Here is a 72,089-nt window from a genome sequence, read left to right as displayed (position 1 = left end):
ACCAGTGAGTGCAGGCTTCTCAAAAATGTACTTGATTGGATCCATTTTGGATATCAACCAAGTGGTGTGACTTAACATATACTGCCTCAATCTCTTAGCAGCCCAAGCCAATGCACAACATGTCTTCTCGAGTAAGGAGTATCGTGATTCACAGTCAGTAAATTTCTTGCTTAAGTAGTAAATGGCATGCTCTTTCTTTCCAGTTTCGTCTTGTTGACCCAGAATACAGCCCATAGAATTCTCAAGCACTGTCAAATACATAACCAACGGTCTTCCAGCAACAGGTGGTAACAAGATAGGAGGCTCCATGAGGTACTCTTTGATACTGTCAAATGCTTTCTGACAATCCTCTGTCCAAACACAATTCTGACTCTTTCTCAGCAATTTGAAGATAGGTTCACAAGTGGCAGTCATGTGAGAAATAAACCGGGATATGTAATTCAATCGTCCTAGAAAACCTCTCACTTGCCTTTCTGTTTTTGGTGCGGGCATCTCTTGGATAGCTTTTACTTTATCTGGATCAACTTCAATGCCTTTTTGGCTGACAATGAAGCCCAAGAGTTTACCTGACCTGACGCCAAATGTGCATTTATTCGGATTGAGGCGAAGACGGAACTTCCTCAATCGTTGAAACAGCTTCAATAGATCTACTAAGTGACCTTCTTCTGAACGAGACTTCGCGATCATGTCATCCACATAAACCTCAATCTCTTTGTGCATCATGTCGTGAAAGAGCGTTGTCATGGCTCGCTGGTAAGTAGCACCTGCGTTCTTCAACCCAAACGGCATCACTTGATAACAGAATGTTCCCCATGGTGTTATGAATGTAGTTTTTCCATGTCTTCGGGAGCCATTTTGATCTGGTTATACCCGGAGAATCCGTCCATGAAGGAGAATATGTCAAACTTTGTTGTATTGTCTACCAACATGTCAATGTGAGGCAGGGGGAAATCATCCTTTGGGCTTGCTCTATTTAAGTCACGATAGTCGACACACATTCGTACCTTCCCGTCCTTCTTAGGAACTGGCACAATATTTGCTATCCACTATGGATACACTGAAGTGGCAAGAAAACCAGCATCTATTTGCTTCAGAACTTCTTCTTTAATTTTGACGGCCATATCTGGATGTGTTCTTCTTAATTTCTGTTTGACCGGTGGACATTCTGGCTTCAAAGGTAGCTTGTGCTCTACGATGTCAGTGTCGAGACCAGGCATATCTTGATAAGACCAAGCAAACACATCTACATACTCTTTCAACAGGCTGATCAATTGCTCCTTGACATGTGGGGATAACAATGCTCCAATTTTAACTTCTTTCACATTTTCTTCCGAACCCAAGTTGACTGTTTCCAAAGGCTCTCTTTGTATGGCTGAATAGTGTTTTCTTCATTTTCAAACTGGCGGGCGACCTCTTCTGGAATCTCATCCCACTCTTCCTCTTCAGCTTCGAATACAGAATGTTCAATGTTGGGAGAGGGCATGATGTCATTGTGTTCAACGAGTTTAAGTAACCTGTACAAACAATTGTTTTTGGAGGACTGACCATGACATGCAAAAATGTGTTCTTTTTAAGGTTTTTTTTTTTGTGTTACCATTTTCCGAAAAAGCTGAAAAGATAGAAGGACACAAGTGTATAGGAACACAAAAGATCTTTTTCATGGATAGTACGTTTTTGACAAAAGTGCCCATTTTACAAAATTAATGCTTCGCGCTTTGGGCTAAAGCGGAAGATTTTTTGAAAACTGAAAAGCTTAATTACTTTGATATGTGGACACAATATGGGATGTCAACTGCGGTCCAGTTCTTCATAACTACTCCTGGTGTCACAAATCTGGGGCCTTCTTTTGTAGTTGGCTCTTGTGTTGTAATTATGCGTCAGCTTGAAATGGATCTGTTGGCGGGAAGCAACTGTTAGAAGACTGGACCAAGACAGACAACCCGTATGCACGTGATGCATGGATATGCAAAATGAATGATTTTCCAAGGAACTCTAAGTGAAGGAAAAGATAGAATTGTAAACATTTTTGATAACAAAACAAAGTTATCAACCCAAAATACAACCAAGAAAACCATTTAAGGACATGTGTCATCAGGACGAGCATAAACAAGTAGGAGTTGTCCTTCAAGTCTCTCAATTCTTTCTTCATAGGCCTTCTGCATAAAAGCTTTCTCCTTCACCAAACTGTCTACAAGACCTTTCCATGCACCTGAGGACTGTGGAATCTGGGAGTAATCTGTTGTGCCTGAGGAAAATAAATCCTCTTGCACCCTTGGACGTTTACCTGCACGATCTTCTCCACTCTGCTCCTTTAACAGTCTCTGAAGTTCTTCATTTTCCATTTCGAGCACCTGGGCCTTATCCTTCCAAGCGTCTCTCTCTTTCTCGACCCTCTCCAAGGTGGCTTGGAGTTCTTCTTTGTCATCTAGCGGAAGGTAGGGGGTCTTCAACGGAGCGGGTTTGATAGGATCATGATGTGGGTATGGCATTTTCAACTGTATAGCTCTGGCTCTGATCCACTGGAGGTACGGCTCATAGGAGGTACAATCTTTCTTACCCAATTCAAGTCTCCCTTTGCGACAAACACGATGCCAAGCTCTTACTACTCTCTCTTTCATGGTAGGGTCCTCCTCGTTATCCCTTAAGAAAATACCTTCTAAAAGAATGTTAGGAGGCTTGTCCTTCATAGGGTAACCGAGTTGTCTCCTAGCAAGTACTGGATTATAAGAAATGATTCCCTTTGTGCCCATGAGGGGCACATTGGGGAACTCCCCGCAACTATCAATGATCTTCACATCGTCTAAAACTCTACTATACCATGCAATATCTGACTGGGTAAGAGACATAATCCTCTGTGACCACTGAAGTCCTGACTTGCGATCCCAAAAAGTAGCTGACTTAGGAAGATGAGAGACAAACCATTTGTAGAGTAACGGTATACAGCAGACTATGGTTCCTCCTCCTTTCAAAGTACGGTAATGGATGGAATGATAGGTGTCTCCGAGCAAAGTTGGAACAGGATTACCACTTAGGAAGATGCGTATAGCATATGAATCCACAAAACCTTCAATATTAGGAAATAGTAACAAACCGTAGATCAACAAGGCGAACAGATGCTCCACAATAATATCACAACCTTGACTGGCAAAATAAGAAACCTTCCCCATTAAGAACTTGGCAGTGAAACCTGGAAGTCCTCCTTTGGTGGTGAAGTTATTCTTGAATTCTGACTTCTTCATGTACAACACTTTTGCAAGAGAACTGTGCTCGGGTAACTTTTCTGAACCAGAGAAAGGTACTGTATCAGCAACTGGGATGTGAAGCAACTGGGCATACTCTTCCAATGTAGGCATGAGTTGATAGTCTGGGAATGTGAAACAGTGATAGACTGGATCATAGAACTGTACTAATGTCTGCAATAACCCTTCTTCCATCCTAAGCGTCAATAAAGATATAAGTGCCCCATATCTGTCTCTGAAACCAATAGGATCTGCGATCGAAGAAACCAGTTTCTTTAGTTCATCTATCTTTGGATTGATGAGATTGTACTTTTTCACACTTCTCCGTCCAAAATCCATGTTTCCTGCAATATTTGCAATCCTCACTTTAAGTTCCTGGGAAAAAGGTTGAAATGATGGGAATGAATGCATGTCATGCATGAATGCAACAAACACAAACATGGTCAAACAATACAAGGCTCAAAGTTCATCACCAGCATGGAGTTTAGGACAAAGCCCCAAGATAAGTTCTAAGGTTCACCTGCCAAACGGGTTCTAAAAGTTCCCAAGGTTATGGATCCTTCTTCGGATAATACCGGGTTAAGCAACTGCTCGCTTTCCAATATTATTCTCAAAAGAATCTCGCTTGAGTGTGATATCGTGTATCAACCAAACCAGACTTTTGGTCCGAAGTGGTCACCGCATCACATCCTAAGTAAGGCCAAGATGGGGTAAAGGTAAACTAAGGTCCTTGGCTTCACGGGCCCGTCGAAAGCAACAATGCCTCACAAATGACTTGTTTAGCACTATCACCCTCAAAGAGGCCTCCACCAAGCGGACAAAGGCTCAAGTCAACTCGGTAAGGATTGTCTCCTATCAAGTCAACCTGAATTATCATCCATCCTATCTCAAATGTGCCCCAAATTCGGGTATAGGATTTATCACAAGTATCCCCCAAAACCCAAAATAACAAACATTACAAACAATACAATTTAGCAAATATCCACAAAGCAAACATATAAACAAGCAAAGATAGGCTAAACCCTCAAATAAGTTTAATCATTGTGTCCCCAGCAGAGTCGCCATTCTATCGCGGCAGGATTTTTCACGAGATTAAGTATTGATTGAACTTAACCCGTTTGAAAAATATTTTAAATGCAAGAGTCGCCACCGTCTTTTATTTTATCCAAAAAAGAGGAAGGGAAAAATAACGATAAATCCCTTTAGAGTTACGGGTTCGGGGGTTGGTTATGCAAAGGGAAGGTATTAGCACCCTCTACATTTGTGGTACTCCGCAGGAACCTTTTTGCTTATGTTTATGTGAATGCTTTGCTTTTTTCGCTTTGATCGTTTGATTGGGGAGATGAGAAAAGAACTTGATTTTATTGCTTTTGGACTCGATAAAGTCGTAGACTTCATGCCTACGTATCTCCAAGGCGCAATGGAGAAATCAGAATCCACGTAGTTCTCCCAAAAGAAAAGGGGAAAGTCTGTTTTGTTGATTTTAGATTGGCGTGTCTTGCCATCTCTTGCTCGACCTAGGCGGGAGGCTTTGAGACTGACACGTCCTTTTGAAAATGTTTTTAAACTGAAAAGCCAAAGTTGGCAAAAGTTTTGAATGAGCCTAAACCCTGAAACAATAAATAAATGGGCTCATTATAAGGAAGCCCAAGAGTAAATTTGTGAGTGTGTGAAAAGGGTTTCTTAAACGGCGACCGTTGGAATCGCATCGGGTTTCTATTTTTTTGATTTTTCGATTTTTTAACATAAAACGTGAACAATACGATTAAACACACAATACAGAACATAAAAAATGCGAGAAAGTAAATTATTACAACACAGTTAGCTATGAATAGTTAGTATTACGAATAGTTAGTGGAGTTAATCGAGCTGAAACTGAAACGAAACGGTTAGTAACAACATAAACAAATATAAAAAAAAAACAATATAAACATTTACTTTAGACAAAATAAACATTTGATATAAATAAACATTTAATTAAAATAAACATTTAAACAAATAATTAATTTAACTAACATTTAAATAAAACATATATGCAAAATAATAATAAAAGATAAACAATATTTAGTAAACAAAAGTAATATATATATATATATATATATTATATATTATATATATATATATATATATATATATATATATTATATTTTAGACAATAAATATATAGTAGACAAAAATAATATATGTACATTTAGACAAATAATATATAATAGACAAAAGTAATATATATATATATGTGTATATATATATATATATATATATATATATATATATATAGATAAATAAATAATATATTAAAACACATGTCGGCAAGCCGGAACTTTGCCGATTTCAGAGATAAGTGAAGAATATTACCTTGTGTGAAGAGGATGAACTTCTGATCGTCCAAATGATCGACCGAAAGCTGGAAACCATCACCGACGCAGTGCTGGCTCCGATTTCAGAGATAAGTGAAGAATATTACCTTGTGTGAAGAGGATGAAATTCTGATCGACCGAAAGCTGGAAACCGTCACCGACGCAGTGCTGGCTGCCTTCGTGAGTACCTGACTTCAACGTCGCTTTTGATCGGTGAAACGACGCCGGAATGAAATGAACCTTGGATATTTGTGACCTGGACTCAACGAACTTCAAAGATATGAAATCGGTTTTGTGTTTCGGTGAATAATCGGGACGATTTTGGGTTACCGAAAATGAAGAACAAGTGAAATACGGTAATGCTTTTGGAAAAATATTTCTTTTCAATTCTCTATTTCTCTCACCACACGTTTTTTTCTTACTGATCCACCTTCTTCCTCTTTTTTTTCTTACTAACCACATATATATATATATTTTTAGATTACTTAAACAATAAGAAACCTAAAAATATCTAACATAAATTAATAATATATATTTAGATTACTTAAACAATAAGAAACCTAAAAAATATCTAACATAAATTAATAATATATATTTAGATTACTTAAACAATAAGAAACCTAAAAAATATCTAACATAAATTAATAATATATATTTAGATTACTTAAACAATAAGAAATCTAAAAATATCTAACATAAATTAATAATATATATTAGATTACTTAAACAATAAGAAACCTAAAAAATATCTAACATAAATTAATAATATAATTTATATATTATATAATAATAATAATAATAAACTAGTATAATATTAATCCTAATTAAATAAACTAATTAACAACTAAACACAATTAATATTAAGCACAAATAATATTAAACGGCACACGATTAAAATACGATAAAATCGAGCGACACGAACGCGATAAAAACGATGACAATTTGCACAGCAAAACAGACAAATTGATAAAACCAATAAACCAGTAAACCGGTAAACCAGTAAAATCAACAACACGACTCAAACAGACTCGATTAAATCACACGGCACAACACGTAATTAAATAAACAACCCTAGGCAATAATAAAATCAACATTACATCCCGAAAAACGATGACAAACACAATCACAAATAATCGGACAATACGAAAACTCTAATATATTGGAAATACAGTCAAAATACCGACAAACAAACAATTAAATCGATAAAAACGCACAAAACCTAATCGAAGCGATGCCACGCACGACAGAGATAAGCGAGATAAATACGAGGCAACGATATCGGCCAGGTTTTGCTAAAACAACGAAATACAACACGGTAAGCAACGAAAACACACAAAACCTAATCAAACCAGTTGTCACGCGAATTTTAAGAAATTGAGATGAATACGAGACAACGTGATTAATCAAGATGTGGTCAACAAAACCAAAGTCAAATTTTGGGGTGCGACACTTGGCATTCCACTTTATTTGTGGGATACCATTTGGAGATTTATTCCGATTACCTGTATTGACTTGCTTTCTTTGATGGTGCCAACTCGAGAGATCTCTGGGTTTCTTATTTCTTTAGTTGCTGTTACTTCGGATCTTTATCCGTGTGGTAGATCTCTTGATCCTTTATCTTTCCCGCATTTTACCGCTTTCTTAGATGTAAGACCTCAATAGGAGACAATGTTTTCTTTTGTTTGTTTACTTTTGTGCCCAAAGACCTCCCAGAAGAGGCATCAGTGCTAAAGACCTCCCTCCGAGGCAATTGATGGATAAAAGGGATTAGTAGTCAATCCCCCGTTATTCAGTGTGTCGTTCTTTAAGATCACACTACGTGTCGATGCTTCAGAATAAAAGCCCAAGATCTTTTGTCCGATCAGTTAGTGGAGAGGGTTCCACCTTTCTGAATCCCCACTTTTTGTCATGAGCTCACCCTGCCCAGGGTTAAGAGCTATGAGGTCTTATCCTCATTACCCTTTTGATTTTCTCACCCTGACGTTCAATGTCAGTGGTTAAGAGCCCGTTTGATTACCCTTCCATGGCTTGTCTGTCGAGGTTGATATGACCCCTCTTGACTAAAGCTCTAACCATGTATGTTTGAGCCCCCTTGTTGGCGTGTTTACTTTAAGATACGTGTTTTGTGTGGTGTGATCGTCTCCCCATAGGGTTGCTAGGCTTCGTATAGTCTCCCGTTTGCATGTCAATTAAGGTAGCACTGTTCCTTCGTCTAGGACTTCCTTTTTGCATGAGCATTCCTAAAACACAAACAAACTCATTGATTTTTCTTCTCCTAAGAACATGTTAACTCCTTCTACTACAGACGAGTAAGTCTCCAAAGGTCGAGCATCCGGTAGATTGCGTAGTAACGTCGTTCATCTAAAAAACACAACCCTTAACCCGTAGGTAGCCGAACTACGGCTTGCTCTGCTTCTCATTCCAGATGAGATACGTAGGCATAAGACGCGATGTCTTAGCGAGCACACTCCTCTTTAACCCCTAGGTATCCGAGCTACGAAGACTCTGATTCTCATATTCAGATGAGATACGTATGCAGTGGATGCGATATCCGTGCGAGTCATTTTCTTTTGACCCCCCTTTTAGTAAGTAGTACATTAGATATACACGCACCCTTTAGACAAGAACAACAAAAGTGGATCCCGTAGAGTACTACGGATGCGTAGGGGTGCTAATACCTTCCCTTCGCATAATCGGCTCCCGCACCCAAGATTTGGTTGCGAGACCTTGTCTTTTCCTTTCCTTTTTCCAGGTTTACTTCGAGCGTTTCCTTTCCCTCCTTTGGGATGAATAACGCGCGGTGGCGACTCTTCTGTCATTTCTTTCTCGCCGGTTGTTTTTTCGCATCTCCTTTTTCAGGTTGCGACACATGTCTCAAGCCATTCACAAACTTCAAGCATTTAGATCTCTCAGCATTAGCAATATTGTAATGAGGACAATACTTGATAAGCTCCTGAAATCTAGCAGCATATTCCGCAACAGTACCATTTCCTTGCTTCAATTCAAGGAACTCCACCTCTTTCTTCCCACGACAATCTTCTGGGAAATAGTTCTCCAAGAAGACATCATGGAAAAGAGCGCAAGTAACCTCAATGTTGTCTCCTTCAAACCTCTGAAGAGTGTTACTCCACCAATCTTCAGCTTCCTTCTCAAGCATATGAGTACCAAACTGCACTTTCTAAGCATCAGTACAGTTCATGACTCTGAAGATCTTCTCAATTGCCTTCAGCCAAGCTTGAGCTTTATCAGGTTCATGCTCACCCTCAAAGACAGGAGGATTGTTCCTCTAGAATCTCCCCAAAGCACGAAACTCATCATCATCTCCATTTCGGTTACCAACATTCGCTTGAGAGATCTGACCAATGGAGTCAGCCAACATCCTCAGCGCCTCAGCAATTGCATCGTCATTCCTGCCTACAACCATCGTCCTGAACATCCCGAACAACCAGATAAACAGTATTGATCGTGTCAGACACACAAATCATATACAACTGAATGGAAAACCCTAACGACTATTGACCAACTGGTTGACCATGCTCTGATACCACTAATGTAACACCCCTTTTTCTACCCCAAAATACTTAACATATAATCAGAGTAAATAAGCATGCATATAAACAAAAGGGCGTCACATCGACGTTTTCAAAAACTAAAAGCTTTCAAAAACCAAACATCATTCATCATCAATATACAATACACCTGGTCATTTAAAATAACACATTTCAATTATCATGAATATTCAAGAATATGCGTTCGCAGCGGAAAATAATGAATACTCATGTATTTCATAAAATGATCCATGTCCCATACCATGATCATCTCTCCATAGTCTCCTCAAGATAACTAAAACCATATCCAGAATATTTGGCACTATGGCCTCTCATACCGCAATTTTCAACTAAACATGTTCACAAGTAATAACATAATACGTATCCAAATCAGATATGAGTTCAATACTACCAATTTACCCCGTGTTACATGACCAGAGCATTGACTCACTACTTAGTCTCTAAAACAAAGCACCGAAGCTCTCCAGCTAATCTCAAGTGAGCTACCGTCCACTTACTTTAGCAATACTACTCTGGAGTATCTGAACGATGCCATATAAAGCAACATTCAAACAGAAGGGTGAGAATTCAAATCATTATGAAGAAGTATAATAAGGCACAATGATTAAATCAACAATTAACGGAATTCATCACACCTTGTATAACCATGTAAATAATACTAAACAATATTTACTTCACAAGTTTCAAGCACACATCAAAACTCAAGGCGTATACTATTCAAATCCAATATTATATTCCCAAATATACACACAACTACAACTATCACATAAGCACATATTTTGCCAATTTATGTATCCAAACATCACCAAATTCAATGACCATATCTCATACACGCATCACAATCATAACAATGCATACACTCCATTATCACATAACTCTAATGTGACTCAATGCAAGACATGTGACTCTATGCATGGGGTACCGTAATGTGAACCCAATGTTTCACCGCTTTCCGATTCAATATCTAGAATCCAAGCCACTACGTCTATTTCCAATTAAGGATCAACGTCTGCTACGCCTATTTCCATTCAAGGATCAACGTCTAACACCATGTGAAATGATCAAATGATCAAATGAATCCTACTTCTCACTCTCCTCACCTCTTATATCCTAGTATTCTATTTGGGCTTAAAGAATGATACCTCTAATTTAATTATTAGGCCCAATAATACCTAGTATTATAATATCTCTATTTAATTAAACCAACTCAATATGCACACCAAGTTAATTAATTCAATTATTCATTATATCTCATATCAACTAAATAATTAATTAACACACCAAATTAATTAATATAATCGATTATTATACTACCTAACAACCAATTAATTAATTAACACTTCAAATAAATAAAATAAAATATAGTAATAATAATATGAGAAATAATTACTAAAATTGGGTTGTTACACAGAGCTTCTCGGTGTGGTTTTTAATTCATCAGCAAGGATAGTACAGAGATCTTGGATGGCGTCTGTAGAAGCTGATCTACCACGTTGTACTGACTTCGCTTGATGAGTCTCAGCATCTCATCACAGTCTTCTTTCGCATTGCCACTCGGGCCAACAGAGACAGAAGTTTTCAACGTAGAGGCAGGTTTGGCAACAAGTGCCGGATTCAGAGCATTCACTGTAGAAGCAAGCTTCAATCCAAGAAGTATTTTGATGAAGACAACATGCATCAATGCAAAAAGAGAAGAGCTTCAAAGATAATTCAAGCATCAAAGTGATCAAGCCACATACGCATGAGGAACTTTTTGATCAAGCTTCTTTTTCAAGTCAACCGTTTGCAAGATTGTTGATTCACTTCTTAGGTATATCTAACTCACTCTTAGATTAGTATACAAGTGTTCAACAATCATGATCTGCATTTGCATTTTCAAACATAACCATTTGTTAACACATTGAAATGCAAGACACAATTTTCTTAAAGTATTTTTCTGCATTTCAACAGTGTTAACCGGTTAACCATATGGGTTAACCGGTTAACAGCCCAGTTTTTTGAAATCATGTGTTAACGTTGTATGCGTTAACCGGTTAACCCATTTGGTTAACCGGTTAACACTGTTCGTTGCAGTGAAAATGTTCTTGAAAAATTATATCTTTTCATCAATGTTTATGGAGAAAATGATACCTCTTTGAAAAGGTGTTTTGGCAATATAAATTCTTAAATTTTCAAAAATGAATTTTCACCTCCGAGAATTTTCATAAAAAAAACTTAAAGATAATCACTCTTTCAAATTTCCTTCAATATTTTTAAAAGTGTTCATAATCAAATTTTCATCTCATTTCATTTGTTGAACACTTATATATTATTCATTGAGTGAATTATTTATCAAAAGGAGAAGATCAATCAAGAGAAGATTGATAATACTACACTTTGTTAAAATCATCAAAAAGAGTTATTTCTGTTTGACTTGTGATCAAGGATTGTTGGACACAAGGGGTTGGTGTTGAAGAGGATTGTTCTTCATACACTTGTTTACCTATAGGTTAGATAGTAAGCATCACCATTGGTGCGAGTAGGATGTACAATAATTTTAACTATAGTAAAATCTCTTTCGTAGCGAAAGGGGAGTGGATGTACCTTCGGATTGTGAAGGGAACCACTATAATTTTCGGTGTCTTTTTACTTTCCGCAATTTATTTTTTCGCACTAAAACGAAAAATAACCAAAAACCGGAATCAAGATCGAAGAGTTTTTTAACCACCTAATTCACCCCCCCCCCCCCTTAGGTGCATTTACAACTTACAATTGGTATCAGAGCAAGTTATAGGTAACTTGTTCCTAGAGATCCAGCATGGCTTCCGCAAGCATAAATCCGGTTTTCAAAGACGGTGGAAGTAGCAACAAGCCCCCACTCTTCTCCGGAGAATATTTCGATTTCTGGAAAATCAGAATGAAGGCACATCTTGAGGCCCAAGGGGAAGGTATATGGGAAGCAGTTGAAGAAGGTCCACACAAACCGGTGAATGTGGTGAATGGAGTTGGTACCCCAAAGTTGAAAAACACTTATGACGAAGATGATAAGAAAAGGATTCTGAATGAGAAGAAGGCAATCAACATACTCCAAAGCGCTCTTAGTATGGACGAGTTCTTCCGTATATCTCAATGTAAATCGGCAAAGGAGATTTGGGACACCTTGGTTGAAACACATGAAGGAACCACTGAAGTGAAGAGATCGAGGCTAAACACTCTATATCAAGAATATGAGATGTTCCGCATGCAGCTCGGTGAATCTATAGTTGCCTTACAAAAGAGATTCGTCCATCTAACAAATCACTTGCTCGCTCTGGGTTAAACTTTCACTAATGATGATCTCAACCTGAAAGTCCTAAGATCTTTGACAAGAGAATGGCAACCGAAAGTGACCGCTATTTCGGAAAAGAAGAGTCTCTCAACAATGACATCCGCGTCTCTATTTGGAAAACTTCAAGAACACGAATTGGAACTTGGAAGGCTCGAGAAGCACGAAAGTCAAGAAAAGAAGTCCAAGGGAATTGCCTTGAAGGTTGATTCAAAAAAGGACAAAGATGATGAGACGTACGAATATGAGAACTTTATGCTTCTTGTAAAGAAGCTTGGTAAGTTTTTTAATAAAAATAAAAATTCCTCTTATCCTAAAAAGAATAACCATTTCAGGAAAAAGGAAGCATCCACATCAATGCAAGACGTCACGTGTTATGAATGTGGACAGCAAGGTCACATAAAGCCGGACTGCCCAAAACTTGCAAAGAAAGGAGGATTCAAAGGCAAGAAGGAATTCAAAAACAAAAAGGCTTACGTCGCTTGGGACGATAATGAGATCAGTTCATCTTCGGAATCGGAAAGCGATGAATGTGCGAACATGGCTCTTATGGCTTCACATCACTCCGATGAAGAAATCGATGAGGTTAGTAGCAATTTTTCAGTTTATGACAATGACGCACAAGATGCTATAAATGAACTCTTAAAAGAATACAAGACATTGTATAAAAGTATTTCATCCCAAAAGAAACAAATTTCATCCTTAGAAGAAAAAAATACTGCTTTGGAAAAATATATTGAAAGTGGAAAACAAAAGTTGATGGATGAAAAACAAAGTCTTGCATGTAAGAATTGTGAATCTTTATCTTTTCAAATTGTTCAACTTAAAAGAGTTTTAGAAAGATATGAAAAAGGTCAAATTGGGTTGGAAGAAATTCTTAAGCACCAAAGGTATTCTAATGATAAAAGTGGATTAGGATATTCTAAGTTTTCTAAACCAAGCACAAATAAGACCATTTTTGTTAAAGCAAGTGAACAAGTTGCTAAAGAGAAAGTAAACAATTCTAAAAATATGCATCAAAGTCATAAAAAGAAAATGATTGCTAAGAAGAAGAATTATGTTCCTAGATATAGAAGTGATTTTCAACCTACTTGCTTTTATTGTGGAATCAAAGGGCACACACCTAATGCTTGTTATGTGCGAAACTTTAGCGTTCCAAAAGGGCATTATGTGTGGGTTAAAAAGGGTACTAACTACCAAGGACCCAAAGAAATTTGGGTACCTAACAAAACTTGATTTTGTTTTGTAGGTATGCTTGAAGACAACCTCGAATCAATGGTATCTTGATAGCGGTTGTTCAAAGCATATGACGGGCGACATCGATAAATTTTCACATCTATCTTTAAAGGCCAAAGGATATGTTACATACGGTGATGACACCAAAGGGAAGATCCTTGGAGTAGGAACCATTGGAGCACCTCCTTTTACCATCATCGAAGATGTCCTTTATGTTGAAGGCCTAAAGCACAACCTTCTTAGCATAAGTCAATTGTGTGACAAAGGGTTCCGGATCAACTTCTCAAAAGATGAATGTGTGATAGAGCATGAAGTCACCCATGACATTTTGCTAAAAGGTAAAAGGGTTAATAATATTTTTATGACTTCTTTTGATGACTCTTCCTTGAAGGTAAAGTGCTTAATGACAAACAACAACGAGGCTTGGCTATGGCATAAAAGATTCGCTCATATACACATGGAGCACATGAACAAATTAATAAAGCATGATCTTGTTGTTGGTATTCCAAAGATTAAGTTCATCAAGGATAAGCTGTGTGACGCATGCCAAAAGGGAAAGCAAACCAAGACAACTTTCAAATCCAAGAATGTTGTATCTTCGTCGAGGCCACTTCAACTCTTGCACATGGATCTCTTCGGTCCATCAAGAACGAAAAGCTTCGGAGGTAATGTTTATGGTTTGGTAATTGTTGATGACTTCTCTAGATATACGTGGACTTTGTTTCTTGTGCAGAAAAGCGATGCTTTCAAGGCTTTCAAAAAATATGCAAAACAAATTCAGAATGAGAAGTCTCTCTCAATAACCTCCATAAGAAGTGACCACGGGGGAGAATTTCAAAACACATTCTGTGAAGAATTTTGCGAAAAGCACGGAATTTCCCACAACTTCTCCGCACCACGAACACCACAACAAAATGGTGTCGTAGAGAGAAAGAATAGATCCTTGGTGGAACTCGCAAGAACAATGCTCAGTGACTCCAACCTTCCTAAATATTTTTGGGCGGACGCAGTTAGCACAACATGCTTTGTTAGCAACCGTGTCAACATTCGGCCGATTCTCAAAAAGACTCCGTATGAGCTTTTCAAAGGAAGGAAGCCTAATATATCCTTCTTTCACATCTTTGGGGGCAAATGTTTTGTCCTCAACAATGGAAAGGACAACCTTGGTAAGTTTGATGAGAAATCCGACGAAGGTATCTTCCTTGGATACTCCCTTTCTAGTAAGGCATTTAGAATTTTCAATAAGAGAACTCTTACGATTGAAGAATCAATGCATGTCTCTTTTGATGAAACTAACCCCTCGAAAGAGGATAACATTATTGTTGATGACGATGATGATATAATAGATGTGTCACAAAAGGAACTTTCAAATGTTCAATCAATTCCACAAGGAGATGGCTCACCAATCATTGAAGAACATCATGATCTACCGAAAGAATGGAAAACTCATAGAGATCACCCGATCGATAAAGTTATTGGTGATATTAGCCAAGGCGTTGCAACACGACTAAATCTCAAAGATGCTTGTCTCAACATGGCTTTTGTGTCTCAAATAGAACCAACCAAAGTCGATGAAGCCTTAGGCGACGATCAATGGATAGTAGCAATGCAAGAAGAACTCAACCAATTCGAAAGAAATCAAGTTTGGAGTCTTGTACCAAGACCGGACAACAAGCACATCATTGGAACAAGATGGGTCTTCAAGAACAAACTTGATGAGAATGGGATCATAGTTTGTAACAAAGCAAGATTGGTCGCACAAGGATACAACCAACAGGAAGGAATTGATTTTGATGAGACGTTCGCTCCGGTAGCAAGGTTAGAAGCAATTCGATTATTACTTGCTTTTGCTTGTTCTATGAATTTTCAATTGTTTCAGATGGATGTCAAAAGCGCTTTCCTAAATGGCTATATCAATGAAGAAGTCTACGTCAAACAACCTCCGGGTTTTGAAGACTTCAAGAACCCTTCACATGTTTACAAGTTGAAGAAAGCACTATATGGTTTAAAGCAAGCACCGAGAGCGTGGTATGACCGCCTCAACAACTTTCTATGTGAAAAGGGATTTGTAAAAGGAAAGGTTGACAAGACTTTGTTCATAAAGAAGATCAAGGGTAACACCTTATTGGCTCAAGTCTATGTCGACGACATCATCTTCGGTTCAACAAACAAAGATCTTTGCGAAGAGTTTTCAATCATGATGCAAGGAGAATTCGAGATGTCCATGATGGGAAAATTGAACTATTTTCTTGGACTACAAATCAAACAAACAAAGGATGGCATCTTCATCAACCAATCCAAGTATTGCAAGGAATTATTGAAAAGATTCGATATGGATAGTTGCAAAGTGATGTCCACTCCTATGGGATCCGGAACGTACGTTGATCAAGATAAATCCGGAATGTCAATAGATATTACAAAATATCGAGGATGTAAGACCGATAGAAAAAGCACAAGTGGTACTTGTCATATTCTCGGGAATGCACTAGTGTCGTGGGCATGCAAGAAGCAAGCATGTATCACACTTAGCACGGCCGAAGCAGGGTACATTGCAGCAGGCAGTTGTTGTGCACAAATTTTATGGCTTAAGCAACAACTTCTGGATTTTGGTGTAGACCTCGGCTGCATTCCTCTTCGATGCGATAACACAAGTGCCATCAACATCACAAAGAACCCGGTCATGCATTCAAGGACGAAGCACATAGATATCCGACATCATTTCCTTCGAGATCACGTGCTTAACGGAGATGTAGATGTTACGTTCGTGGATACACATAACCAACTCGCTGACATATTCACAAAACCATTGGCTAAAGAGCAATTCTTCAAGATTCGGCGAGAACTTGGTATTCTCAATGAAGGTGACATCTAACCTTGTCTTCAAATTACTTGTTATGTGGTATAGTTGCTAAAAATGTGTTTATTTTCAATTTTTATGTTATGCAATGCTAGCACTTCTTTTTCGCCGTTTTCTGTTTTTCTTACTTTCGCGTGTCCAAATATTATCCATTTTAAAATATTTTTAAATCGAAAGTTGCATATTGATAAGTGCTAATACTTTGTGAAAATTTTTTGTAAAAATCTTTTCCCGATTCTTCAAAACGGAGCTGCTGTTTTTCTTTTATTTTTGAAAATTTTCAGTCCGTTAACCGGTTAACGGTATAGGTTAACCGGTTAACGCCTCCAAAACAGCAACTCTGGTTTCGTTTTAAAATACAGATTTTTTTATAAAAAAAAATAAATTGTTTTATTGTATTGTGGTATGTGTGTTTATGTTAAATGCATGTGCTTTACTCTTTCACCTTTACCTCATAACTCTCTCCTCCCTCATTACTCACCATAAACCCTTCATCTCATTTCATTCAACTTTCAACCTTCTTGAGTGTTGTTTTTTAAAACCCATTAAACCCCACTCAACCATACTCTCTTATTAACTCTCAAAATCCCAAAAATCCTCTCAAAACCCTAGCACCTCCTTTTTCCCCCATGGCTCCTCCAAGAAGAGAAAAGGCTCCCGTATCGGCATCTAGCGGTGAAGAGGAAGAAGTGCAAATGGAAACAGCAAAGAAGAGGAGAATGGATTTCAGAGTCAGGGTTAGACATTTGCTCAAGGGTAAGTATGTGAATCTCAAATCCTTCACTACCTTCTCTTTCCCTGAGCTGTTGAGATATCAAGGGTTGCATGCGTTCATAACTGATAATGGCAAAATTTATAACTGAATTTAAATCTGAATGATGATGATCAACATATGCTGTCTGCCACTGTGAGAGATTGTGAAATTGTAACAGACCTAAGGTCGCTGGCTGCGTCTCTTAAGATTCCCTATTCAGGATTTTTTCTTCGGAAAGGTGTTAATCATGATGAAGGAAAATGGGCTCAATATGATAAAATGGAATACTACTACTCAATCTGTATATTTCCAAGGGATGTTGTTTTGTTGGGACAGCGCACTTCTCGCATACTCTGTTATGCTAAGAACCTGTCGGTTGATGATCGAATGCTGCATTATGTTATTTGCCATGTCTTGCTGCCAAAGGATTCAAACCTTTCACAAATCAATGATTTGGAGATGCAAGTTCTATTTGCTGTGAAGAACAAAATTAGAATTAATTGGCTACCTACTATGATGTATCATCTGAAACAGCAACTATCTCTCAAAACAAGGCTGCCATACGGTCGTCTTATCTCAAGGATTTTGGAATTAACAGACATGGAAATCGGGAGAGAACCGTTTCTGGCTATGACCACTACCGCCAATGAAATCAACGGCGTTACCATTATGAAGAATACCGGGATTATTCAATGCAATGACGGTTCCTACAAGTATGATGACGGGTCTTCTTCTTCAAACTTCCCTATTCCGGAAGGTGGCATTACAAACGAGTTCCTTTACACCACCATGATGAGCCAACACCGTGAAACCACCCGCGCTATCAAAAGTCTTCGGAACCTAGTGTTAAGTTCCTGCAACCTTCCCATGGAAGATGATGAAGGTGAAGCCGGTAGTGAAGCGGAAGGCGAGGAGAATGAGGACAGTTCGGAAGAAGATTAAAGCATTATGTTTTTTCTATGTTCCTGTTATGTGTTGTTCTATTGTTTTTGTTGTTAAACTACGTTTATGCTAATTATGCTTACCGTACACTTAACTTTTAATCCATTTTTATTCTGTCATAATATGTGCTTTAATGCTTATCTAATGATCACAAAATGTGTGTATGCTTGTATACTTTTCCTTTTTCATAAGTCTCTTCCTTTTTGCTAATGCCAAAGGGGGAGAAGACTTGTTTCTCTAATGGTTTCTCTATGCAGAATTTTGTATGCCTCTCATTTAGGGGGAGTTCTTAAACTTAGGGGGAGAATCAACTTAGAGAAACTTCACTCTCAAGCATCTATCTCAAAGTGGTTGTCATCATCAAAAAGGGGGAGATTGTAGAAGCAAGCTTCAATCCAAGAAGTATTTTGATAAAGACAACATGCATCAATGCAAAAAGAGAAGAGCTTCAAAGATAATTCAAGCATCAAAGTGATCAAGCCACATACGCATGAGGAACTTTTTGATCAAGCTTCTTTTTCAAGTCAACCGTTTGCAAGATTGTTGATTCACTTCTTAGGTATATCTAACTCACTCTTAGATTAGTATACAAGTGTTCAACAATCATGATCTGCATTTGCATTTTTAAACATAACCATTTGTTAACACATTGAAATGCAAGACACAATTTTCTTAAAGTATTTTTCTGCATTTCAACAGTGTTAACCGGTTAACCATATGGGTTAACCGGTTAACAGCCCAGTTTTTTGAAATCCTGTGTTAACGTTGTATGAGTTAACCGGTTAACCCATTTGGTTAACCGGTTAACACTGTTCGTTGCAGTGAAAATGTTCTTGAAAAATTATATCTTTTCATCAATGTTTATGGAGAAAATGATACCTCTTTGAAAAGGTGTCTTGGCAATATAAATTCTTAAATTTTCAAAAATGAATTTTCACCTCCGAGAATTTTCATAAAAAAAACTTAAAGATATCTTTCATATTTCCTTCAATATTTTTAAAAGTGTTCATAATCAAATTTTCATCTCATTTCATTTGTTGAACACTTATATATTATTCATTGAGTGAATTATTTATCAAAAGGAGAAGATCAATCAAGAGAAGATTGATAATACTACACTTTGTTAAAATCATAAAAAAGAGTTATTTCTGTTTGACTTGTGATCAAGGATTGTTGGACACAAGGGGTTGGTGTTGAAGAGGATTGTTCTTCATACACTTGTTTACCTATAGGTTAGATAGTAAGCATCACCATTGGTGCGAGTAGGCTGTACAATAATTCTAACTATAGTAAAATCTCTTTCGTAGCGAAAGGGGAGTGGATGTACCTTCGGATTGTGAAGGGAACCACTATAATTTCCGGTGTCTTTTTACTTTCCGCAATTTATTTTTCCGCACTAAAACGAAAAATAACCAAAAACCGGAATCAAGATCGAAGAGTTTTTTAACCACCTAATTCATCCCCCCCCTCTTAGGCGCATTTACAACTTACATTCATAGCATCCCCAACTGGGCGTTCAGCATAATCAGTAGTATTAGCTCTTCGAACATCAGCTTAAGGTTTCGGTGGAGACGAGAAGACACGACCGCTGCGGGTCAGGCCGCTGACGTCGGCAATATTAACAACAGATGTAGAGGGCAGGGGAACCTCTTTCCCATCCTCCAATGCCACAGTATTATAGCGATAGGGAACCGCCTTCTCAGAAGAATATGGCACAGGGCCAGCTGGTTTAATGGTCAAAGAAGGAGAAGCCTTTTTCTTGCTACCATCGTACTTGATAATAACAGGCTCAGGGATCCGGAATACTGGAGAAATTACATTGACTTCATCAGCATCTTCTCAACATTTCTGTTTTGAAGTATCTCAATGACTCCTTCATCCAGCATTTCTTGAACATCTTTGCGGATTTGGCGATAACCTCTTTGATTGACAGAACAAACTCGACATCTATCGTGGTTGTGCTTGTAATGATTGTACTCACACAGCAATCTATGCATCTTGACTAGAGATTGTCGAATATGGCTGACATATTTGACTTTGTATATACCAGGGCAACCCTGGACCATGTTGACAGATTTCCCATGCTCGGGCAATGGGTTCTTCTTTACATTAGGACCTACGTCTCACAAGGTCTTGAACCTTGGTCTTCAGTGGGTACCAGTTTTCCACGTCATGTCCGGGAGCACCGGAATGATAAACATAGTGTAATTCGGGCTTATACCACCACTGGGGGTTGGTAGGTATAGCTGGTGGGTCTCGTGGAGTAATCAACTTCCTCTCTATCAAAGAGGGATATAATTCTGCATATGTCATAGGAATAGGATCGTAGGTGACCCTTTTCTTCTCGTAGCTTGTGTTGGCTTGATTATTGTTTCGAGGCTGGTAGGCCTGTTGTTGAGGATGGTGATGTTGTTGTTGATATTGCGGATGTTGTTGTTGCTCATTATTGTTGTGATGCTGATATTGTTGATTATCTCTGAAAAAAGGTGCTATGTGAGCCACCTGGTGCTGGTTACCGGCAAAACGCACGGTCTTCCTCCTTACTGAGGGTCTTCTTGGTTTAACATGGGAGGTCACAGCATGTGCCTCGCCATCTTTCTTCTTTGCAAACGTCCCATAGAGTTTGGCAGAAGAGCCTTCTTCTCTGGTCAGGCGCCCTTCCTTGACTCCTTCTTCCAGACGCATCCTCATGTTCACCATCTCGGTGAAATCAGAAGGAGCGCTGGCAATCATCCGCTCATAATAAAAAGAACTCAAGGTCTTCAGAAAGATCTTGGTCATTTCTTTCTCTTCCAGCGGGGGCACAATCTGTGCTGCTACTTCTCACCACCTCTTGGCGTATTCTTTGAAAGTTTCCTTGTCCTTCTGGGACATGGCTCTCAATTGATCCCTATCGGGAGCCATATCCATGTTATACTTGTACTTCTTGATGAAGGCCTCGCCGAGGTCGTTGAAGGATCGGATTTTCGCACTGTCCAAGCCCATGTACTATCTCAGGGAAGCACCAGACAAACTGTCCTGGAAGTAGTGAATGAGAAGTTGGTCGTTGTCGGTCTGAGTCGACATTTTCCTGGCATACATGACCAGGTGGCTGAGAGGGCAAGTATTTCCCTTGTACTTTTCAAAGTCAGGGACCTTGAACTTTACAGGGATTTTCACATTCAGAACCAGGCAGAGCTCAGTAGCAGACTTGCCAAAAAGGTCCTTTCCTCTAAGAGTTTTCAATTCCTTGTGGAGCTCAAGAAATTGGTCATTCATAGCATCCATCTTTTCATAAACATCTGGGCCCTCAGACAACTCAGAATGATAGATGGTATCGTCTACTCTGGGCATAGTATGCACGACAGGAGGAGGAACAACAAAGACCAGGCTAGATGCCGGCAGAGAAGCAAAGGTGGGTGCAAGATCCTCAGGCATGAAGTTGGGAGGCATCCCCCACGGAAATCCGGCTGGCATGGCTGTTGGTGCAAAGTGTGCGTTGGCCGCAGGCACAGTTGAGGAGACAATCTCAGAGATGACTGTCCTCTGGGGAGGAGTTGAAGGTGTCGGAGACGATTGGCTCTAGGCAGCCATGAATGACTCCATCAGGGCAGTCAATCTGGCTACTTCCTCCTTAAGCTCACGGTTCTCTTGTTCCAGATGATCCATTAGTTTTGATGCGTTGGCTCGGGTGTAGTACCGGTGAGTCAGCTTGTCTTCAAAATAAATGAAGAACACAGAGTTAGACCATAAAACAAGAAGCCTGGAGCAAAACCTGCTTATGTACATGATGCATGCAATGCTTGTGCATATGATTTGTTTTTATTTATCAGAGGAACATTAGGGTCCTATTTGTAAATATTGGAACTTTTAAACATTTGTCACATATGGAAATATCACATCAATAATATTTGGACAATATTTTTACACCAAAGAAGTACAGTCTTGGTAACCAAATTCAATACAAGGGAAGAGGAAAATAAACATCCTATGGATCCCTAGAAGCAATCATCTAAAGCTCTGGACACAGGAAGATAAGATGCACGAAGCCTTTTCACCTCCCTTTCGTAGGCTACCTCCATATCTGCCTTCTCTTTGGCGAGTCGATCATACTTCCTCTTCCAAAACTTAGAAAACTGAGGAAGTAGAGAAGTCCATGCATCATCAGGATCATCAATGACCTGGTGCTCGAGGAACTCTATCAAAGCATCCATCTCTCTGATCTGCTGAAGCAACTCCTCTCGTTCACGGATCCAAGCACGCGAACGGTCTTTGTCTCTCAACTCCTCTACTCCTTGGTCAGGGAGGGTTGAAGGCCCAACCACAACCAAATGTGTAGGTCTTGGATACTCGTATGGCATGAGGTACTCGGAAGCTCTCCTCCTAACGCAAGAAGTATAAGGCTCCAAAGCGATACAGTTCTTCGGACCTAGCTCCTTCCTTCCTTTCCTATGGATCTTGCGCCAAGCGCGAACCATCCTGCCCTTCAAGCCTTGGGGATCTTTACCCTCCTGAAATAACACACCCTCTAATAGAATGTTATTAGGTTTATCCTTTAGGGGGAACCCAAGCTGACGACGTGCCAAAATAGGGTTGTAGTTAATCCCACCACATGTACCAAGAAGAGGCACATTGGAGAATTCACCACAAGAGTCGATAATCTGCACACCATCATACACACGGTTGTACCAAAAGATATCATCATTAGTGAGAGACATAAGTCTCGTAGACCACCGTAGACATCCTTTGTTCTCCTTGAAGGTGACCGTCTGTGGCAAGTGCGAAATAAACCACTTGTACAACAGAGGCAAACAGCACACAATGGTACCACCACCCTTTGCATTCCTCATATGCAAAGAAAAGTAAGTGTCACCCAACAGAGTTGGAACGAGATTAAGAGAAGAGAAAATCCTAATAGCGTTCACATCCACAAATTTGTCGATGTTGGGGAATAACACTAGCCCATAGATGAGAAGTTCAAATATGGCCTCAAAGGCGTCCTCGCTCATGGCCTTCCCATACATAGTAGCTTGAGCAATGAGGAACTCAGAAGGGAGACCTTGAATTCCACCTTTGGTAGTCATATGAGCACCAACAACAGATTCATCTATATGCAACATGTCAGCTATCTCTTGAGAAGTAGGAACACTCTCTAAGCCACTGAACGGCAACTGGTCTAGGATAGGTATACCCACAAGGTAGGCATACTCCTCAAGCGTAGGCAAAAGCTGAAAATCCAGAAATGTGAAGCAACGGTACAAGGGATCATAGAACTGCACCAATACACTCATCAATCCTTCGTCCACTTGAGTAGTCAGAACAGATAGAAGCTTCCCAAAACGAGCCTTGAAATCCAAGGGATATAATACATAGGATGTCAAATTCCTTAACTCTTTCAAGTCGGGTTGTCTGAAACTGTACTTCTTTGTATTCCTTCTTTGTCTTTCCATATCTGAAAATTTGCAAATAGACCTCTTAAGTTCCTTGAAAATTTTCTCATCATTGATGATATGGATGCAAATGGGTGCATGGATGCATGAATGCAACAATCACACTCAAGGATCAAGCAAAGCACACCAAACAAAGGTCATGGGATGGATCATGTCATCCTGAATATCAATCATCCATTTTGGTGGATTATGGTTTACACCTTATCCACACCCAAGTTCCATTGATATTAAGGATACAAGAACGGATCAACCATGAATCAAGGGTTTGTTGCAAGTCACGAGCATGGAGTCTCGGTTAAGAACCACCCAAAGGGAGTGTACTAGGGTTTAAACCTGCCAAACATGTTCTACAAGAGGTTCCCATAGTCATCATCCCATCTTTCAGATATTATCGGATAAACGACTATTCGTATTCCAAAAATATTCTCAAGAGAGACTCCTATAAGTGTAGTATCGTGTAACAAGCGTATCAAATCTTACACTTGAACGACTTTTGCACTACATCCTAAGAATAGGCCAAGATGGGCTTGGTAAACTAAGGTTCTTGGCTTCTAAGGTCTATATTGGAAAGAGTAATGTCTAACCACAACTACTTGTGTGACATTATTGATCCCAACATGACCTCCACCAATTGAATGGGCTTGCAAGTCAACTTGCTAAGGAATAACTCCACACAAGTCAACAAGACTATGCCATTCTCTTATCCTAAGTGCACTCGAGTTCGGGTATAGAACTCATCTCACAAAGATCACCAAACATACAAGGAATTAATATTCAAGCAATTCAATCATTACATACAATACAGTAATCCCAAATTGCATAAAAATGTGTCACAAAATAATATACACAACAATACAACCAATATGAAAAGTAGGCAAAACCCACTAGGCAAATGTCCCGAGCAGAGTCGCCATTTTTCTGTAGCGGGGTATTCGTTACCATTAAAGATATTGACTAAATCTAAGGTAAACCATACAAGTCGAGTCGCCACCGCACTTCTATTTATCCAAAGGAATGGTTAGAAAGCGAACAAAAACCTAAGAGTTTTATCGAATCAAAAACTAGTAAAAATGTCAGAGATCTGGGTAAGGGGGTTGGTTATGCAATGGGAAGGTTTTAAGCACCCAAAACATCCAAGGTACTCCTAGGGAGCCCTTTTCACATTTGTTGTAAGGTTGGTATTTTGTGAAAATTTGTTTGTGCAAACATGATTGAAGAGATGAGAAGATAATATACAAGTTATTTACATTTTGTGTTTGGATGGATGAACCCATTGCCTACGTACCATCTTAAAAAAAGATTAGGATTAAAACCTCGTAGTTCGGGGTAAAAATCTAAAAATGAGTTGGTGAATTGATTGGTCCAAAAGCCTTAAGGTCTTTTCTTATCCAAGGGAGAAAACTCAACCTAAAACCACAAATCCACCATGTGAGGATAACTTCAACATGCTAGTAAGGGGTTAACCCTATAATAAGCATGGAAGACTCATTGTCCATCACTAAGGATATAGGTGAGTATTACATCTACCTCAAGGATAACTCAAACCTAATAGCTAAAGGTTATGGAAAGTTTTGATTAAGAAAGTGGCCATTGAAACCACAAAAACATTTGAATGGGTTATATTTACCAATGAAAAGTATTTACAAAATATGGTCAAAGTTGACTTAAAAGTTCAATTCAAAATAAGTGTTATGAAAAGAAAGTTTGAAAATCAAAAGCATAATGCTTAGGTTTCTAATGTTTGAAAAGAAGTGTTAAATGTTTGCACAAAAGTTTGGCTTGGGTTAGAGTGGAGGGAAGAAGATAATGGCTAAAGTCCTAAGTATACAAGAGATGAAGGATAAGAAACAAGACCACAAATGGAGTTCCTCTCTTGAGATCATATTGATGATCCAAGTAGCTCCCATCCTTTGGAATATGCAAGCAAAATAAGTAAGCTCAAGCAATCAACATAATCAAACAAGCTCTTTAGAAGATCCTCAATGCCTCTTGTATCTTTCACTTTGGATGAGCATGGCAATGGTTCTTCAATTTGAGTTCTCATAGGATCCCCTAGCACAAAAGCACAAGAAATATAATATATATACAATTATGTGCTCAAGTGAGCAAAAGGCAAATTGCATTAACATAAAGATGTGCTCAAATGAGCAAAGGGGAAAAGCAAATGAATAATATGTACAAGAATAGTAAATTTCATAAATGTAAAGAGCAAGAATTAAATGTTAATGGTTAATAGTTAGTGTTAGTAGTTAGTGTGCCATAAGGCAAATTTAGCGCTATGTTAAGCAATCGTAATTGGACTTATGTAGAAGTCACAACTATTTGAGGCCGGTCAATAATAATGTAGGCAACAACATAAGTTAGAGGTCTTGATTAGTGAATCAATCTCCAACAACTTGCCATGCCAAAAAGAAGATGAGAAATGATCTTGTATTGATTTAGGTTCTTTGCATGATTTAGAAAGCAATTGATCCTTAATGCAAAGCCATTCACTTGATTTATGATCAAGATGAATTAGATTTGAATCAAGGAAGATTAAACTTCCATAATCAATGCTAACCACCAATCTTTAACTCATTGATCAAAAAAGAAAAAGAAGAAGGAGAAGAAGAAGAAGGAGAATTAAAGTGCATTTAAATGAAATGATATGAGATAATCAACAAGCTATGACCAAAGATAGAGAAGATCAAGGTCAAACAATAGAAAACAGAAGCAAAATGAAGATTAGAAGTCAAGAAACAAATAAAATAGTTTTGGCACTTTTAATATTTAAAATAAAACTTGCATTAAAATAATAAAGAAAGGTCAAACTTCAAAATCACTTCAAATCAACTTTGAAAAGTCCAAGTGAATTATCCTAAGTCCAACAAGGTCAAACAAAGTTTGACAAAAAATTTCAGCATTTTTAAAAGTCAGAAACTATTTTAAATCAATTAAAAATGCATAAAAATAACCTAATTGAACTAAAATCTCAAATAAATCTCAAATCAATTAATAAATTGATGAGAATATTTTTCATAGATCTATCATCATTCAAAGAGGTCGAGAAAATATTTTTGTATTTTTTGAATATCAAAAACTATTTAAAATGAATTAAAAATAACCAGAAAAGAGAAAATTACTAAAAAATAGCAAATGATAAAATAAAAAAATATTAAAAATCATTTTTAGAAACTAGAAATTAAAAGAGAAATAATGCAATTGGTCTCACATTTTTTGGACCAATAATGAGAGAGATATGAATTTTAGAAATAAAATAGAATTAAAAGAAATAAAAGGAAATTAAAATCAGAATTTAAAATGATGGAAAAGCGTGGACCATTGGATCTGAGCTCATTAATTGAGCTGGCAGATCAAAGAGCCCACACGTGCGCGCTCACCAAACACCAAGGCCAATGAGTCACATGGAGCATTAAAAAAAGTCATAACGTTGGACAACCTGGATTGAATCTGGAGACGCAAATGGATGGCTCAGATTAAATCTGGAGACCAGACGGTGGCCAGCGCCACCGTCTTCTCCGGCCAACTCCGATGAAGGTCAAAATTTGCAGAGGAAAAAATGTTAACCAAAATGCACGATCCAGGTACCATTTGAAAGCTGGGGTGATGTACATAACCCTTGTACCAACCAAATCCACTCTAGGTTTCTACATTAAGAGAAATCAGAGATGGAATTTTAATGGTGTTCAATTGAACTTGCTTAATTTCAAAAATTGAAAGCTCAATAATGTTGCCTTTATGCAAAGGACTTCAGATCACACAAAAACAAGGCAAATGGAACCATATACAAGTTGTTTCGAAGCAAAATTCAGTTGAGGAAAACCTTTGAATTGTGAGGAATTGAGTCAAGATCCTTGGGTTCTTTTGCAAACAGAAAGCTCTATGGATCAAGATGAAAAGGTCTAGGAACTTTTAGATCTAAGAAAACAGTCGAGGAAACTGAATTCTAGATCTGAAAATTTGAGAGAAAAGAGAGAGTTCGTTTGGTGTGAGGGTGGGATTTCAGTTGTACAACATGTAGGGCGCCTTTAGGTTAAAGAAATGAGAGGCCAAGCACTTGTATTTATAGATGAAGGGAGCTGCAAGCATGATCAAAATCGTGTGCATGGGAGAAAAGGGCCTCCATGCATGGGCCTGTATAGGCGCATGGAGGGCCCAATTCCACTTGATTTGGCAAGCTGAGATCACAATTGAATGAAATGGACGTGCAAATTGGATTGTATGAGCTCATGCATGGCAATTGAAATGATTTTCACAAAATGCACTATTATATTGAAGCCTTCGAAAATGCCATGTCTAAAATCAAAATGCAACCTTATGAGTAATGGTTGGAAAGCTTGTTGCATAAGGAACAAATGTCATGTTGATCAAAACTCCATTTGGGCCTTGGAAATTAATGAAAATTGAGCTTGAAGTGTGGGGTGCAAAACATGCATGTGTGAAATTTCCAAAATTGGCCAGTGTTCAAGCCCTTCTGTCTCAATGATACAAGCTCCAAATGATAAAATCTTCAACATGAAAGTTGTAAAACTTTTCAACACAATCAATTTGGACTTAAATTTTGCATCATTTTAATTTTTAATGAAGACGTTATGGGTACTTGAAGTTGGACTTTTTAACATTTCAATGCATTTGGTCCAAAGTGACCTATAATGTTTTGCATTATCACATGTATTTATTTTGGGATTTTGCAATTTTGCTCAACATAACATTTGAATTATACATCTTAAGCTTTCCAATTCATTTGGTCTCACCTCAAAATCACAGAAAATGCAGGAGTTATGTCCTTGGGAAGTTGACCTAAAATTAGGGTTTCAGTCAAAATAACCTATAATGTCTTGGAATGGATGATGACCTTCCACGCTTCAAATAAATTTTTGATGAACATGAAAGTTGTTCATATGGTCCTTAAGAACAATTTTGTTCTTGGGGGCATCTACATTTGACCAACACATAAAACGTTAGGTCTCAGTGTATTTCAAAATAGTGAGATGAATTGACTGATCAACTTCTCAAGTCCAAACCTCATATCTTGATGAATTGATGATTGAGGACACTCAAATAGGTTAAAATATACATGAAATGATGAATTAAAGAACTTACCTTGATTGTTTTTAACCACGGGTTGAGGTTGCTTCATGGGCAATGCACAGTTGATGAACAAATGAATTAGGGTTTCCTTGGGGAACAAACCTCAAGCCCCTCGATTTGCTTTGATCAAAATGATGAATTGAGATACTTGGGAGGCATATATGATGGATGAGAGCTTTGGGAACCATTGCCATGCTTGCTTTCATCTTCTCTTGACCATATCATTGCACAAAGGATCTCCTAGAAGCTTTGGATCTTGTGACTGCTCAAGCTACAAACAAGAGATGTTAGTGACATATTTTTGTGCTTTTGGTTAGTAAATAAAAATGAGAAAAGAAATAATATACAATTCAAGCATGCTTGGTGATCTCAAACCAACTCACAAGAGGTCCCACCCTAAAGGTAAGGAGCCAAGATGCTTATGATCCTTAAGGCTATGCAAATGCCATGTTATGATGCCATGAGGGATCTTAGGATTAAAATTAGGGTCTTACACTCCTTATTATGACTTTTGTCCCCTGTGGATTCAGATTTTTCTGATTCGAAATATACCTTTTTAGGTCTTCCTCAGATGCTTTGGATGATTGATATCTCTCACCCTTATACCGGTCTTAGATATTCATTCTCCCCGAGTGTGTTATTCCCTCACCCTTATACCGGTGTTGTGATCACATGTCTCCTTGAGCTTATTCCCTAGTAACCGGTAATACCTCATGTGTTTCTTCCTCAGCTGGGTCCTTTGTGGATTTCCCCGCCTGAGTCCCTTAGTGGGTTTTCACCATCCGAGTCCGGATTTTTATCCAAAGTATCCTTTATGGATAGTTTTGCTGTATTGGCATATTCCCCAATACATGAATCTTTGCGTCAGCTCGAGTCTTTCCATTGATTTATTTTCATGGAATCCCTTCGTGTCTCTCAGCAAGTTTTAAGTCGTGACCTGCTGACGCATTTTATCCCCTTTATTCCCCTGTAAAGTCCCTAGAGTATCTGTCCCATTTATGAGTGTATTACTCATATGGATTTCCAGTTTCTCTTGATTTCTTTTTCCTTTGTGGACATATATCCCTACATAGTATTACCTTTTTACATACATACATCTGCATCATGAGGTCTCTTAGGGACCAAAATTCGTCTCTTTGTCATTATTTAAGCCCATTCTACCTCGGCTTGACGCAGATTTTAACCTTCACTTCTTCGGGTAGAATGACCTTAAATAGGGGCATCTGTAAGACCCTAATTTTGACCCTAAGATCCCTCATAGCATCATATCATCGCACTTTGCATTTTCCTCAAGGATCATAACATCTTGGCTCCTTAACCCTTGGGTTGGGACTTGTGTGAGTTGGTTTGAGACCACCAAGCATGCTTAAATGGTATATTATTGCTTTTCTTATTTTGTTTACTAACCAAAGCACAAAAATACGTCACTAACTTTGTTTGTTTTGTAGCTTGAGCAATCATGTGATCCAAAGCTCCTAGGAGGCCTCTATGCTCAGTGATGTGGCCAGGTGAAGTTGAAAGCAAGCATGACAATGGTTCCTAAAGCTCTCACTCATCATATATGCTTTCCAAGTATCTCAATTTGTCAATTTGATCAAGGTAAACCAAAGGGCTTGGGGATTGTTTCCCAAGGAAACCCTAATTCAACTATGCATTGACTGTGCCTTGCTCATGAAGCAACCTCAACCTATGATCAAATAAATTCAAGGGAAGTTCTTTCATTCATCATTTTATGAATATATGAGCCTATGTGAGTGTCGTCAATAATTTATTCATCAAGAATTTAAGTTTGGATTTGAGAAGTTGATCAGTCAATTCATCTGACTATTTTGAAATCCACTGAGACCTAACGTTTGATGTGTTTGTCAAATGAAGATGACCCCAAGAGGAAACATTTTCCTAAGAACCATATGAACAACTTTAATGTTCATCAAAAATTTATTTGAAGCTTGGAAAGTCATCATTCATTTCAAAACATTATAGGCCATTTTGACTGAAACCCTAAATTTGGGTCAAATTCCCAAGGACATAACTCCCTCATTTTTCATGATTTTGAGGTGGGATCAAATGAATTGGAACGTTTAAGATGTCTAAATCAATTTTTATGTTGGAAAAAATTTCATAATCCTAAATTAAACGCATATGATGATACAAAACATTATAGGTCATTTTGGACCAAAACCATTGAATCTTGAAAAAGTCCAACTTCAAGTGCCCAAAACTTTCTCATCAAAAATCCAAATGATGCAAAATTTAAATCCAAATTGATTGTCTTGAAAATATTTACAACTTTGATGTTTAAGGTTTTGTCATTTAAAGCTTGAATCATTGAAACATAAGGGCTTGAAATTAGTCCATTTTGGCAAAATTCACATACACATGTTACACATTGAACTTCATGATCAGTTTTCAATAATTTCCCAACTTCAAATGGATTTTTGTTCAACATAACAATTGTTCCTCATGTCAAGACCTTTCCAACCATTACCCACATGACCATGTTTCAATCTGGAAATGTGCATTTTCGAAGAGGTGAAGATTTATGTTCATTTATGGAAACCATGTCAAATGTTTGTGCACAAGCCAATTCAATCAAAATTGCACGTCCAAACCTGATCCATGTAACCTCAGCTTGCATTTGCAATGGATTTTGGGCCTCCCATGCGCCTGTACAGGCCCATGCAGGGAGGCCCTCATTCCACATGCACACGAATTTTCCATGACTTGCATCATCATTTGCTATAAATACATATGCCTGGCTTCATTCATTCCCAACCTTAAGGCGCCTAACGCTCTGCAGAATTGAAATCCTAACCTCCATTAAAAGGAATTTTGAGTTTTCTTCTTCAATTCTTCAGTTCAATTTTCAACTTCCTTGGTTGATTATTGAGCTTCAATTCCTAAGCCTAGCTACTTTGCCATCTCAAGAACACACTGCAACAAAGAATTGGAAGAGATCGTGCCTTGTAGAGCTGCACTTCAAAGGTTGTTGTTCAAAAATTTTCCATTCGAATCTCCCTGGATCTTGCTCATTTCTTGTGTTTGTTGGTTCCTCTGAAGTCCTCATGTGAGAGGCAATTGATATGTGTATTTAATTTCATGAATTGATCAAGTTCTGTTTGAACACCATGAATTTCTAGCTCATATTTCTCCTTCCATGAGAGTCTAGAGTAGAAACCAATGGCACACGGGTGATGTACATCACCCCATCTTTCCAATGATATGAGGATCGTGCATTTTGGTTAACTTTTCAAAACCTGCAAATTCTGGCCGGACGGTGAAGCTCGCCGGAGAAGGCGGTGGTTTCCACCACCGTCCCCACGTGGCTGAGTCCTTGGCCATTGGATCTCATTTCCAGATTTAATCTGAGCCATGCAATGTTATGACTTTTATTAATGCCATGTGTTTCTCATTTGACTTTGGATCATCATACGCGTGTGCCTCACAACCCTCAGATTGGACACGTTAATTAATGAATGTGATCCAACGCGCCTGGATTTTTCTAATTTCTGATTTTTCTATTCTATTTTCTTTTATTTCATTTTATTTCAAAAATTCATAACTCTTTCATTTTAAATCCAAAAAATATGGGACCAATTGCATTATTTCCCTTTTTAATTCTAGTTTCTGAAAATGATTTTTAATATTTTTTATTTTGCCATTTGATACTTTTTGTGAATTTTCTCTTTTCTGGTTATTTTTAATTCATTTAAAATAGTTTCCAATATTCAAAAATGCCAAAAATATTTTCTTAACATCTTTGAATGATGATGAATCTATGAAAAATATTCTCATCAATTTCTTATTTTATTTGAGATTTATTTGAGATTTTAGTTCAATTATGTTATATTTTCTTCATTTTTAATTGTTTAAAATTAGTTTCTGTTTTAAAAAAAATGATGAAATTTTTTGTCAAACCTTGTTTGACCATGTTGAACTTAGGATGATCCATTTGGACTTTTTCAAGTTGATTTGAAATGGATTTGAAGTTTGACCTTTGTTTGTTTATTTTAATTCAAGTATCATTTTAATTTCAAAAAATACCAAAAATATTTTACTTTTTTCTTGACTTCTAAGCTTCATCTCGCTTTTGTTTACCATTGATTGACTTTGATTCCATTCATGTTTGATTAATGTGTGTTGGGTATTTCATTTGAATTTCATTTATGTACATTTCCATTTCTTCTTCTTCTTCTTCTTCTTTTTTCTTTTTTATCAACGAGTTAATGATTGGTCGTTAGCCTTGACATATGAGGGGCTTAACCTTCTTTGATTCAAATCTAATTCATCTTGAACAAAGATCAAGTGAATGGCTTTGCATTAGAGATAGGTTGCTTCTTGGTCAAGCAAAAAACCTAAATCCATACAAGATCATTCTTCTTTTCTTTTGGCATGGCAAGTTGTAGGAGCTTGGCTTACTAGTCATGGTCTTTAACTTGTGTTTGTTGCCTATAGTTTTATTGACCAGCCTCAGATAGGTGTAAATACTACATTAGTCCACTTATGATTGATTAACATAGCGCTAAATTGCCTTATCGCACACTAACACTAACTACTAATCACTAACTTTTAATTTAAGCATTTAATTCTTGCAATTTACTTTAATGCAGTTTAATTTCTTGTACATTAATTCATTTACCTTTTCCCTTTGCTCACTTGAGCTCATGTTTATGTTAATGCAATATGCCTTTTGCTCACTTGAGCACATTGTTGTGTATATACTATTGTGCTTGTTTTATTTTGTTTATGTGAACCCAATGCAAATGGAGAAAGGACTTAGATTTTAGGACCTTACCTATGCTAAATGGAGTCAAAGAGCAACTAGGCCTCATGCCTTTAGAATGCTAAACAAAGAAGAAAAATTGTCAAAGAGCAACTAGGCCTCATGCCTTTAGAATGCTTAATCTTGAAGAAGAACTTGAAAGGATCCTAATTTCTTAACTCACTCTTGTCCATTCCTTCTATTGCAGTGTGGAACTTTTTGATTTGTGTGTTCTTGTGTGCTAGGGATCTTAAACTTGAGCCAATTAGAAGAACCATTGTCATGTGAATCCAAAGTGAGAGATACAAAAGCCAATTGGAAGATTCCTAGGAGCTTGATTGATTGTTTGCTTGATTGCTTGAGTTATTTGCTTATTGATTGCCAAATCCAAAGGAAGGAGCAACTTGGATCATCATTATGATCTCAAGAAGGGAACTCCATGTGGTTTTATTTCTCTTCCTTCATCTTTGCATGTTTAGGACCTATCCCTTCTCTTCTTCTCTCCACTCTAACCCAAGCCAAACTTTTTGTGCAAACATTAACATTGCTTTTCAAAATTAGAAACCTAGGCATTATGCCTTTGATTTTTCAAACTCTTTTCATAACACTTATTTTGATTTGAATCTTAAGTCAACTTTGACCTTACTTTGTGAATACTTTTCATTTGTAAATACAACTCACTCAATTGTTTTGTGGTTTCAATGGCCACTTTTTGCCAAAGCTTTTCATCAACATTAGCTATTAGGTTTGAGTTATCTTAGAGGTTGATATAATGCTCACCTATATCCTTAGTGATGAACTATAAGTCTTCCATGCTTATTATAGGGTTAACCCCTCACTAGCATGTTGAAGCTCTCCTCACATGGTGGATTTGTGGTTTTAGGTTGAGTTTTTTCCCTTTGATAACAAAAGACCTTAAGGCTTTTGGCCAATCAATTCACCAACTTCTTCTTTTGAGATTTTTACCCCGAACTACGAGGTTTTGATCCTACCTTTTAAGATGGTACGTAGGCAATGGGTTTATCCATTCAAACACAAAATTATAAATAACTTGTATATTCTTCTCTCATCTCCCCAATCATGTTTGCACAAATAATTTTCACAGACACCAAACTACCTTACAACATTTGTAAAAAGGGCTCCCTTAAAGTACTAAGGATGTTTTGGGTGCTTAAAACCTTCCCATTGCATAACCAACACCCTTACCCAGATCTCTGACATTTTTATTAGTTTTTGATTTGATAAAACTTCTCGGTTTTTGTTCGCTTTCTAACCTTTCCTTTGGATAAATAGAAGTGCGGTGGCGACTCGAATTGTATGATTTACTTTTGATTTAGTCTATAAATCTAAAGGTAACGAATACCCCGCTACACACTTAGGTTTGGATTTAGGTTTGCCACCAGTGTAACTGCACTCAGGCTTAGATTCATTGAACCCAATGCCAGATTTGTCTCCTGTTATTTGTCCAGTCTGGAGAATCTTGTCTAAGGTGTCAGATCCATTGTTTAGAATTCTTACCTAATTGGTCATCTCATCCAGTTTAGAATTCAAGAATACAACTTCAGTCTTAAACTTGGAGATGGTTTCCACATGTTCTGCCTTCTCATTCTCCAATTGTGCTATCACTTTCTTCTGGATTTCAACTTGTTGACACACTTCTGCACTTCTGTGACACAAATTTCTGTAGGTAGTGGCCAACTCATCAAAGGTTACTTCATCATCACTTGAGTCTTCATCAGAACCCTATCTTCCAGTCAAGGCAGTCACAAGATTTGCAGACTCTTTTGTTTCACTTTCATCAGACCAAGTGGCAGCAAGACTCCTCTTCTGTTTCTTGAGGTAGGTTCCACATTCAGTTCTAATGTGTCCATACCCATCACATTCATGGCACTGAACTCCTTTTCCTTCTTTGGGCTTTTCATCTAACCTTGTTCTTTTTCCAGCATTGTTGGATTTACTGATGTCAGATGAGATGTTCTTGACATTAGCCTTAGATCTTACATCCATCTTTTTCAGAAGTCTGTTGAACTGTCTTCCCAGCATTGCTACATCATTAGCCAGATCTTCATCAATATCTTGACCACTTTCCTCCTCTTTTTCTTCAGTGTTTAACATAAAGGCTATGCTTTTGGCTTTCTTTTCAGATCCATCACACATTCCCATCTCAAATGTTTGAAGGGATCCAATTAACTCATCAACTCTCATATTGGAAATGTCTTGAGACTCTTCTATGGCTGTCACTTTCATGGAAAATCTCTTAGGGAGTGACCTGAGTATTTTCCTCACTAATTTTTCATCTGACATCTTCTCACCCAGGGCTCTTGAGGCATTAGCAATTTCAAGGATATTCATATGAAATTCATGAATATTTTCATCTTCTTTCATCCTTAAATTTTCAAACTTGGTAGTGAGCAGCTGCATTCTAGACATCTTCACTCTAGAGGTGCCTTCATGAGTGGTTTTGAGAATGTCCCAAGCATCTTTGGCCACCTCACAATTGTTTACCAATCTGAAGATATTCTTATCTACTCCATTGAATATAGCATTCAATGCTTTAGAGTTCCCAAGGGTTAAATCATCCTCCTCCTTGGACCATTGTTCTTCAGCCTTCTTATCAGTAGTAGCTTCTCCATCCTTAGCGATAACTAGATGTTCCCAGCCTGTTAACACAGCCTTCCAAGCCTTATTATCCAGTGATTTTAGGAAGGCTACCATTCGAGGTTTCCAGTAGTCATAGTTGGATCCATCCAGGATAGGTGGTCTGTGAACAGATCCTCCATCTCTCTCCATAGTACCAGAAAGTAACTTCCCTAGATCTCACCCAGAACCAGACCAGGATGCCTGCTCTGATACCAATTGAAATTCTGGTATTAGATATGAGATGTCGAAGGTAATGTCACGACACTAATATCTGAGCAATACAAACAGGATAAAAGATAAAGAACTGTAATGCACGAGACACAAGCAATTGTTAACCCAGTTCGGTGCAAATTCACCTACGTCTGGGGGCTACCAAGCCAGGAAGGAAATCCACTAAATAGAATCAGTTCAAAGACTCTCAGTAAATAACACAAGTTACAGTCTTTTTCACCTAATCTCTACCCATGTGACTTCTACCTAAGAACTCTTAGATATGAGATCCCACTCACTCCCCCTCAATCACACTAGTGATATTAAACAAGAATTACAATGAAAAGAAGACACTCTTCAAAGACACATACTTGATCTTACTTAACAGCTTCAATCAAGTAGACACACACTCATGCTTAAAAGCTTTGAGTGATAAATTACAACTCAAAAATCAGACCAATTTAATCATCTATAGATGAATTGAATGGCTTACAATTCACACGAACACACAACACTAAAACCCTTATTCTCTCTCAATATTTCGTTTGTTATTTCTTGTGTATCAAATCAGATTTTCCATGTCCTTTTTATAGAAGGATTTGGCTGGGCTTGGACATCATAAAACCCTAAAACTATTTTCCATCCATATCTTCTCATGACATTTGATTAGATCTCTTTGGAAAATAGGTTAATCACGTTGTAATTACTGATTGATAGCGTGTTCAATTAACTCATCAATCATACACAGATTGCCATTAAAAAAGCAATCACATAATACATAACATTCAGACTGAATATTCTGTATACAGATGTCATGACATTGGGTCTGACATCCTGGAAATATCCTGCATAATTATATTTTCAACATCCAGTAGGTACAAGTTATCTTATGTTAAGACAACACATGTGACATCTTGTGAACACTCTAGGTTTTACCAAAATTGCTGCCAACACCTAGAACCTACAACTAATGTTTTTGAAAAGGTTTTAACATGAGGCCATTGGAACCACAAAAATAACTTGAAATGGGTTATATTTACAAGTTAAATTTATTTACAAAATGAGGTCAAAGTTGGATTAAAGTTTATTTACAATGAGTATTTATGAAAAGAGTTTTGAAAAATCAAAGGCTTAAGACCTAGGTTTCTAATTTGAAATAAAGTCAGTTTTGAAAAATGATTTTTGGCTTGGTTAGAGCGGGGAGAAGAGATAAGGGCTATTCCTAAAGCATACAAAGATAAGAGGGGAAAGATAACCCTTGGAGTTCCTTTTCTTGGAGTCATAGAGATGACTCAAGATGCTCATTTCCTTTGGATTTAGCACACAAACAAGCAATCAAACAATTGAATTCAAGCTCCTAGGATCTCCATTTGGCTTGGCTCTTAACTTGGCTACTCATGAAAATGGTCCTCTTTTCACATTCTCAAGGTGAGGTTCCTATCACACAAAAGCACACATCAAAAAGCTCATAACACAATAAAGGGAATGTACAAAGAATAAGTTTGAGGAGAAGTCCTTTGAAGTCAACTTTGAGTTTTAGCATTCTAAAGGCATGAGGCCTAGTTGCTCTTCAACAAATTTTGCATTCTAAAGGCATAAGGCCTAGTTGCTCTTGAACTCCTTTAAGCATGGGTAAGTCCTAATTCTAAGTCCTTTCTCCTTTTGCATTTTGGTTTAAATCAAAACAAACACAAACAACACAAGATAGCAATATATTTATATACAGTAATGGGCTCAAATGAGCAAAAGAAAAATGAAATAAACCTAAAATATGTGCTCCAGTGAGCAGAGATGAAAATCAAGATGAATAATGAGAAAGAAATAAATGACATTAAAAGTAAATGATAAGAATTTAAAAGCTCAAATTAAAGTTAGTAGTTAGTAAAGTTATGTTAGCTTGTCATAAGACAATGTAGTGCTATGTTCAGCAATCGTAAGTGGACTAATGTAGTAGTCACACCTATCTGAGGTCGGTCAATAAGAATATATGCAAAGAACACAAGTTAGAGATCATGACTAGTAAGCCAAGCTCCATAAACTTGACATGCCAAACAAAAGGGGAAGGGCCTTGTATTGACTTTTGGTTATTTGCTTGACCAAGAAGTAACCTATCTTTGACACAAAATAACTCACTTGATCATGGATCAAGTTGAGTTTGGTTTGGATCAAAGAAGGTTAAACTTCTTATTTGTCAAGACCAACCTCAATAACCAATCCCAATTAATCAAAGCTAAATCAAATCAACCTTGATCAACACCAAACAAAAGAGAAATGAATATAACAAGTCAAGGAGTCAATGATATTTTTTTTTGGTATTTTTTGAATTAAAAGAAAATACAAATAAAAAATAAACAAATAAAGTTGAACCTCCAATTCAATTCAAAACAACTTCAATGAGTCCAATTAAATTCTCATAGGTTCAACATAGTCAAACAAACTTTGACTAATTTTCTCACAAATTTTTGAAATCAGAAAGTAATTAAAATCAATTAAAACAACCAAAAATAGCATAATATGAATTAAAATCTCAAATAATCTCAAAACAAACAAGAAATTGTTGAGACTATTTTTCATTGACTTATCATGATTCATAGATGCTATGAAAATATTTTTGTATTTTTTAAAAGTCAGAAAGTATTTTAAAATGAATTCAAATCATCAAAAAACCAAGTAATTCATAAAAAATATCAAATGAAGTCACAAAAATAATTAAAAATCCTAACATGAAACTATATTTTTCAAGAAAAATTTTAGAGTTGGTCTCATATTTTTCTGACTTCAAATGAATTTTTGAAAATGAAATGAATTAACAGAAAAGAAAAAGAAAAAGAAATAAAACGAAAAAGGTTGAGCCACTAGATCTAGGTTCATTAATTGACGTGGCACAAGGCACAGTTTGGATCTGATGACACACGGTGGACTCAAGTCAAACGAGAAACACAAAGAATTAAAAGAAGTAATTAAAATGGACGCACACGATTAGATAATGGAAAGGAGATCTAAGGGCCAGGGAGCAACACACGTGGTGGTGGCAGTGGAAACCACCGCCTTCTCCGGCCAGACACACAAACTCCGGCCAAAGTTGCAGAGAAATGACTCTTAACGAAAATGAAAAACAAGGCCATGGAAATAAAGCTCTTGTGATGTAGATCATCATTGTACCAATGGATTTCTTTCAATCTTCCTATATTGAGAGAAAGATGAAGGAGAAAATCATGGTGTCCACACGGATTGTTCATGAAATGAAATATTGAATGCACCAAAGGCTTGCCTCAAGTATGAGGACTTCAGAGAACCACCAAAACACAAGAAAGCTACATTGAATTAAGAGTTTCATATCCAAAAAGTTTGAGTTTATACCTTTGAATTGATGAACTTCTGGCCACGAATCCTTCAAGTTTCTTGCTCCTCTTTGATCTCTGGATGTAGTGGAAATGATTGACTAAGGAATCTGGCTTAAAAACTCAGCTAATGTCGCTGAATTTCAAGCTCGAAAGCATGAAAAATTATGAGTGATTCCTTTGGTGAGGGTTATGGTTTCAGTGCAGCAGCATATGGGATCTCCAAAAGGTTGTGAAATGAAGTTCATGAAGCCTCTATTTATAACTGAATGCAGCTGAGTTCACACTTTGCTCATGTGCATGGGATTTGAATATTTGATTGCATGGGCCTTTATGGACGTATAAGAGGCCCATGAATGACTGCATAAGCTTGCTGAGTTCACATGAATACCTTTGGTCGTGCACATTGGATGGGAAATGCTTGCATATCAAGTTTCAACATAAAATATCAAGAATGCACTTAAATGAAAATAAATTTGAATCTCCCAAATGGTAGACCCCAAGGACTATTGTGAGTAATGGTTGGAAAGCTCTTGAAATAAGGAACAAAAGTTATGTTGGGTAAAAAATCATTTGGCATGTGCAAATTGATCAAAATTGGATGGGAAAATTCAAGTACAAAACATGTTCAAATAATTTTGAAAAATTTCACCAAAAGTAAGCTTAGTCAAACCCCTATGTTCTCATGATGAAAGCTTCAAATGAAAACCTCTCCAACATAAATGTTGTATGCCTTTTCACGATGGTCAATCTAGACTCAAAGTTTGCATCATTTGGATTTTTTATGACAAAGTTATGGGCATTTGAAGTTGGGTACTTTTTTAAATTCAATGAATTAGGTCCAGGATGACCTATAATGTTTTGCATTATAACATGAATTTATTTTAGGATTATGAAATTTTGTCCAACATAACATTTGAAGTAGATATCTAGAGCATTCCAATTCCTTTGATCTCACCTAAAAATCATAAAAATTAAGGAAGTTATGCCCTTGGGAAGTTGACCCAAAGTTAGAGTTTCAGTCAAAATGACCTATAATGTTTTAAAATGAAGGATGATCTTCCAAGCTTCAGATGGATCTTTGATGACCATGAAATTTTTTCATATGGTTCTTAGTAACATTTTTTATTTTTGGGTCATCTTCATTTGATAAACACATCAAATTTATATCTCATTGAACCTCAGCTTAGTCAGATGACTTGACTGGTCAACTTTTCAAGGCCAAACTTCCAATCTTGAAGAATAAATGATTTAGGGGCCTCCAATAGGATCGTATATGCATAAAATGATAAATGAAAGAACTCCCCTTGATTAAATTTGATCAGAGGTTGAGATTGCTTCATGGGCAAGGCATAGTCAAAGCACAATGAAATTAGGGTTTCCTTGGGAAACAATCTTCAAGCCCTTTGGGTTGTCTTGATCAAATTGGAAAATTGAGATACTTGTGAGACATATATGATGATTAGGAACTCTGTGGACCATTGTCATGCTTTTTATCATCTTCATCTATCCATTGCATTGGGCTTAGGAGCCTCCTAAGAGCATTGTGGAGCACATGATCACTTGAGCTTCAAAACTAAAAAAGTTAATGACATATTTTTATGCTTTTGGTTAGTAATCAAGTAAGAAAAGCAATAACATACAATACAAGCATGCTTGGTGATCTCAAACCACTCAAACAAGTCCCAACCCTAGGGTTAAAGAGCTAAACATGCTATGATCCTTGAGGCAATGCACTTGTGCAATAACATGATGCCATGAGGGATCTTAGGTTCAAAATTAGGGTCTTACAATATGAAGCTTGTATCATAGGTCTTGAAGAGGCCATTGATTTTAGAATTAAAATCCCCGATGTATATGGAGATTCAGCCCTAATGCTTAATCAGATAAACTCCTGGCTTAATTCCTTACAAAGATTATGCAAGGTGGTTGTCGACTTTCTTCAATAAACTAGAGTTTCATCATGTACCTCGCAAAGAGAATCAAATGGCAGATGCTTTGGCTAATTTGTCTTCTATGTACAAAGTAAAGCGATGGAATGGCGCGCCTAGTATCACGATTATGCGCCTTGATAGACCCGCTCATGTGTTTATAGTAGAAGAAGTCACAAATGATAAGCCTTTGTATCATGACATTAAATGTTTCCTCCAGAGTCAGGAATTCCCGCTTGGGGCATCCAGCAAAGATAAGAAGACTTTGAGAGGACTGACTGACATTTTCTTTCTGAATGAAGATGTGTTGTACAAGAGAAACTTTGACATGGTCTTTCTCAGATGCGTGGATAAACACGAAGCAGACATGTTAATGCAAGAAATTCATGAAGGATCCTTTGGTACTCATGCTAATGGACACACAATGGCCAAAAAGATGTTAATGGCAGGTTACTACTGGCTGACAATAGAATCTGATTATTGTAAATATTTCAAGAAGTGCCATAAATGTCATATCTATGCTGATAAGATTCATGTGCCTCTAACACTTCTCAATATTATTTCATCTCCATGGCCTTTCTCTATATGGGGAATTGATATGATTGGTATGATTAAACCCAAAGCTTTGAACGGGCATCGTTTCATCTTGGTAGATATTGATTACTTCACCAAGTGGGTTGAAACAACATCTTTTGCTAATGTGACCAAGCAGGTTATGGTCTAATTTATCAAGAATTAGATCATTTTCCTATATGGTGTTCCGAGTAAGATCATTATTGATAATGGGTCGAACTTGAATAATAAGATGATGAGAGAGCTTTGTGACGACTTCAAGATTGAACATCACAACCCTTCTCCTTACATACCTAAGATGAATGAGGATGTTGAAGCTGCAAATAAGAACATTAAGAAGATCATCCAAAAGATTGTTGTAATGTATAAGGATTGGCATGAGATTCTCCCATTTTATTTGCATGGATACCGTACATCTATCCGCACTTCAACAGGGGCAACCCATTTCTCTCTTGTGTATGGCATGGAAGTAGTGCTCCCTGTAGAGGTGGAGATCCCATCAATGCGAGTCTTGATGGAAGCAAATTTGTCTGAGGATGAATGGTGTCAAAGAAGGTATGATTAGTTGAATTTGATTGAACAAAAAAAAATGATGGCTTTGTGTCATGGCCAGTAATATCAAAAGATAATGAAGAAAGCATTTGACAAGAAGATTTGACCCCGTGTATTCAGAGAAGGTGACCTTATGCTCAAGAAGATCTTATCTTTCAACACTGATTCTAGGGCAAGTGGACTCCTAATTATGAAGGCCTATATGTTGTTAAGAGAGCTTTCTCTGGTGGTGCATTAATTCTTGCAACTATGAATGGTGAGGAGCTCCCTTGTCCTGTGAATGCTGATGCAGTTAAGAAATACTTTGCCTAAAAAAACAAAAGAACAACTTGCTAAGTTGAAAACCCGAAAGGGAGGCTTAGGAAAAAATGAGCGTCTCGATAGATTGAAAATCCGAAAGGGTGATCCAAGCGAATATTAGAGACATAAACAGAAAGTAATCATCCCAGTAGATTGACCCCGAAAAGACAATCTAGGCAAAAGTTACGGATTATGGCAAGTAATTGCATCATGTCAGACTTGATCGCTTGAAGCAACAATGCCTATCATAGGTTCCTATTCAGTCATCCTTAACTGAAGTTCAGAGTATAGTGGAATTCAAAGTTGTTAAAAAGAGTAGTGGTCATTGTATTTCAATGTAGTTATTTCCATGTATTTACCATTTTTCCAACTTTGTAATAATCCATGGAGTCATGCTACTTAAGGACTACCATTCTATCAATAAAATTTGAGCCTTTTGTCCATTTGTTTGCTATTCTTATTTTGTTTCAGTTTACAAAATTTCATTTATTTGTGATGATAATTTTTGAAACAAAAATATTGAAACAATATTGTTTTTGAACATTTACAAAAAAGATATGTATTTTCCTCGACTTGTGAATACAAGAGAAGAATTTTAATAGAAATCCAAGGGATGGTAAGATCCTGAAGAATGGAATTCAGTGACTTCCCCAAGCTGGATTTTTCTTGTTGCTACTTATGGAAGTTTCCCTAGCATCAAATTGCGAGATTGGTAGAATCCCTAACGAATCTCTTCCAGCACCTCCATCTTATTGAAATTAGTCGAGTATCCGGTTGTACTGTGCTATCAGTCTCACACTATTTGCTCTTGTTTTGTCAGCATAAGCATACGCATACGCATAACATCATGTTTATTTGCGCACTTTGCATTTCTCAATGCTTTTCCCCGCTCTCTAAAACTTTTCTCCCTGTAGAGTGTATGTGTGTCTTCTCTCCATTAGAGTGTCAATCTTAAGCAAAAAGAGTTTATCCTTTCTAATTCCCCACTGAGTCTAATCCTCGTGGAAGATTTTGTTTCAGTTTTTTCCTCCAATTCTTTATCTGGATGGAATCAATCTCCAATTGAGTTTATGTTCTCATTGGATTGAGTTCTCTTTGACAATTTCTCTCCAGTTCATTCATGGGTTGAACTTTGGTCCCCTTTGGCTGGTTACCTTTGTTAAGCTATGACTTGGATAATAATAAGTAATAATCCTCCTACCTTTGATTGGTTACCTCTATTAAGTTACCACTTGGCTGATAGTTGGTGTAGCGGGGTATTCGTTACCTTTAGATTTATTGACTAAATCAAAAGTAAATCGTACAATTCGAGTCGCCACCGCACTTCTATTTATCCAAAGGAAAGGTTAGAAAGCGAACAAAAACCAAGAAGTTTTATCAAGTCAAAAACTAATAAAAATGTCAGAGATCTGGGTAAGGGGGTTGGTTATGCAAAGGGAAGGGAGCCCTTTTTGCAAAGTTGTATGGTAGGTTGGTATTTGTGAAAATATTTGTGCAAACATGATTGGGGAGATGAGAAAAGAATATACAAATTATTTGCAATTTTGTTGTTTGAATGGATAAACCCATTGCCTATGTACCATCACAAAGGTAGGATCAAAACCTCGTAGTTCGGGGTAAAAATCTCAAAATAAATTGGTGAATTGATTGGTCAAAAGTCTTAAGGTATTTTGTTATCAAAGGGAGAAAACTCAACCTAAAACCACAAATCCACCATGTGAGGAGAGCTTCAACATACTAGTGAGGTATCCTCCCTATAATAAGTATGGAAGACTTATAGTCCAATCACTAAGGATACAAGTGAGGTTTATATCAACCACTATGATAACTCAAACCTAATAGCTAATGTTTATGAAAATCTTTGGCAAAAGTGGCCATTGGAACCACAAAGACAATTTGAGTGAGTTATATTTACAAATGAAAAGTATTCACAAAATAAAGTCAAAGTTGACTTAAAGTTCAATTCAAAATAAGTATTATGAAAAGAGTTTGAAAAATCAAAGGCATATTGCCTAGGTTTCTAATTTTGAAAACAATGTTAATGTTTGCACAAAGTAAGTTTGGCTTGGGTTAGAGTGGAGAGAAGAAGAGAAGGGCTAGGTCCTAAACATGCAAAGTTGAGAGAAGAGAAATAAAACCCTTTGTAGTTCCTTTCTTGAGATCATAAAGATGATCCAAGTTGCTCCTTTCCTTTGGGCTTAGCAAGCAATAATCAATTAACTCAAGCAATCAAGCAAATATTAAATCAAGCTCCTAGGATCCTCCAATTTGGATTTCTCTCTCTTATCTTAGATGCTCATGACAATGTTCCTTCTAATTGGCTTAAGTTGGGGATCCCTACCACACAAGAACAAACAAATCAAAAAGTTCCACAATGCAATAGAAAGAGTGAGTTTAGAATATAGGTCCTTTCAATTCATCTTTCAAGATTAAGCATTCTAAAGGCATGAGGCCTAGTTGCTCTTTAAAAATATTAGCATTCTAAAGGCATGAGGCCTAGTTGCTCTTGAAACTCCATTTAGCATAGGTAAGGTCCTAATTCTAAGTCCTTTCTCCGTTTGCATTGGGTTCGCACAAACAAAAACAAAACAAACATAAGGCAATAGTATATACACAATAATGTGCTCAAGTGAGCAAAAGGCAAATGGCATAAACATAAACATGAGCTTAAGCGAGCAAAGGGCAAAGACAATCTGAATTAATGAACAAGAAATTAAATTGCATTAAGGTAAATTGCAAGAATTAAATGTTAGTAATTAGTAGTTAGTGTTAGTGTGCCATAAGGCAATTTAGCGTTATGTTAAGCAATCGTAAGTGGACTAATGTAGTAGTCACACCTATCTGAGGCCGGTCAATAAAACTATAGGCAAATAAACACAAGTTAGAGACCATGGCTAGTAAGCCAAGCTCCTACAACTTGCCATGCCAAAAGAAAAGAAGGATGACCTTGTATGGATTTAGGTTTTTTGCTTGACCAAGAAGCAACCTATCTTGGACACAAAGCAATTCACTTGATCTTTGATCAAGATGAATTTGATTTGGATCAAAGAAGGTTAAGCCTATCATATGTCAAGGCTAACCACCAATCATTAACTCATTGGTCAAAAGAAAAAGAAGAAGATGAAGATGGAAATGGAATGAGCCAAAATGAGAAATCAAAAGACATAACCAAAACACATTGATCAAACATGAATAGAATCAACATCAATCAATGGTAAACAGAAGTGAAATGAAGCTTAGAAGTCAAGAAAGGTCAAACATATTTTTGGTATTTTTTGGAATTAAAATAATACATAAAATAAAATGAACAAATAAAGGTCAAACTTCAAATCTAATTCAAATCAACTTGAACAAGTCCAATTGGATCATCATAAGTCTAACATGCTCAAACAAGGTTTGACAAAATTTCTCAACATTTTTTGAAAACAGAAACTAATTTTAAACAATTAAAAATGAAGAAAAATCACATAATTGGACTAAAATCTCAAATAAATCTCAAATCAATTAAGAAATTGATGAGAGTATTTTTCATAGATTCATCATCATCCAAAGATGTTGAGAACATATTTTTGGCATTTTTGAATATCAAAAAGTATTTTAAATGAATTAAAACAACCAGAAAAGAAATAATTCACAAAAAATATTAAATGGAATCACAAAAATAATTAAAAATCATTTTTAGAAACTAGAGTTTAAGAGAAATTTTTTGCAATTGGTTTCATATTTTTGTGATTCCAAATAAAGAAGTTATGAATTTTTAAAATAAAATGGAATTAAAAAAAATAAAATGGAAATTCAGAAAATAGGAAAAAACCACAAGCGTCAGTCACATCATTAATTGACGTGGCTGATCACATGGCTGGGAAACATGCGCGCATGATACACCTTGCTCAACAGCGTGGCACAATGAATTAAATAAATTCATAATAATCAACAACCAAGATTAGATATGGAGCAATGGATCCAAGGGCCAAGGTTTGGATGCGTGGGGACGGTGGTGGAAACCACCATCTTCTCCGGTGAGAAGGCCTTCTCCGGCCACCAGTTGCAGGTTTTGAAACCTCAACTAAAATACGCGATCCATATACCATTCGAAAACTGGGGTGATGTACATCACCCCTGTGATCTTAGTTTCTTCTCAAGATTCTTATGGAGGAAGAAATCTGAGGCTGAAAAACAAGGTGTTCAATCTAAACTTAACCATTACTCAAAATTAAAACCATAAATCAATTGCCTCTCACATGAGGACTTCAGAGATGCCAACCAAACCAAGCAATGCACAATAATAAGAGAGATTCGAATCAAAATAGTTATGGTGAAAACATTTGAAGTGCAGCTTTTAAGAGCTTGATCCAATCCAATCCTCGAGTGCAGCTTGATCTTGAAGTAACAATGAAGCAAGACTAAGGAATTAGAAGCTGAAGATCAACCAGGGAAGTTGAAATTCAAGCTTGGAAAGTGAAGTGAAGTTTCAGAATTCCTTTGAGTGAGAGGTTAGGGAAGCAATCCAGCAGGGTTTCAGGCGCCTTCAGGTTGAGATTTGAAGTGAGCAATGCCTTCTATTTATAGCCACAGCTGATGCAAGGTGTGGGAAACTCGTGTGTGCATGAACTTGGGTCCTCCATGCAAGGGCCTGTACAGGCGCATGTGAGGCACAAAAGAAATGAGTGCTGAATGTCGCATTACGCGAAAAACCGGCGGGAAAACAAGAACAACAGAGCCGCCACCGTGCGTTATTTATCCCAAAAGAGGGAAAGGAAACGCTCAGAGTAAACTTGGAAAGAACATGGTCTCGCGACCAAAGAGAATGGGATCGGGAGTCGGTTATGCGAAGGGAAGGTATTAGCACCCCTACGCATCTGTCGTACTCGACGGGATCCACGCACAATAGGAAGGAAAATGGTTGCTAAAACACTGCTCACACACACACACACTGGCTGAAAGAGACACAAGAAAACAAACAAGACTGACTCGGCAGGACATCGCATCCTGGGCCTACTTAGTCTATCAGGCATAGACATCAGAGTCAAAGTAGTTCGGACTGGGGAAAAACATGCTCGCTAGGATGTCACATCCTATGCATACGTATCTTCTTGGACGAAGAAGAATCATTGCATTCGTAGCTCGGCTCACGCAGACAAATAAAACAACACAGGAAATCGACTGCCAATCGCCGGGCTTACGTCAAACTCCACACAAAAACAGGCAAACATGGAACCCGAATGCCAATCGCTGGACTTATATCAGCTTCCGAACCAAACACACCCACACTGGAAACCAGATGCCACTTGATGGACTTATACCGGACTCCGAGCACACAACAAGAGGATACGGAATGCCAATCGCTGGGCTTGCATCCATCTCCTGACACACACAACACAAAACAAAACAAGCGCCCGGAGAGATCAGCTCATCTCCTGCCTACGTACCTCATCTGGTATGAGGATCAGGGCGACGTAGTTCCCCTACGGAGGGACAACAGGACTAGCCTAACCAGATAACAGAGGGAGACACAACTAGGGAGACTACGACTCGAGCCTAGATGTTATCATGCAAAATCATCCCTAAGTTAAGGTTTCTAGCTAACTTGCACAGGAAGCAAGCCTATCCTAAACATGACTTGCACAGGAAGCAAGCCAAACTAAACCTAACTTGCACAGGAAGCAAGCTAAAACAAACACACAAGCACAAACAGCACACACTATATGCAAGCAATGGGCTCAATCAAGGTTAGGTTTTAGTCGAGGGGTCATATCAACCTCAACAGACAAACCACTGTAACAGGGTAGTGTTAGCTCTTAACCCTAACATTGAGAGTTAGGGTGAAGCTGATGAAAGGTGAGTGAAGATGGGACTTCACAGCTCTTATCCCTGGCCTGGGAGAGCTTAAGACAAGAATGTGTGGGTTCAGAAAGTGGGAACCCTTCTACACATATGACTGACACAATGTACAATGATCTAGGTTGGTATCTGCAATGCATCAACACAGTGGTGTGAGCAAAGCAAATGACACACAGAATAGCAGGGGATGGATTGCACATCCCTTGTATCTGCCAATGCCTCTTCACTTAGGAGGTCTTTGAATATGTGCAAGGTCAAAAGTAAACAGTCACAAACATTGCCTCTTAAGGAGGACTTCAGACAGGTGCCTGGCCAAGTAACAGGCCAGGTCTCCCAGACTACATGGAGTAAGGAAATTATACCTCAATGCAAATGCTATCAATCAAAGCAAAGCAAAGTTCTCAAAGAACTATTAGCAGCTAATGTACCTGAAACCAGTCAAACACAATTAGTATACCAGACACAAAGTTAAAACAAACAGCATAAACCAACAGACAACACAGTCAAGCATATGTGCAAAGCACAAGCTCAAAACAAGTGAGCTAAGCAACCTACAAAACAAACAAGTTAGTTCATGATAAACAATCAAACTCATTCAACTTGTATTAATCTCTTTGAAGCATTTGTTGCTTAACCTGAAAAACCAAACTTAAACATGAGTAACAAGACCACTAGGACAAGCCTAGGGTCAAAAGGAGATAACAAATTTAAAACAGCAAGGGACAAGTGTCCAAAGTCAAGATAAATCAATCAAGAAACAAACCCAAGTGGTTTCACATTCACATCATTCGTCATCATCATTTCACAAACAGATTAGGTCAAAACATGGCATATAGAACCTCAAAGAAGTCAACCGAATGACTCAACTCAAATTCAATTACAAACATTCCAAAAAATCCTCAAATAAATCATGATCAAACATCATCCATAACATGATAGTCATATCAAATTTCAGCTCATTTGGATCAAAGGAAGTAGGTCAATGAAAATCAGAAAATCAAGGCAAGTTCAAGCATACTCAAACAAAGCATCAAAACATGCACCAACTTCAATTAATCATAAAACAGAAACAACATATGATAAATGAATGGGGCCAAAGCCATGATGTACTTCAAGATGTCCACAATGCACATGTCAAATTTGGCCAAATGGTTTGGAAGATATGCACATTTCAATAAGGCATGAGAATTTCACAAATCATATAGCATCATGTGTCACAAAAGTCAACAATTTGGTCAAACAGGGGAGAAATTATCAATCAAATAGGAAATGCATTCAAAAATTCCAGAAAAATTTACACATATTCTCAACATGCACAAGTGTCTTCATGCAAAACTCTAGACCATTTTGAGTTCAATAAGCAAGGTAATTAAAATCATGAAGTTGGACATGCATGGTGTGACACAAATTGTCACACCCCTATTCAAAAAAATCATATCTCCACAACCAGCAATGATAAAATTACAAACTCTATACCAAAATCACCATGAACATGTCTAGTTTAAGCACAAAAAATTTGAGAGGCATTGGATTAAAAATCCACACGTGCAAAAAATCTGGACAAATCACCATAATAAAATAGAGATCAGGAGGAGCATTTCACAAAAAATCCCATGAAATTTGGATTAAAAATGAGTGACTTATGAATTTTCTAAGTTTGCCATGCCAAATGAAATAAATATTGAAAAAGGAAATGAAATAATTGAATTAAATAAACAGATAATGGCAATTTGGTAATTTAAGCGTTCATTAAGTGGAACGCTGCGTTCCAATACAATGCGTGGCACAGCCTCATTCGCTTCATGGGACGGAAACAGGCAAACACATGCAGAACGAAAAATTAAAGATCAAACACGATCCTGGGCTTCCAAAATTAGGGTTCTAACGCGTTCATCATCATTTTTTCCAGCAAGAACAACTTGTGACCAAAATCAACAATCTATATACCATTGTGTTCATCTCACAGTGTACATCAATAAAACAACAATGATTTGGCCTAACTCTCACTATTAAACACGAATCGAGCACAAGAAGGTTTGAACACCAAACTTAAAATCATGATAACTCCTTCAAATCTTAATGAAATTTAAATCTACAAAGTGCAGTGTGATCTACAATCAACGATCTACAAGAGGCATAGCATGATTTTAACAATGATAAAGATCGAATTCCAACCTTCAACTTGGTGCAGCTTTGAATTCGTGGTTATTTGTCCTTGTATTGTGCAAACAGAAATTCTACCATGCTCCAGGAGGTGAATGGAAGTAGGTTGGATGTTCGATTGCTTCAATTCCAGCTCAAATCTTCACTGCCATGGAAGAGGTTCAATGGAACAGTGTGGTTCTTTTGCTCTACAGTTGTGAAGTAATGCTGGCAAAGGCTTTAAGGATGATGGTGAGTGAGGAATCAATGCACAAGAGCAAGGGTTTTTTGAAGATTTTTTCAGAAAAATTCAAATGAAGAAAAATGAGAGAGTTTGTTTTTCAGATCTAGATCTGAGTTTTTTGGTGAATGCCTAGTGTTTTCGGTTTTGATTATGTATATGTACCAACTGTTAATCCATTCCACTAATCAACCTTAAGCCAAACTTTGTTATTTAGAGAAAATGCATTTTTGACAATTTGCTAAAAACCACTCAATAATGCATGGGGTGCATGCTAATGCACGAAAATGGGCTTAGGCATATCCAAAATGAGGTTTCTGAACATTTGCAATTGGTAGAATGTGTAGAAAATGGTTAATTTGAAAGTTCATTTTTCAACTCTCCCCTTTTTAATTCAAACCACTTGAAAAAGGCCATTTTGATTGGATGATTTTTGGTAAATTGTGATGAAGGATTTGGATAGAGCATATCAAATATGACTTGTAGCAAAAACCTCACCCAATTTGGCCAAATGGTTTGGAAGATATGCCACTTTGAAGTTCACAAATTTATGAAAATGATTTGGTCATAACTTACCAACCATAAATGAGAAATGAGTGTTCTTGGACTTTTTGGAAAGGTGAGAGCAAGATATTCAACTTTCATGTTGGACAAAATTTCATTTGAAGCTTGTATGATGATGTAAATTTGAGGAGAAAAACTTTCTATTTTTGGCAGTTTCCAATTACAGGTCACCTGCCATTTTAGGAAACTTTTTGTCTGACTTCAAATTCTTCAATCTTGATCTTTGAAATGTCAAATGAGACTTTTATGGACATGAATGAACCCTTTCAAACCATCTCCCACCTTGAAATCCATAAAATCAGGCACAGTTGACCACAGTTGACCATAGTTGACTTTCTAGGGTTGCTGGTGGACTGAACAATGACTGATGACTTCTGAGCACCCAATCCTTGACCAAAACACTTCAAAAGGACCCCTAGGTCATGTGAACATGTTGGACCAACCCTAGGGCCTTGTCTCAATGGAAATTGCACTTGTTTGCTTGATTGACTGATCTCCTGACCAGTTTGACCTAATTTTGTCAGATGACTTGCACTTGGGCAAAGGACAATGCAATGCTATGCAATGAACCATGTTAAGTTAATGACCTAATATGAGCATGTATGTACAAAAGGTAGGTGCAAATTTGAGGTGCTACAGCTGCCCCTATTCAATCAACTGGGAACCCGAACGGATGAGAGCAACGACTGTCAGACTTTCAGGGTACACAGGGATTGAATACCAAGAACCGTAGAATTTGCACAATGCAGGGATCCACCAATGGAAACGTCCACTGGGATCTGATGTTTATTACTGGGTATTTTTTTTGGTTTTTTTTTTTAAAGGTTACGGCCACATCCAGACATCACAACAACGATGAATGGGAATAGAAATCACAACCAGATGCCAACGGACAACTTAGGAAAAACTCAACGTTTATCGGAACCAACGGAGAGGTAACCAGACATTAATGAATGACTGGAAGAGATACAACCATACGTCTACGGACGAAATGGGAAAAACTCAACGTTTACCGAAACCAACGGAGAGGTAACTCAACTGGGGACGACCAGGAAAAACTCGACGTTTATCGAAACCAACGGAGAGGTAACCAACTGGGGACGACTAGGAAAAACTCGACGTTTACCAAAACCAACGGAGAGGTAACCAACTGGGGACGACCAGGAAAAACTCGACGTTTACCAAAACCAACGGAGAGGTAACCAACTGGGGACGACCAGGAAAAACTCGACGTTTACCAAGACCAACGGAGAGGTAAGCCAAACATCAACGGATGAATGGGAAGACTCGACCAGACGTCAACGGACGAAAGGGAGAAGCTCGACTTTTATCGACACCAATGGAGAAGGAGACCAGACATCGACGGATGAACTAGGAAGAGAGCAAAACATCTAGATGTCAACGGACAACTAGGAAAAACTCGGCGTTTATCGACACCAACGGAGAGGAGGACTACTACTGAGGAAGATGCACAACTATACGTCAACGGACGAATAGGCAAAAACTCGACGTTTATCGACACCAACGGAGAGGAGACTTTTCTAGGGAGAGAGAACACAACCAAATCATCAACGGATGATTGGGAAAAACTCGACGTTTATCGACACCAACGGAGAGGAGGATTAACTGGGGACGACCCTGTGGGGAAAGATATCAACTATACGCCAACGGACGCATAGGAAAAACTCGACGTTTATCGACACCAACGGAGAGGAGGAAAGCTTCACTAGGGAAGGAGAACGACGTTACGAACATCGAAAGATGATGTTTACCGACACCAAAGAAGACCAGACACTTACGCATGACTGGGAAAGCACCGAAAGATGGTGTTTACCGACACCGAAGGAAGACCAGACACTTACGCATGACTGGGAAATCACCGAAAGATGGTGTTTACCGACACCAAAGAAGAAACACACGCGGGTGCTACCAGGATACTGACATCTACATGTGTCAAGGCAAGGCTACAGACTTGCAGGGGATCTCACTCGGGAGAATCAATCTTCCTTTCACCCACGGATGAGGAAATAAACTTCTGTGGGGATTATCAATCCTGAATGCTATCAGGAGCAACTGTAGCAAACGTGCAGTACAGGTGTTGATCAAAATCCGCCTCTGCCGGGGACGAAAGTGGGATTTTACAACTACCAGCTAGCAGGTAGAAAACCACAAAGATAGGACTTACAACTACCGGTTTGTAGGTAGAGGCCAACAAAACTCCTGCTGAGGGTCAAATGAATGAGTGCCGGCTAGTGAGCAACTACTCATTTATGCCCCAGGGAAAACAGTCAGTAGGAAGCCAATTTAGGATCGATCCAAAAAGGCACACTGAATCAAGACTCATCCTAATGAGGAAAGAACTCAAAAGGGAAAACCCATCCCGTTAGGTGTGCAGGGAGGGACCGGAAACAACCATCATCCACGAGGGTATAACTCAGTGGGGAGCGCAGAAGGAAATGGTAGACACCTTTCTGCTTAAGGGGTCGGCTCTATATGGAGAGATCAAACACACCCACATCTGCTGGGGAAACAGATCCAAGCCGGCAAGATGCTACCAATTGGGGAGTAACAAATGCTGGGGATACCCACTCGACTAAAGAGTCACTTGTTGGGAAACACCGCTCTACCCTGCTGGGGAACCCAATTCTGAAGTCGATCCAAGCGATGCTAAACTCTTTCCAACGACCCAATCTTGGATGACTACCATGGCCTCGGGCTAATGGATGCGTTTGCAATGCTGATGCATGAGTTTTTTAGCGCAATGCCCCATGATCATGGAAATGCTACGCACTAATGATGCAATATGCTATGCTTATCTAAATGATGAATGCATAAAAACACGTCTTCTACAGAGACAACACCGGGGAGCTCCAGGAACTCTGCTGAAGATTTCATTACCACGTCCATTCCCACCCTACTGGGGAAAGACAAACTTCGCTGGGGATGACCTCCATCGAACCCGAACTATATAAGATTACTCTGCTGGAGGAGGCAACCAATCCTTACCTCTATTGGGGATAACTCCACCGAACCCGATCCTCTTGGGGACCTTGCTGGGGAGATAGCTTCAGACTTGGAAAACAGTCACAACTATGGTAACCTTCAGGCTTGCCGAGGAGGCACCGATCTCGAATCTGCTAGGGAGATGACACTCTCAAACACATTGGGAAAATACGGCCTATCGGACACGGGCCGCCCTTTGATTCGTCGAACACTGGTGTTCACCATCCTACCACAGTGTTGACTTTCCACTTTTGAGAACTCCCAGGCTTATCTGGAATTTTCTGATCCATCCCACGAAGATCGAACTCCTGGGATTCATGCAAACTTTCTAGTCCTTAGACTTTGAAGAGTCTTCTTGATTAACTCTTTCCAGGATCGTCGTCCTTCTTTCGCCGTTTTTTACGTTCTTCTATCCCTTGCCCCTGGTTGGACTCTGTGGGGATTTCTTTTTTTCAAAAGGCTTCATATCACCACCTGTCAGCGAATGAAGATATCTAACAGCACCTGCACAAGAGATTGTTAGATAAAAGCGTGCCCTAGGCGTGCCAACACTTCAACATCTTGGTCGCTCAAACTTCCGAATAAGATTTCCAGATTTCAATCTTATAAGCAAGCATCGGAAGGGACCTCTATGTTTCAAAATGCAACTATTCTTATCAAAACAAACGGATGTTTTTGCAATCAAGGCGGTAATGAAGACAAACACAAAATTATCTGACTGAACACGCATTTTATTGACTGAAAAAGATAGCTCAAAACCGAGCAACACACAGGAAGCAATCCCTGAAAAGAGGTGATTGCGCATAAAAGTGAAAAATCTACCCTAATGGCAATGTGAAATCATGATTTCATCGGGTTCCAACTCGGTTACGCCCTATATGTTCTCAAGACTTTCCGCACTTTCTGTCTTTTGAACAAGACGCTTCCGATCGATCTCTGTCGGAGATTATCCAAGTCATATCTCAAGCACAAACGATCATGCTGGACGCAGTTGTTCGTTTCAATCCCTCTTTTGCCTGGACCGCCCTTTCGGGTTTCAGTCCTTCGGGATACCCTTTTTTGCCCAAGCCGCCCTTGTGGGGTTTTCGACTTGCCGGGTGTACAGTTCTTTTCTTTTATCCCTAATTTTTGCCCGAACCTTTTTTCTCTTTTTTTTCGGTTCGCCGGGATGCCCCTTTTTCGCCTGGACTCCTTTTTTTTTTGTCCAGCGGGTCAATTTTTCACGAAGTATCTTCTAACTGCGTCCGTATTCACAGGGGATGGAAAATCTTCGTCATCCGTGGTCGTCGACAACAAAGCTTTGTCAAATAAAACCTTCTTGACCACGAATGGACATTCATAACTGCTTATCCATTTGCCCCACGATCGTCTTGAGGAGGAAGGATCCTTTTCAACACCATATCTCTCATGATACCCACGAGGTCTCACTTCTTAGTTAACAACACGCTTCATTCACTGGGTACAACTGCCCCATGACAAGTAACTGTCAGCCCTTTTCTCCTCGATCAGACTCAACGTGTCATACTGAGTCCTTATCCCTCATCCTTTTTCAAGTTTACGTCCAACGGGACCCCATGACGAAGCCTGAGTCTCAAATGGTAGTACAACCTTCATCCCATATCTGAGTGAGAAAGGCGTTGCCCCAGTATGTGCACTTACCGAAGTACGATACCCAGGATACCAAATTCGTACTCAGCCACCATCGTTGGTGCATTCAAATGTTATCGGGGAAGCACTAGCTCACTCACTGTAAACTCTCCCCATCAGACATCAGAATCCGTTCGGATTCAGGGTCAGGCCCCTCCTCCGGGATCGGTCACTCTCAATCTTTCGATTTGAGTACCTCGAGATGTCCTCATCAGGGACTTCAGATTTCCTTGGTTGAGAATCATCAATGGGTTGTTGGGCGAGATAACCATACAATACCCTCCTCTTGATTGCTTTCTGGGAGATATACTGAACATCGTATTCAGTCGACACCATTCGCCCTCTCGCGACCCGTCCGGTCCATGCTGACTTATCAAGCACGTACTTGATCAGATCCATTTTGGACATCCACAAAGTGGTATGAACCAGCATACACTGTCTCAGTCGGCGAGCAGCCTATACCAAAGTACATCAAGTTTTCTCGAGCAGTGAGTGTATTGTTTCACAGTCGATAAACTTTTGCTTAGGTAAATTGCATGCTCTTTTCGACAAGACTCGTCATGCTGACCCAATACACCTCATAGACCCCTTGAGCGCTGTCAAGCACCAGACTAATAATCATCCCCATGGGAAGCATCAGAATCAGAGGTTCCTGCTACTCATTCTTTTATCTTTCCATGCCCCTTGGCAGTCATCATTCCACCTGACCATTTTATCTCTTTTCGTTTTCGGTTCAAGCGTTTCTTGTATTGTTTTTTTTTTTTTTTTTTTTTTGCAGGATCGACCTCGATTCCTCTTATCCGCTCACAATAAGTTTTTACCGGACAGCACTCCATAAGTGCACTGATTCGAACTCAACAGTATGAGTTATCTCAGCCGGTCAAACAACTTGCTCCGGTTTACCAGATGCCCCACTCCTGCTTGGGACTTTGTCACCATGTCATCAACATGGCATTCGCTTTCACGATGAATCATATCATGAAACAAAGTCGCCCTAGACCTGTGATACTTGGCACCGGCCTTCTCGATACTGAACGACATCACCTTATAACCAGAAGGTGCCCCTTGTGTGATGGACATGGTTTACTTCATATCATATGGCAGTAATTCAATCTGGTCTTGGCCGAGAAGCCATCCATGAAGATAAACATTGAGACCCGAGCTATATAGTCAACCGATACCTCATTGTGACGTACCGGGAATTCATCTTTCAGATTAGCTCTGCTCGCATCTTGGTGGTCCGTACACATTCTCATCCTTCAGCACCGGTTTCCGCTTCACTGGAGGACAGTCTTCTCTCCATGGTAGCTCGTGCCCCCACAACATTAGTATCCTACCTTGGTATATCTAGATACAACCAGGCACACATATCAACCTGCTCTTTCAACAGGGCTACCATCCTGTTCTTGACTTGCCTCTGGAGCGGCCTCAATATTCGCTTTCTGACCTCGGCGATGCTTGGAGCAACAATTCTGAACACTCCAGCAGATCACAATCTTCTTCGCCTTCTTCTTTGGCATGATAGATCGGATTGTCGAAGTCATACAGAGATGTAACCAAATTGCTATTGATGAGATCAGAAGGGTAATCACTTTTGAGGTTGGACCGAGACAAATTCAAAAGGAAATAGAACGAAAAACATTGCCATTTATTTGTTTTTAAAACTGCAAAATTAAATGAAAAACAGGGAACACCGCTTTTAATCACAAAAACATCTATTTATTACTGATGCAAAATGTTGCACAATGAAACACATGAGATGGCCCTTATAATGGACCATTACGTTTCGGGCAAAATGTATGGCTTTCATGCAAACAAAAATTGAAAAACAGAAATACTACTCTTCAGGATGAGTGATAGTGATGCTTTTGGAGTCCTTCCAGTTTCCTGGTACGCACGACCTTATCCACAACTCAAGCTCGCGGTCATAGTCGATCTCTTCACTCACTGAACAAGCGTGATCAGGATCCAGCATTCCTGCACTGATAAAGGGGTACGGTGGACGACATCCTTTATTTGGTCTAGACGACTCTTGATCCGGCTGATAACCGACCCCAAACATGTCTGCTTTTACCATGATATCAATGATCCTTCCCCAGCCTTGGGCCTCTCTGTTCTTCACCACTTCCAGAGCTTGTTTATAAGAAGAAATGGACAGCTTCTTCTCTTTCTCAGCAACAAAAACATTCTCCACCTGGACGGTTTCAACTGCCAGACTGGGTGCTTTACATCTTTCATCGTCCATTTCTACTTCCTTCATCTTCTGGGTCGTGTCTTTCATCACTACACACCCCTCTGTGGTGACGGTCGCACAACAGATATCAACAATAGGGAAAGCTCCATCCTGCATCAGAGATTTTGGGACCACAGACATTGGAACCTTTAACTGATTCTCCTCAGCCACTTCCATTCCTCTCTTAGTCTTTTTCACCATCTTTACCTTTACAGGACCCTGCCTGGGTACGGGGTTGACATCCTCATTCATTATCTGTGCCAAGCTGATAGCCTTGGAGTCCACCATGTCTTGGACGATATGCTTAAAAGCTCTACAACCCTCAATGTTGTGTCCGGGTGCCCCAGAATGGAAATCGCATTTAGCATTCTCATCATAGTTTGGAGGCCTCTGCTGCCGTTCTACGGGAATCAATATCCTTGGCCGAACTAAACCCAGATCCCTCAATCTTTTGAACAGGAGAGTATAAGTCACAGGTGGCTCCTCAAACTGACGATCAACCTTCTCCTTCTTCACTAAGCTCTTAGCTCTCGGTGCCTTCTGTTGAGGTGGTGGTTGTTGCTGCGGCACAAGTGGATTACCAACAAGAGTGGTTACAGTTACAGTGGCAGCATAAGGGTGATAACGGTCCTTACCGCGTTCCTTCTTTGCCGGCATACCAACTGACTCAATCTCCTTCTTGAACGGACCACTATCAGAGGGTTTCTTGGCTACAGTGCCAGAGGGTTTGTTCACTTCGGAGGACGGAGCTTTCCCCTGAACTTTCTCCACTATCAGCCACTTCTCAATCTTGTCCAATCTCTCAGACATGGCTTTCTGCCCCAAGGCAAGCCCTTGCACAACACTGAGCAACTCTCTCATCATCTTTTTCAGTTCACAAATGTCGGCGTTGGGAGGATCCATCAGCTAGGATTTGTTGCTTCTAGCAGGATGTCTGAGCAAACGAGCTATGCGCACCGGTTGACACCTACAAAACAGCAAAAGGGTTAGTATGACTCACACATGCAATGTCTATCCGTACCAGGAATATCTGTCCTTTGATTCTAGCATCACTGAGACAAATAATTTTTCATCAATAACATTCTGACATCTGGATGTCTCTCAACCAGAATCTTAATCAACAATGGACCCTGAGTACGGATCGACATGGGTTGAATGCAGGTGAATGCAAAATGGGATGATGCAAATGCATGAATGCAGGTCACTGTGCCACCAAGTCATCTGAAGACCCATTCTCTGAACCAGTCATAGTCAACTGAGTCACCATAAATCCGACTTGGGGCGTCCCGAAATAAACGGAACCGAAGGTATATCATTACCATTACAGGAACATCCACTGAACGGATGACAGCCAGCTCCTCTGAACAAGTACTCTCAAATTCAACCCGGGGATCCGAAATAAACGGAACCCACTAATAAACCATGAACAGAACTCCGGCGTTCCAGAAATAAATGTCCACAATTCACAGTCACCATCAGTACCAAGGGTCACCAACAAGTCGCCAACAAATCAGCAACTGTACCTGTAATGATCATTCCCTCCCCACTCACGGGTGTCATCTAGGCCAGGGTAAAGTCGAAAGAAACGCAGCATAAATAACCTTTCGCAGAATACCATCATATACATACCCGAAGTATGTAACGATAATATCCTACCAGGGTCTGAACTGCTCGTGATATCAATGTTCCGCTAAGTGGCGCATACCACCCGCTTCCCACGAATCACTTTATTCCTAGGTTTCCTAGATTTCACTCATAGCCTGGGTATTGGGCCTTTTACCTCGAGTAACTCCCACCCCCAAATCAGAGAGACATAGCACAACCAGCAGATGAATATGAATGAATGCAAACATTAATGCACACAATAAATGCAAACAATAAATGCACATATATACAAATGAATGCAATGAATAACAGCACAAAGCAACCACAGCCCTAACCCAGAGAACGCTAGGAGAGACTCGCTTAGGGAAGATGGACCAGCAAGAGGTCAACTTCTCTAGAGTCCCCAGCAGAGTCGCCAGCTGTCGCATTACGCGAAAAACTGGCGGGAAAACAAGAACAACAGAGCCGCCACCATGCGTTATTTATCCCAAAAGAGGGAAAGGAAAAGCTCAGAGTAAACCTGGAAAGAACATGGTCTCGCGACCAAAGAGAATGGGATCGGGAGTCGGTTATGCGAAGGGAAGGTATTAGCACCCCTACGCATCCGTCGTACTCGACGGGATCCACGCACAATAGGAAGGAAAATGGTTGCTAAAACACTGCTCACACACACACACACTGGCTGAAAGAGACACAAGAAAACAAACAAGACTGACTCGGCAGGATATCGCGTACTGGGCCTACTTAGTCTATCAGGCATAGACATCAGAGTCAAAGTAGTTTGGACTGGGGAAAAACATGCTCGCTAGGATGTCGCATCCTATGCATACGTATCTTCTTGGACGAAGAAGAATCAGAGCATTCATAGCTCGGCTCACGCAGACAAACAAAACAACACAGGAAATCGACTGCCAATCGCTGGGCTTACGTCAAACTCCACACAAAGACAGGCAAACATGGAACCCGAATGCCAATCGCTGGACTTATATCAGCTTCCGAACCAAACACACCCACACTGGAAACCAGATGCCACTTGATGGACTTATACCGGACTCCGAGCACACAACAAGAGGATACGGAATGCGAATCCCTGGGCTTGCATCCATCTCCTGACACACACAACACAAAACAAAACAAGCGCCCGGAGAGATCAGCTCATCTCCTGCCTACGTACCTCATCTGGTATGAGGATCAGGGCGACGTAGTTCCCCTACGGAGGGACAACATGACTAGCCTAACCAAATAACAGAGGGAGACACAACTAGGGAGACTACAACTCGAGCCTAGATGTTATCATGCAAAATCATCCCTAAGTTAAGGTTTCTAGCTAACTTGCACAGGAAGCAAGCCTATCCTAAACATGACTTGCACAGGAAGCAAGCCAAACTAAACCTAACTTGCACAGGAAGCAAGCTAAAACAAACACACAAGCACAAACAACACACACTATATGCAAGCAATGGGCTCAATCAAGGTTAGGTTTTAGTTGAGGGGTCATATCAACCTCAACAGACAAACCACTATAACAGGGTAGTGTTAGCTCTTAACCCTAACATTGAGAGTTAGGGTGAAGCTGATGAAAGGTGAGTGAAGATGGGACTTCACAGCTCTTATCCCTGGCCTGGGAGAGCTTAAGACAAGAATGTGTGGGTTCAGAAAGTGGGAACCCTTCTACACATATGACTGACACAATGTACAATGATCTTGGGTTGGTATCTACAATGCATCAACACAGTGGTGTGAGCAAAGCAGATGACACACAGAATAGCAGGGGATGGATTGCACATCCCTTGTATCTGCCAATGCCTCTTCACTTAGGAGGTCTTTGAATATGTGCAAGGACAAAAGTAAACAGTCACAAACATTGCCTCTTAAGGAGGACTTCAGACAGGTGCCTGGCCAAGTAACAGGCCAGGTCTTCCAGACTACATGGAGTAAGGAAATTATACCTCAATGCAAATGCTATCAAGCAAAGCAAAGCAAAGTTCTCAAAGAACTATTAGCAGCTAATGTACCTGAAACCAGTCAAACACAATTAGTATACCAGACACAAAGTTAAAACAAACAGCATAAACCAACAGACAACACAGTCAAGCATATGTGCAAAGCACAAGCTCAAAACAAGTGAGCTAAGCAACCTACAAAACAAACAAGTTAGTTCATGATAAACAATCAAACTCATTCAACTTGTATTAATCTCTTTGAAGCATTTGTTGCTTAACCTAAAAAACCAAACTTAAACATGAGTAACAAGACCACTAGGACAAGCCTAGGGTCAAAAGGAGATAACAAATTTAAAACAGCAAGGGACAAGTGTCCAAAGTCAAGATAAATCAATCAAGAAACAAACCCAAGTGGTTTCACATTCACATCATTCGTCATCATCATTTCACAAACAGATTAGGTCAAAACATGGCATATAGAACCTCAAAGAAGTCAACAGAATGACTCAACTCAAATTCAATTACAAACATTCCAAAAAATCCTCAAATAAATCATGATCAAACATCATCCACAACATGATAGGCATATCAAATTTCAGCTCATTTGGATCAAAGGAAGTAGGTCAATGAAAATCAGAAAGTCAAGGCAAGTTCAAGCATACTCAAACAAAGCATCAAAACATGCACCAACTTCAATTAATCATAAAACAGAAACAACATATGATAAATGAATGGGGCCAAAGCCATGATGTACTTCAAGATGTCCACAATGCACATGTCAAATTTGGCCAAATGGTTTGGAAGATATGCACATTTCAATAAGGCATGAGAATTTCACAAATCATATAGCATCATGTGTCACAAAAGTCAACAATTTGGTCAAACAGGGGAGAAATTATCAATCAAATAGGAAATGCATTCAAAAATTCCAGAAAAATTCACACATATTCTTAACATGCACAAGTGTCTTCATGCAAAACTCCAGACCATTTTGAGTTCAATAAGCAAGGTAATTAAAATCATGAAGTTGGACATGCATGGTGTGACACAAATTGTCACACCCCTATTCAAAAAAATCATATCTCCACAACCAGCAATGATAAAATTACAAACTCTATACCAAAATCACCATGAACATGTCTAGTTTAAGCACAAAAAATTTGAGAGGCATTGGATTATGTATCATCATTTCACAAGCAAATTGGCAAGGCATACACAAAATAGACATACATGAACAAACCCTAGCACATTTAAAAATCCACACGTGCAAAAAATCTGGACAAATCACCAAAATAAAATAGGGATCAGGAGGAGCATTTCACAAAAAATCCCATGAAATTTGGATTAAAAATGAGTGACTTATGAATTTTCTAAGTTTGCCATGCCAAATGAAATAAATATTGAAAAAGGAAATGAAATAATTGAATTAAATAAACAGATAATGGCAATTTGGTAATTTAAGCGTTCATTAAGTGGAACGCTGCGTTCCAATAGAATGCGTGGCACAGCCTCATTCGCTTCATGGGACGGAAACAGGCAAACGCATGCAGAACGAAAAATTAAAGATCAAACACGATCCTGGGCTTCCAAAATTAGGGTTCTAACGCGTTCATCATCATTTTTTCCAGCAAGAACAACTTGTGACCAAAATCAACAATCTATATACCATTGTGTTCATCTCACAGTGTACATCAATAAAACAACAATGATTTGGCCTAACTCTCACTATTAAACACGAATCGAGCACAAGAAGGTTTGAACACCAAACTTAAAATCATGATAACTCCTTCAAATCTTAATGAAATTTAAATCTACAAAGTGCAGTGTGATCTACAATCAACGATCTACAAGAGGCATAGCATGATTTTAACAATGATAAAGATCGAATTCCAACCTTCAACTTGGTGCAGCTTTGAATTCGTGGTTATTTGTCCTTGTATTGTGCAAACAGAAATTCTACCATGCTCCAGGAGGTGAATGGAAGTAGGTTGGATGTTCGATTGCTTCAATTCCAGCTCAAAATCTTCACTGCCATGGAAGAGGTTCAATGGAACAGTGTGGTTCTTTTGCTCTACAGTTGTGAAGTAATGCTGGCAAAGGCTTTAAGGATGATGGTGAGTGAGGAATCAATGCACAAGAGCAAGGGTTTTTTGAAGATTTTTTCAGAAAAATTCAAATGAAGAAAAATGAGAGAGTTTGTTTTTCAGATCTAGATCTGAGTTTTTTGGTGAATGCCTAGTGTTTTCGGTTTTGATTATGTATATGTACCAACTGTTAATCCATTCCACTAATCAACCTTAAGCCAAACTTTGTTATTTAGAGAAAATGCATTTTTTGACAATTTGCTAAAAACCACTCAATAATGCATGGGGTGCATGCTAATGCACGAAAATGGGCTTAGGCATATCCAAAATGAGGTTTCTGAACATTTGCAATTGGTAGAATGTGTAGAAAATGGTTAATTTGAAAGTTCATTTTTCAACTCTCCCCTTTTTAATTCAAACCACTTGAAAAAGGCCATTTTGATTGGATGATTTTTGGTAAATTGTGATGAAGGATTTGGATAGAGCATATCAAATATGACTTGTAGCAAAAAACCTCACCCAATTTGGCCAAATGGTTTGGAAGATATGCCACTTTGAAGTTCACAAATTTATGAAAATGATTTGGTCATAACTTACCAACCATAAATGAGAAATGAGTGTTCTTGGACTTTTTGGAAAGGTGAGAGCAAGATATTCAACTTTCATGTTGGACAAAATTTCATTTGAAGCTTGTATGATGATGTAAATTTGAGGAGAAAAACTTTCTATTTTTGGCAGTTTCCAATTACAGGTCACCTGCCATTTTAGGAAACTTTTTGTCTGACTTCAAATTCTTCAATCTTGATCTTTGAAATGTCAAATGAGACTTTTATGGACATGAATGAACCCTTTCAAACCATCTCCCACCTTGAAATCCATAAAATCAGGCACAGTTGACCACAGTTGACCATAGTTGACTTTCTAGGGTTGCTGGTGGACTGAACAATGACTGATGACTTCTGAGCACCCAATCCTTGACCAAAACACTTCAAAAGGACCCCTAGGTCATGTGAACATGTTGGACCAACCCTAGGGCCTTGTCTCAATGGAAATTGCACTTGTTTGCTTGATTGACTGATCTCCTGACCAGTTTGACCTAATTTTGTCAGATGACTTGCACTTGGGCAAAGGACAATGCAATGCTATGCAATGAACCATGTTATGTTAATGACCTAATATGAGCATGTATGTACAAAAGGTAGGTGCAAATTTGAGGTGCTACATGCAAGGGCCTGTACAGCGCATGTGAGGCACAAAAGAAATGAGTGTTGAACACCAAACAAAGTGAAATGGACGTGTAGATCGCAATGTATTAGCTTGTGCATGGAAATTTAACATATTATGCATAAATGATCACAAAACTTCACCTCTTCGAAAATTGAAACATAAGCATGTTGGTAATGGTTGGAAAGGTCTTGACATAAGGAACAAATGTTATGTTGAACAAAAGTCCATTTGGAGTTGGGAAAATATTGAAAACAGGCCATGAAGTTCAAGGTACAAAACATGTAATTGAAAATTTTGCCAAAATGGACCAACTTCAAGCCCTTCTATTTCAATGATGCAAGCCTCCAATGACAAAAACTTGAACATAAAAGTTGTAGGTAGTTCCCAGAAAATCAATTTGGACTTAAATTTTGCATCCTTTGGATTTTTTATGAGAGAGTTATGGGCACTTGAAGTTGGACTTTTTCAAGATTCAATGGCTTTGGTCCTAAGTGACCTATAATGTTTTGTATTATCACATGTTTTTCTTTTAGGATTATGAAATTTTGTCCAACATAATAATTGAAGTAGACATCTCAACCTTTCCAATTCACTTGGTATTACATCAAAATCATAAAAAATGAAGGAGTTAGGTCCTTGGGAAATTGACCCAAAATTAGGGTTTCAGTCAAAATGACCTATAATGTTTTGAGATGAATAATGACCTTACAAGTTTCAAATGTATTTTTGATGAACATGAAAGTTGCTCATATGGTTTTTAAGAACATGTTTTCTCTTGGGATCATCTTCATTTGACAAACACATGAAAAGTTAGGTCTTAATGGAGTTCAAAATAGTCAGATGAATTGACTGATCAACTTCTCAAGTCCAAACTTCAAATCTTGATGAATAAATGATTGAGGACACTTACATAGGCTCATATATGCATAAAATGATTAATGAAAGAACTTCCCTTCATTGTATTTAATCATAGCCCTTTGGGCAAGGCACAGTCAATGCACAATTGAATTAGCGTTTCCTTGGGAAACAATCCTCAAGCCCTTTGGGTTATCTTGATCAAATTGAAAAATTGAGATACTTGGGAGGCATATATGATGATTGAGAGCTTTGTAAACCATTGTCATGCTTGCTTTCATCTTCATCTGGCCATATCATTGGGTATAGGGGCCTCCTAGGAGCCTTGGATCACATGAGTGCTTAAGCTTCAAAACAAAAGATGTTAGTGACATATTTTTGTGCTTTTCGTTAGAAAACAAAATGAGAAAAGCAAATAATGTACAATTCAAGCATGCTTGGTGGTCTCCAACCCACTCACACAAGAATTCCCAACCCAAGGGTTAAGGAGCCAAGATGCTATGATCCTTGAGGCAAATGCAAATGAGCAATGTTATGATGCCATGAGGGATCTTAGGGTAAAAATTAGGGTCTTACAGATGCCCCTATTTAAGGTCATTCTAGCCGGATATGTGAAGGTTAAAATTTTCATCTCGACGAGGTAGAATAGGCTTAAATAATAGAAAAGAGACAAATTTTGGTCCCTAAGAGACCTCATGATACAGATGTATGTATGCAAAAAGTAAATACTCTGTGGGGATATATGTCCACAAAGGAAAAAGAAATCAGGAGAAACTGAAAATCCATAAGAGTAATATACTCATTAGGGAGACAGAGGCTCTGGTGGAGAAATAAGGGTAAAATGCGTGAGCAGGTCAAAACTTAAGACTTGCTGGGAGACACAAAAGGATTCCGTGAAAATAAATCAACGGAAAGACTCGAGCTAACGCAAAGATGCATGTATTGGGGAATATGCCAATACAGCAAAACTATCCACAAAGGATACTTCGGATAAAAATCTGGATTCAAGCGGGGAAGTCCATTAAGGACTCAGCTGAGGAAACAACAAATGAGGTATTACCGGCTACTGGGTAATAAACTCTAAGAGACATGTGATCCAAAACACCGGTATAAGGGTGAAAGAACAACACGCTGAGGGAGAATGAATATCTAAGACCGGTATAAGGGTGAGAGATATCAATCGTCCAAAACATTTGAGGAAATCCTAAAAGGTATATTTCAACTCAGGAAAATCTAACTCCACAAGGGACAAAAATGTCATAATAGGGAGCAGAAGGAAGGAACACCAGGGATACCGGTTACTGGGCATATAATAGGTGACCAACCAGGTGTGAATTGGGGAATATTTCCAAGTCACTCATCATCCGAAAGGAGGGCTGAAAAAGCAAACTCGATTACATGATGGACATTCGATTCCACAAGGAAATACGAATCTTACTCAACCGGGGAAGAAAAAGACTTCGACTGAAGAGCGCATGAGATATATTATCTATTACCGTCAAAACGTAGATAACATACTCGCATGGAAGATTATCCACAACCGGTTACTAGCTTAATAAAGGATAAATCGACCGAAAAGAAGGGACATCGGGATACCGGCCATTGGGTATAAAATGATGACCAATCAAGGGGGGAAACAATCATCACCAAATGAAGGGAAAATGAAAGATGACTCGCTGGGGATAGATTGCTTGATCGGAGCAATTATCCAAGAGATATATCACCGGTTATTGGGTGGTATAGTAAAAAAAAATGAAGGAATATCAATATCGAATATTGGATAAAGATAACCAATAAGGAGGGGATTACATCTACCGGTTACTGGGTAGAAAACCAAAGAAGAGAGTACCCGCCATCGGTTAGGATGAACAATACCAAGGGTTAACTCTGCAAGGGGACAAAAACGGGGTTTAAAACTACCGGTTACTGGGTAGAAAACCAAAAAAATAGGACTTACAACTACCAGTTACTGGGTAGCAGGCCACAACATCCGCTGGGAAGAGAATGAACAATTGCTGGTTACTGAGCAACTGATCACCTAAACCACATGGAACTGCAGGGGAAATAACAAGAGGAGTCAATCTAGGAACAAACCAGAAAGACACAATGAAACAAGACTCAAACCAATGAGGATATAACTCCGGGGAGTAATTCCATCCCAATACATTTTTTGGGAGGAAACTGAAACAATAACCATCCACGAGGTCATAACTCAGTGGGGAATATGGAAGAAAGGATAAACATTTTCTGCCTACGGGGCTGGCTCTATATGGAGAGATCAGACATCCACATATGCTTGGGGAAGAACATTTCACCACTAGCAGGAGATAACAAGCAAAGATATATGGAAAAGAATGCAACATGAATATCTGAATGTTATAAATATGCATGTATATGCGTGGTTTATGTATGATTAATGCTGACAAACAGACATATCTAACACAAACAGGTCCCAGAATCAATGGACAGACATCCGGTACAACATCTCAAACGAGAAAACCAAGTCCACAGGAGAAATTCCTATCACTACCGAGGATCAAGCAGAGTCGCTGTCGGGGATCAAGACTGCTGCTAGGCGGAAAAAAAGTAGAAATGCCGGTGATCAGAGACCGCTGTTGGGGATCAAGACTAGATTCACAACTTCCAAGTGTTGGGGATCTTCCAACAGTTCCCGAGAACTCACAGAGATAACAATAAAATCCATCATGGATGATCTCTCCTAGGGATTTTATCGGGAGGATAAGATCAGTCAAAGAAAAACTCTAATGGGGATCTTATCAGGCAATAATATGAAATTCTGTGGGGAACAACCACCAAACAGAAGCACATCTATCAAACATTCACTTCTAACCACTGAAGGAACAACTCTGCTACGGAGAAAGAATTAAACACTCCGCTGGGAGGCTAACAACACATCCTCCTCGAAGTTCCATCATCAAACTAAGATTAGGTAAAGTCTCAGCTGGGGAAGCTACATAGCCACGGCCAGGGATTTGCTGCTGAACAGACAAAAGATACGACGCATAGGAAAACTCTACCGGAGAGTATAATACAGATAAGATTCAACATAGAAGAAACTCTAATGGGGAACTTATCAAGGAAAGATATGAAACTATGTGGGGAACAACCACCAAACAGAAGTTTCATCAATCGCAAATTTCCTCATATATGTTTGAGATACATCTCTACTATGAAGAGAGAGAACCAACGCTCCGTTGGGGAAGGGAATAAACGTCTTTAATACCAGCTCTGCTAGGAGGAAACTACCCAATAAGGAGGGAAAAACAGATATATCATGCTCTGATCGGGCAGCTCCACTGGGGAAAAATTGCTGATGACTGACCTGATAATCTACTGGCGAACCAACTAGGGAAGTCTAACGTGAGCAACCCTACTGAGGATGAGTGGCAAGTAAACTTGCTGGAAAAAATGTATTCGAATCCGTTGAGGATAAGCTACAAACCGACCTGCTGAAAATTTCCACTCATGCTGGGAATTTCTGCTCAGTTTGCAGGAGATTTCCACTCATAATGAGGGAAGACCAACTTCCCCGAAGAAAATAGCATATCAACTTTTATCAGTCTATACGGGATTTTAGGTCAGTCCACCCAAGGGATGACAACCATATGATTGATAGAACACATATGCTAGACCCAGACCCACTGAGGAGTTAGAAGACCGAGACCAAAACTCCAGACTCTTCGGGGAGTTTGGTGGTGCATTATCTTTCCCTGCGCTCACTGAGGGGACAACTTGAAAGATGATGAAAGAGGATATAAACATGCCAGGAATATGGATAAATGTCTTACCATTTTGTAGATTATGTTATCCTTGGGAGAGCACTGAAGATGTTCCAATATAACTTTTTCAGTCATTGTGAATGTTCACTTTGTTTAAAAACAGTTTTATAAAAAATTGATTTGTTTAAACAATGATATTTATCAATTAAAACATGCAAACATTTGTTAAACAGAAACAAATAAGAGTGCAAAGAATTGGATAAAGGCTCAAATTTATTTGATAGAATGGTAGTCTGCAAATGACAAGACTCCATGGATCTTTACAAATTTGAAATTGGTGATATATATTGGAAAATGGGCTACATTGAACATAATGACCATTTCTCCACCAACTCTGAATCCAATGTATCTGAAGCTTCATTTGATGATGACTGAGCGAGAGTCTTCCACAAATGATAGTTGTAGAGCAAAGTCTTGTCAGGATGCAGTTACTTGCCAAATCCCTAATTTTTGCCTAGATTGCCCCAAGGTGAGGTACTCAATCTAGCGGGATATATATATATATATATATATATATATATATTATATATATATATATATATATATATATATATATATATATATATATATATATATATATATATTCATGTCTCTAACTTTTGCCTGGGTCTCCCTTTCGGGTTTTCAATCCACCGAGACGCTCATTTTTGCCTAAGCCGCCCTTTCGGGTTTCCAACTTAGCGAGCTATTCTGTTTTTTTATTTTTAGGCAAAGTATTTCTTTACTGCATCTGAATTCACAGGACGAGTGAAATACTCCCCATCCATAGTTGTAAGTATCAAAGCACCGCCTGAAAAGGCTCTCTTAACAATATATGGACCTTCATAGTTTGGAGTTCACTTGCTCCTAGAATCGGGCGCGAAAGATAGAACTTTCTTGAGCACAAGGTCACCTTCTCGGAACACACGAGGCTTGACCTTCCTATCAAAGGCTTTCTTCATCCTTTGTTGATATAACTGACCATGGCACATGGCAATCAATCTCTTCTCTTCAATCAAGTTCAACTTGTCATAACGACTCTGAACCCATTCAACCTCAGTCAACTTGGCTTCCATCAAGTCTCTCATTGATGGGATCTCAACCTCTACGGGGAGCACAACCTCCATGCCATATACAAGGGAGAAAGGGGTTGCCCCTGTTGAAGTGTAGACAAATGTACGATATCCATGTAAGGCAAATGGCAGCATCTCATGCTAATCTTGTACGTAACAACCATCTTCTGGATAATCTTCTTGATGTTCTTGTTAGCCGCTTCAACAGCCCCATTCATCTTGGGTCTATAGGGAGAAGAATTATGATGTGCAATCTTGAACTCACTACACAACTCTTTCATCATCTTGTTGTTCAAGTTAGATCCATTATCAGTAATGATCTTGTTTGGCACACCATAACGACATATGAGTTGGTTCTTGATAAACTTCACAACCACCTGCCTGGTCATATTTGTATATGATGCTGCTTCAACCCACTTGGTGAAGTAATCAATTGCTACGAGAATAAATCTGTGACCGTTTGACGCCTTTGGCTCTATCATGCCAATCATGTCAATTCCCCACATAGAGAAAGGCCATGGTGAGGAAATAACATTCAGAAGTGTCGGGGGAATATGAATATTATCCGCATAAATATGACACTTACGGCCTTTCTTCACATATTTTCAGCAGTCAGACTCCATTGTCAGCCAATAGTAGCCTGCTCTCAATATCTTCTTTGCCATGGCATGTTCATTGGAATGAGTACCAAATGAACCCCATGGATTTCAGTCATCAACAGGTCAGCTTCGTGTCTATCCACGCATCTGAGCAAGACCATGTCAA

Source organism: Lathyrus oleraceus, chromosome 3 (genome assembly GCF_024323335.1).
Source record: "Lathyrus oleraceus cultivar Zhongwan6 chromosome 3, CAAS_Psat_ZW6_1.0, whole genome shotgun sequence".
Lineage (NCBI taxonomy): Eukaryota > Viridiplantae > Streptophyta > Magnoliopsida > Fabales > Fabaceae > Lathyrus > Lathyrus oleraceus.
This window is presented reverse-complemented; position numbering follows the sequence as displayed.